At 46.3% G+C, this 69,524-nt stretch overlaps 1 protein-coding gene across 1 annotated transcript; it reads left to right on the forward strand.

The window, feature by feature from the left end:
• The first annotated feature begins 38,325 nt into the window (after positions 1 to 38,325).
• Positions 38,326 to 60,352, forward strand: PRLR (prolactin receptor). Its single transcript, XM_060236082.1, has 8 exons — positions 38,326 to 38,449; positions 45,767 to 45,896; positions 47,687 to 47,856; positions 49,696 to 49,862; positions 52,384 to 52,525; positions 55,172 to 55,271; positions 56,559 to 56,628; positions 57,617 to 60,352. Exons 1-8 carry the CDS (start codon positions 38,383 to 38,385, stop codon positions 58,631 to 58,633), a joined length of 1,863 nt encoding a protein of 620 aa, XP_060092065.1. The 5' UTR covers positions 38,326 to 38,382; the 3' UTR covers positions 58,634 to 60,352.
• The last annotated feature ends 9,172 nt before the right edge of the window (positions 60,353 to 69,524 follow it).

Here is a 69,524-nt window from a genome sequence, read left to right on the forward strand (position 1 = left end):
ATAAATCATACAGCAACTTTTGTTTTGGTGAACACAGAGAGAGAAACAGCAGCCCAAACCAATGCATTGGAGGCAGAGTCATTAGGCTTTTGCAATCAGAGTGTTAGAGGGGCAGGTGGAATGGGTCAGACTCTCTGTGGACAAAATAGCAGCCTTTGCAGAAACAGTAAGAAACTAAGCGAATGAAAAAAAGAGATTCAATGTTCAGACTTGATCATTTACAGTGGTATTCCACTGGCACTGTAGACCAGGGGTTGTTTTGTATGAGATGGAGCTCATTAGCATAACTTATTAGCATATGCCACCCCCCCCAGCCAAAAGCATCCCGATTAAGCTTCCCAACCCCCCCGCCCTGCCAGGGGACCCCTGAATTAGCAGCCTTTTCCCCCGATCTCCAAAAACATGGAAGCGGGGGGGGAGGAAACGGCGTGGCCTCCCTTTGCGAGGTGCATGCTGGGACTCGTAGTCCTTGCATCCTCTCCGGCTGCTACAGGTATCTCCTCGGGGAGTCTGGCCGGCGGAGGGGGGGGAGCTCTGCCCCCAGAGGACCATGTGTGTTTCTACCTATGGAGGCTTCAGTCGCTGATTGAAAGGCTTCCACTTGGGATGGGGTGTCTGTGTTACTTTGAAGAAGTTGGCAGCAACTCGTGAGTAGAGAGGCCGATCCCCCTTCAGTGTTGCCAGAAATGGGGGGGGGGAGTCTGCTGAGCACTTCATTATTCTCTATGTGGAGATCAATTCTCATAGGGTATAATGGGGAATTGATCTGGAGGTTTTGGGGCTCTGGGGGCGCTGTTTTTTGAGGTAGAGGCACCAAATTTTCAGTATAGTATCTAGTGACTCTCTCCAAAGTATCTGCCAAGTTTCAAAACGATTGGACCATGGGGTCCAATTCTATGAGCCCCCAAAGAAGGTGCCCCTATCCTTCATTATTTCCTATGGAAGGAAGACATTTAAAAAGGTGTGCGGTCCCTTTAAATGTGATGGCCAGAACTCCCTTGGAGTTCAATTAGGCTTGTCACACCCTTGTTCCTGGCTCCACCCCCAAGTCTCCTGGCTCCACCCCCAAAGTCCCCAGATATTTCTTGAATTGGACTTGGCAACCCTAATCCCGATGCAAGAAAGGATAACCCCATGCAAGCGAGGTCTGCTTGGGCTGGCTAGAAATCCAGCCAGCCCAAGCAGGCCTTGCTCGCATGGAGCTCTCCTTGGCCACCCCCCGCCCCCACACACACAGTCAAAAGGCCAAGCAAACCACCCGCTGCCCAAAATAACATAAGAAGTGGACAAAGGGTGGCGTGGACTTCTCCAGGGGTTAATGAGGGCTGCCGGGGGTGTGACAAAGCCCCTGGTGGTGGGCTGGCTGCTCTCCTAATCCAGGGATTGTTATTCAGCTGCACTTACTATTCAATGGACAAGGTAAGTGGAGAGGAAGAAGGGGAACCCTCAGGAAAGTTCAGGAGCTCTGCTCCTGTGAGCTCCTGCTGAATCTGAGGCCTGCTGGAAACTAAAGTGTACCATTCAGTAGAGGTCTGTCTTGATGTTCCTGCATATAGCCTCTTGGTGCCTAGTACAGGGCTCTACAACTTGTGGGTCAGGGCCATAGCCAGCAGGGGGGCCACAGGGGTGGTGCTCCCTAGGGTTGCCAAGTCCAATTCAAGAAATATCTGGGGACTTTGGGGGTGGAGCCAGGAGAAAGGTTGTGGCAAGCATAATTGAACTCCAAAGGGAGTTCTGGCCAGCATATTTAAAGGGACCGCACACCTTTTAAATACCTTCCCTCCGTTGGAAATAACGAAGGATAGAGGCACCTTCTTTGAGGGCTTGTAGAATTGGACCCCTTGGCCATTCCTTTGGGAACTTGGTGGGTCTTTTGAGGGGAGACACTGGATGCTATGCTGAAAATTAGGTACCTCTACCTCAAAAAACAGCTTCCCCATAGTCCCAGATACCCATGTATCAATTCTCCATTATTCCCTATGGGAATCTGTCTCCATAGGGAATAATGAATACCCAGCAGACATTTCCCTAACCCCCCCTCCCTTTCTGATGACCCTGAAGTGGGGCGAGGGCTTCCAAACCGGGGGATCCCCTGCCCCCACCTGGTAATTGGCAACCCTATCCCTATAGAATCTGCAGCACCTTTACTGAAAGGGAAGATTAGAGAAGATAGGATGGAGGTGCTGCAGATTCTATAGGGGGCACCTGCTGGCTATGGCCCTGCTGCGAGTTGGTTCTGAACTAAATTTTCCACTCACACAATGCGTAATGGTCGGTGGAACAGAATGTCCCTGCCTTCCTCCTACAGCCCACTGATCTCCCCAAAATGCTGCTCTTGGAGGACAGAGGACAACCCTCAGGAATTGCATGACAGTCAAAATACTAGGGATCTGAAATCTTTAAGGTACATGGGAGGTAGTAAAGGAATAGCAGGCAAAGATTTTGTGTATGGGTCTGAAAGGGCTTCTTAGATAGGGTTGCCAGCTCTGGGTTGGGAAATACCTGGAGACTTTGGGAGGTGGAGCCTAGGGAAGGGAGGGACTGCAGCGCCATAGAATCCGCCTTCCAAGGCAGCCATTTTCTCCAAGTGAACTGGTCTCTGTCATCTGGAGAGCAATTGCTCTGTGTAACTTTGTCACTCTTCAGCACCCTGAGAACAAAGGGCTTCTACTGAGGTAGCTTTGTGCTCTCTGCTATCTTTGAGACAGGATACTGGACTAACTAGCCGGTTACTCCCAACAACGAATAGGCTGTCATATACTGTTGATCTCTTGCTTCGGGTTTTTATGTCACTGGGCTTTCATTAAAAGTCAAACAAAATAATTATTTTTAAAAGGCTGCTGACCCCTGAGCTAATATGAAGTATTCTAGGATTCCATATCAAGTCTATATTTATTGTCTTTACTTATTCTGCACCCCAGCAGGAGCACACAGGAGCGGATCTCCATCTGGGCTGGCCAGGGCTCCAGCTGGCATGCTGGGGAAGGTGCAGGGAGGCATCCTTAAATGCCTCCCCGATGACTTCCGTCTCCCCCAGGGTGCCCACTGCAGTAGGTGCACTGGGGAAGACACAGGGGAGCTCCTGGAGTGCTTTTACTACAAAAAAGCCCAGTATTCCAGTACCCCAGTATTCAGTACTGACAATGATTACTTCCTCTGAGTCGCCCCCTTTTTAATTTCATCACTTCCTTCCAACTTTTCAGCACATCGTTCTGCTTCACACCAAGCATGGCTTTGTAAACAGGCTATGTCTTTGCAGAGTTTGAGGCCAATGATGTGAATGTATCCCACCCTCTTTTAGTTCTACACAGGGCTTTTTTTTTAGCAGGAACACACAGGAATGCAGTTCCGGCTGACTTGGTGTCAAGGGGTGTGGCCTGATATGCAAATAAGTTCATGCTGGGCTTTTTCTACAAAAAAAGCCCTGTGTGAAATATTGGTGACATCAGAGGGTGTGGCCTAATATGGAAATGAGTTCCTGCTGGGCTTTTTCTACAAAAAAAGCCTTGATTCTACATCATTAAAATCCATACTGTGTTTAATTCACCAAATAGCTCAGCTTAGCCTGGGCTTGTGAGTGGTTGGGAACTAAGCAGAGAGCTGGCCACAGTCAGTACTTTGAAGACTGTACTGAAGTCAGTACTAAAGGAAGACTTGGGTTGCTCTGTGGAGGAAGCAGAAAAAGTGACGGCCACATGAGTAAGTGGAGAAGGCGAAAGAGCGCAAGGTGCAGAGTAGAAAATATATTTGGCTCTTGTGGATCCCCATGCATTTTGCTGTAAGCTTCATCAAGGCACCTTCTACAGAAGTCCTCCAGTTTCCACCTTGCTCTCTTTCATTTTCTCTGCGGAGGAAGGCAATGACAAACCGTCTCTGCTCATATCTTGTCTGGAGGGCTCAGGAGGTTGCCATGAGTTGGTTGCGACTCAACAGCATGTTCTTCTTCTTGATGCAGAGAAAGGATCTCTCCCTATCCAAAACAAAAAGTTTAGGTTGTCGATAAAATTATTTCAAGGGTATGTGCCGCGCAAGAGGGAGCAATCTGAGGACAAAATAAAGGCTTTCTAACCATGGCTTGTAGAAATGTTTGACCTTTTCACTTGATATAAAAGTCATGTTCGTTGTAAAAACTGAATCCACACCTCCAGTCTGCGTGCCTGGCTACATCCTGCCTAGTTTTAGTTTAATGACTTTGTACTGCTGCCTTTTATGGCAACTGTGTTCTTGCACCTGCCTGGAACTGTGCCTAGACTGGACCCATATTGTGCAGGGGCGGGGGAAGACTGGGCAGGGGGGGGGGGGGGGAGAAGAGACATTTGTTTTAAAAGAGTGTATTGTTTTAAAAACCCTCTGCCCTTTATGCTCCTGGAGAAAACCAGGCAGCTTGCTAAGTTGATATGCCCTGGTGAACAGGAGCCAGCCCAAAACAATGTGGCATGATCTAAAACAGGGATGGCCAAATCATGGCTCAGGAGTAACATGTGGAATTCCCTGCCACAGGAGGTGGTGGCGGCCACAAGCATGGCCACCTTCAAGAGGGGTTAGATAAAAATATGGAGCAGAGGTCCATCAGTGGCTATTAGCCACAGTGTGTGTGTGTGTGTGTGTGTGTATAGTGTGAGAACCATGGTGTGGTTCTCACACTAATCTGATTGCTTGACCCTTAATCTGTGAGCTGCCTGAGCCTGCCTTCGGCGGGGAGGGTGGGATATAAATTAAATAAATAAATAATAAAGCCCCCACTGCCCTGTTGGCTGCCTTGGAGGAGGCATTTATCTCTTTAAATCACTTCTCCATGCCAGCCAGTAGAGAGTGGCTTGGAGAAGGCATTTAAAGTTGCTTTCTTTCCACCTCTCACCCCTCTCCCTTCCCCCATCTTTTTGCCTTCCTTCTCCCCACCCTCCCTCCCCTCCATCTCCCTCTCTCCCTTCTTTCCTTCTTTCTCCCCTTCCTCCCTCCCCTCCATCTCCCTCCCTCCCTTCCTTCCCCCCTCCCCTCCATCTTCCTCCCTCCACCCCTCCACCCTCCCTCTCTTCCTTTTTCCCTCCCTCCCTCCCCTCCATCTCCCTCCCTTCCTTCCTTCTCCCCTCCCTCCCCTCTATCTCCCTCCCTTCCTTCCTTCCTTCTCCCCTCCCTTCCCCCATCTCCCTCCCCTCCCTTCTCCTCTCCCTCCCCCTTCTCTCCCCCTCCCTTCCTTCCTTCTCCCCTCCCTCCACTCCATCTTTCTCCCTCCCCCTCTCTTCCTCCCTTCCTTCCTTCTCCCCTCCATCTCCCTCCCTTCTTGCTCCCCTCCCTCCCCTCCATCTCCCTCCCTTCTCCCCTCCCCTCCCCTCCCTCCTCTCCATCTCCCTCCCTCCATCCCTTCCTTTCTTCTCCCCTCCCTCTCCTCCATCTCCCTTCCTTCCTTTCTTCTCCCCTCCCTCCCCTCCATCTCCTTTCCTCCCTCCCTTCGTCCAGCAGCTCTCAAATATCTGAAGTTTATTTTATGTGGCTCTTACATTAAGCAAGTTTGGCCACTTCTGATCTAAAATAAGCACTCCAAAATCCCAAGAGATCATGGGGTGGAGGAAGGGGGGCAGAACTGCATTTGCTACTCTCCCTACTCTCAGAAACCTGAATGCCTGATTTGACAGACCTTGCAGCCCTCAGTGATTCTTCAACAATAAAATGCACCAGTAGAGACTCTGATTCATTCCATCTCAGTACTGTAGGACCTGCTGGACTTGGACAATAGAAAAAAGGGGGCATGGCTTGGACAATAGGCTGTGCCTGTGAGGCTGAATTTGTCATTTTTAACTTCCAATGTTTAGTCAGTAATTTTAGATTTTATATATTTTAATTTGATTTTAACTGTTGCTTGTCTTTTTCTATGATGTAACCTCGCCGTGAGCCTGTTTTACAGGAAGGGCAGGCTATAAATCAAATCAAATAAATAAATAAATGGGAAAGAGCACCATAGAGAGAAAGGAGGAAATAGCACTTTTTAACCCTTTCCTAGGACCAACAGTTCTGCTAAAGGACACCCATCCGCCTCCCTTCCCCATACAGGGGAAAGATGCAAGCACCAGCAGCTTGGAGAGGTGACTGTTTTCTTCTAATGTGCCAGTCATTTGAGAAAGAAAAAGGAAAGGGTTAGGGATGAACCACACGTGATTGAACAGCCTCCTTGTCTCCCCAATGAAACAATGCAAATATTTAATGTCAAGATGCCGAGTTAAAACTTCCCCTGTGTTTATTTTGACCTTTGGTTTCATTTGTGAGTTCTCTCTAGACAAGAGAGCCTTCTCACGAGGCTCCTTCAGCTCTTGGCTCACTTGTCATTTTGGCAAAGTTTACAAAACTTTGCTGAACAACGGCTTGGCCAAAGTTCATCTAATATAGGCTCCGGGTTCTGTGATGAGTTCTGTTATGTATGTGGACCCAAAGGAAGACTTTGGATGTTCCCGCCGGGCTCATTGGAGCCAGGCAGACTGAGCTTGGGGACTTGGGAACAAAGGGCTGCAGGAGTCAAACCCCTGCAGCCCTAGACCAATCACAAGCCCCCACTGGTTTGAATGACCCAATGATGTGCTAGCGCGGGAATCCAGAGATGTATATCAGTTGGGCCAGCAGGCCCCATCCCCAGTCTTGTACTGAAACCTTTTACTATGTGATTCCTATTAAAGAGCTTGTTAACACTTACTCCGAGACTCTGCCATGCATAGAACCCACTATAGTATAAGTTCAGTGCTCCAGTAATGAGTCCTGGTGGTAAACGGAACACTTAGTGCCTCAAGACCCACACAACAGGATAGAAGGCAACCCTCTGAGCCTGAACTAACAAGCCCACTTTTTGATGCATATCTCTGTTTACATTTCTCTGTTGGAACTCTCTGTCTGGGGCAGTGATGCTTTGTATTCCTGGTGCTTGGGGGGGACACAGTCAGAAGGCTTCTAGTGTCCTGGCCCCACAGATGGACCTCCTGATGGCACCTGTTTTTTTTGGCCACTGTGTGACACAGAATGTTGGACTGGATGTGCCATTGGCCTGATCCAACATGGCTTCTCTTATGTTCTTAAATTTGCTGGAAGTGATGACGCTGTCCCCTTCCTCAAGCTCCAGACTGCGTGACAAGAGAGAACAGATAGCTAGACAGGTGCACTGACTTTTTACCTTCCTGTGTTTATTCTTCTGCCGCTGTCTCCTTTGAAATGTAGACTGTGCTCTCAGGAACAACTTTCTTCCTTAACCACAGGGTACAAACAGAGATGTGCATCAAAAAGTTAGCTTGTTAGTTCATTCTCTCAGACAAAGCTCCCCCTTCTCCCTGCACACACCAATAGAGATCCAGGTGGGCAGCCATGTTGGTCTGAAGCAGGGGTGGCCAAACTTGCTTAATGTAAGAGCCACATAGAATAAGTGTCAGATGTTTGAGAGCTGCAAGATATGAATGTCAGATGTTTGAGAAAAGAGAGGGAGGGAGGAAGGAAGGAAGGAAGGAAGGAAGGAAGGAAGGAAGGAAGGAAGGAAGGAAGGAAGGAAGGAAGGAAGGAAGGAAGGAAGGAAGGAAGGAAGGAAGGAAATATATGGAGGAGGGAGAGAGGGGTAGAAAGAAAACAACTTTGACTTTAAATGCATTCTGCCAGCCATTGACTGGCTTGGCTTGGAGAAGTGATTTAAAAAGACAAATGCCTTCTCCAAGCTGGCCAACAGGGTTGTGGGGGCTTCAAAAGCCTGGTTAGGAAACTCCTGGAGATCTGGGGATGGACCTGGGGGGGACAGGGGCCTCAGTGGTGTACAATGCCAGAGTCTATCCTCCAAAATGTCCATTTTTTTCTCCAGGGGAACAGATCTCTGTAGTCTGGAGATGAGGTGTAATTCCATGGGGATCCCCAGGTCCCACCTGGAGGCTGGCATCGCCCTAAAATTGCCAGTTTCAATTGATTCCCCATTACTGTTGCAACCTCATAGTATTTCCAGTAAATCCTAGAGAGGAGTCGGAAGACTGAAATCACTTTTGGGTGACATCATACTATTGGCTTGACAACCATTTTTTTTTCACCTGTTGCTACTCTGAGTAGGGTGGCCAGCTCTGGGTGGGGAATTATCTAGAGATTTGAGGAGTGGAGCCAGGGAAGAGTGGGGTTTGAGGAGGGGAGGGACTGAGATCTCCAGCTACCACCTGGAGACTGGCAGCCCCAATGCCAAATGAGCATTGTGGGGGACACAGTCAGAAGGCTTCTAGTGTCCTGGCCCCACAGATGGACCTCCACCAAGCCACCAGGGTACACAGGGGATTGGCTCAGTGGCAAGTGCCAGAATGCTGCCATGCAAGCCTTTTTTTGAGCAGGAATGCACAGGAACAGTTCCAGCTGGCTTGGCATCAGGGGGTGTGGCCTAATATGCAAATTTGATGTAGTGGTTAAGTGTAATGGTTAAGTATGAGGACTTTTATCTGGGAGAACCAGGTTTGATTCCCCACTCCTCCACTTTCAGCTGCTGGAATGGCCTTAGGCATAGCTATCACAGGAGTTGTCCTAGAAAGGGCAGCTTTTGTGAGAGATTTATCAGCCCCACCCACCACACAGGGTGTCTGTTGCGGGGGGGGGGGGGAGAAGATATAGGAGATTGTAAGCCGCTCTGAGTTTCTGATTCTGAGAGAAGGGCGGTGTATAAATCTGCAGTCTTCTTCTTCTTCAAATGAGTTCCTGTGTGAACCGATGGTGACATCAGGGGGTATGGCCTAATATGCAAATGAGTTCCTGCTGGGCTTTTTCTACAAAGCAAGCCCTGCCGCTATGAGAAGCAAACTGTTAGGCTCCCCCCACCCCCCGCACCTCCAAAAACACTGAAATATATAGAAGCCCTTTCGAGATCTGAGTTTGTCATCCCTGGGGGGAAGCCGTGCTTTGTTTTTTTTTAATTAAAATAAGAAATAAAAAAATGGATCTGATATCTTGAATGTGGTTTTGGGTTAGTTTAGTGCTTTTAATGACCAATTCCTCCCTCTTTCCAAAATTGCAAGTCTGTTGCTTGCTGTTTACTTGGAATCAGAGAAGGCGTTGCACTATAAAGAGAGTCTTTCATATAGAGATCCTCCTAAGGGAGAGAAGTCCTGAATGAAAAGCAATATTCTTGGCCTGTAATTAGTTTTGCCTTGTGGCTGTTGCTAATTACTGAGTATGTTTGTGCTTATATAAGACCACAGCCCTGGCTGTGTTCTTTTTCCTTCCAACATTTTCAGAGCCCTAATTTGGTGTTTAAGAGACCAGATTTTTCATATCTGAAAATAATAGCTGGCCATCTATGGAACTGTTCACTGCAAGTCAAACTTATAAAAACAACATTATGCAGATTTTGGTTCCCAAGCAAGACAGAGTTCAAATGCTACACATTTGAAAATATTGTTTGATTGAAAATGTTATGCAACTGAAATTGTGACCTTGCTGTTAAATTGGGGATACTGTTTTTGCAAAATAATGCAATTGCACTGGAAGGAGAGATGGGAATCAGGGGATATTTCATGAGACAAACTGGAACATATAAGGAGGAATTGGATTTATACTCTGCCCTTCACTCAGAATCTCAGGGCAGCTTGCAATCTCCTGCCCTTCCTCTCCCCACAACAGACATCCTGTGAGGTAGGCAGGGCTGAGAAAGCCCTGAGACAACTGCTCTTGAGAGAACAGGTTTGAGAACTTGTGACTGACTCAAGGTCACACCAGCAGCTACATGTGAAGGAGTGGGAATTCAAACCCAGTCCTCCCAGGTTAGAGTCTGCTCTCCTAACCACTACATCAAACTGGCTGAAGAAGGCAACAGCAAACCATGTCTGCTTCTCGCTTGTCTTGAAATCCATTGCTGCAGTCACTGTAAGTAGATGGACATTTTACACATGCACAGATAATGCTTTTCTACAAATCCCCGGGGTCAGGGGTTTTTTTTTTTAACAGGAACTCCTTTGCATATTAGGCCACACACCCTAATGTAGCCAATCCTCCTGGAGCGTAAATTAGGCCCTGTACAAAGAGCTCTGTACGTTCTTGGAGAATTGGCTTCATTAGGGATGTGTGGGCAAATATGCAAAGGAGTTCCTGATACAAAAAAAACCCTGCCCAGGGTAGACTCGTTTTAGTATCATGCATAGTTCTGATTGCCATATATAAAATTTTTACTTCAGTTACTCCCTGTTTTTTCCAGCAGCACTGTGTGGTACATTAGTCTGAGGGGATACCAACAGTGAGAGGCAGTGCATCTCTGAGGCCTATTCTGCCTAGGTGTGGTGTCATATGTGATGTCACATGTCAAGCAATGCTCTAGAAATCCCAGATTTCTATGGTGAATACTATAGAGATTGGGGGGAAATTTAGATAGTCGCTCAACATTTGCCCTCTATTTTCCAGTATGATCCAGTGTTGTTTTTTGGAAGCTGGCAGCGCAATTTCTTTTCTTCCTCAGATCCACTTTTGAAAAGAAAGGAAAATTAATGTAAAACTTTTCTTTCTTGTTCCTAGGCAACCATATGACTGGCAAGTATCTGTGAAGAAGAACATGATCTTGCACACGAATCCTGTAGGTAGGTCGTGTTTATGTGTAAAGTAATGGACATTCCTTTGAGAGCTGCATGATGATATTGCTTTAGTCATATATTCAAGTTTTATTGCATTGTTTTATTTGACTGGCTTGATTTATAGTTTAATGCTGGTTATGGTTATGCTTTTAATGGTTACACACACACACACACACACACACCGTTCTGATCGTCTTCATTTATTGTCACTGATCTGGGTTGTTTTTGTGATTTTTTTTGGCAGTATGGTTGTATTAACTGTCAGTCGGTATACTTATTTTGCCTTTAAGAAAATAAGAACATAAGAGAAGCCATGTTGAATCAGGCCAATGGGCCATCCAGCCCAGCACTCTGTGTCACACAGTGACCAAACCAGGCACCATCAGGAGGACCATCAGTGGGGCTAGAAGCCCTCCCACTGTGCCCTCCCCCCCCCCCCCCCGCAGCCTGAAGAGCTGCAGGGTGGGAAGCACCTCTCTGTCCAGCAGCTGTTTTTTGCATTGGCTTTTGCAATCCCTTTAAACTTCAAAAGGACTGCAGAAAAAAAGCCTGAAAGAAATGGAGGGCAGGGAACCTTCCCACCATGCAGCTGTTTCTATGGCTGCCTTCTGCAGACCTTTTAAAGTTTAAAAGAACTGCACAAGATAGCCAAAACAGCTGAGCAGTGGAGAGTGGCTCTCTGCCCCTCAGCTGTTTTGTGGCTTTTGCAGGGATCAGGAAGCAGGGGTTTAAAAGGACTCAGTGTCCCTTTAAACCCCTGCTTCCTGCTCCATCCACAAACTGCCCTAAAAGTTCATGGAGGTTCATGACTGGGAGACCATGAACTCCTGTTTCCGAACCACAAACAAGGCAAAAAATGTGATGAATTTTGCTTCCTGGTTTGATTAATGCCCAGTGCCAAGTATGCCAAACCCTACTACAGATGACAAGAAAGGAAGGGACTTACAAAATTATCAAGAAAAATTTACAACAGTATGGTTTCCAGAAGTATCATATTTGACTCTGCAAAATGTGGTTCCTAATAAGGCTTATTATCAGGACTTGCTATTTTTCTAATACATGCCATTCCTTATCTGTATCTTCTCCGTAGCAAATATGTATCTGTCTTTATTTTAATGTATTGCCATATTGGTTTGGTGTATGTTAAAAATAAAGATTATTTCAAAAATCAAAAAGAAAAAGGAAGGAAGACATCCCTGTGCATTCCCTCCTCATGTTTTCCCTAGCTAACGTTTTCCCTGTTTTCATGTTTTCCCTGGTAACGTGCTGCCCAAATTAGTGATGTACTGTGCAATAATAAATTCTTATATACTGGAGTATAAATATTTCAGATTTGGTATTGAGGCCTTTGATTCTTATATGAAATTAAGAATTCTCACACACCTGGCAATTCTGAGCTACCCAGTGAGCAGGTTCACATTTATAGGGTTGCCAGCTTTGGGTGGGGAAATACCTGGAGATTTGGGGGATGGAGCCTTGGGAGGATAGGATTTAGGGAGGGAAAGGACCTCTGCAGAATACAGTTCCATAAGATTCACCCTGCAAAGCTGCCGTTTTCTCCAGAGGAACTGATCTCTGTCACCTCGAGATCAGTTGTAATAGAAGGACATCTCCAGGTCTCGCCTGGAAGTTGGCACTCCTATTCACACAATGTATCTGTTGCTAGACTGAACCACTGCATATGCGTGGGAGCAAATGTTCGAATTCTAGTTCAACTTACTCCCTTCACATTGCTATTGCTACTTTTGTCATTGCAAGAAAAGGCATTTTAATGTTCAATTCCCAGCCATCATGCATTTCAGTTTTAAAAGTATTTTTTTGTATCTGTGTCTTCAAATGCTTTTAAAGCCTGACGTGTGCTATTTATGCAAACTTTTTATGGTGGTTCCATTTGGAATAGAAAGTAGGAATGTTTTAATTTGAATGAGCGTTCTGGCCAATGCAAACAGGTTGAAACAAGAAATGCTTAAAACCTCATCAGTAAAATACACAAGTCGGTTTTGTTATGATCTGAACGGGTTCTGCTCAGAGGGTTAGCTGTTCTCTGCCTTCTTCAAACTGGCCATTTATCTACAGTGATCCATATTAATTTTGTGACCCTTAAGCTTTTCTCCAGTGCCGAGTACATCAAACACATAATCATCTCCGTTCTTCTCTCCTGTATTCTCGTTGCTGTTTTTTATGATTATATATGAGGGAGTCAAGGCCTGATCTCCAGTTTTAAAAACAACCGCAACAAAATAGATTGGTTTTATAACATTGTCGAGTAGGATTGACAGCTCTGAGTTGGGACAGTCCTGGAGAATTGGTAGGGTTGCCAAGTCCAATTCATGACCTATCTGGGGACTTTGGGGGTAGAGCCTGGAGACTTTGGGGATGGAGACAGGAGATATTGGGGTGCAGCAAGGGTGTGACAAGCATAATTGAACTTCAAAGGGAGTTCTGTCCACCATATTTAAAGTGACCACACATCTTTTAAACGCCTTTCTTCCATAGGAAATAAATGAAGGATAGGGGCACCTTCTTTGGGGGCTCATAGAATTGGACCCCACCATGCAACTTGGATGAGGGGTATTTTGGGAAGAGGCTCTGGATGCTATACTGAAGATATGGTGCCTCTACCTCAAACAACAGCGCCCCAGAGTCCCAGATACCAACAGATCAATCCTCCATTATTTCCTATGGGAATAAGTCTCCATAGGGAATAGAGTTCCCAGCAGACATTTCCCTCCCCCCACCCCACTTTCTGATGACCCTGGAGCGGGGGGAGGGTCTCCAAACCAGGGGATTCCCTGCCCCCATCTGGGGATTGGCAGCCCTAAGATTTGGAGTGGAGCCTAGTGAGTGCATAGGGATGCCAGGTTTTACTGTTGCTCTGGCGAGGGGATTTGGGCTGGTGGTCTGGAAATGGGCAATGACATCACACTATATGATGATGTCACCCAGAAGTGACATCATTGTGCTGGCAATGTTGGAGATGATGCTCTAGTTTTAGGTCAAAACTGTGGTAAATTTGGCATTAAACTGTAGAGTTTTGCCCCAAAACTAGAGTGTCGCTGTGCAACATCACTGGCAAGATGACATCACTTCCAGGTCCAGCATCCCTGTTTGGGGGCGGGGTTTCCCCCACTGGCTAGCTGGCTGGAGGCAGGCTGAAGCTCTGAAAACTGAGATTACACAACGGGACTGGAGGGAGTGTGAGGTTTGGGGAGAGGGCTGTAATGTCGTGGACTTCACTATCCAAAGCAGTCATTTTCTCCAGGGGAACTTACTTCTGTAGCCTGGAGATCAGTTGGGATTCCAGGAGATGCCCCAGGGCCCATCTGGACGTTGGCAAGCCTACCGTGGCTTTCCTCAAAAGAATCTTGGGAATTGTCTTTTGATGAGATACTGAAAACTTACTGTTAGATGCCTCAGGGCTGGAATTCTAGCAGGAGCTCCTTTGCATATTGGGCCACACACCCCTGATGTAGCCAGTCCTTAAAGAGCTTACAGTAGGCCCTGTAAGAAGAGCCCTCTAGGCTCTTGGAGGATTGGCTACATCAGAGGTGTGTGGCCTAATATGCAAAGGAGCTCCTGCTAGAATTCGACCCCTGTGATGCCTACCATTGGTGCCAGCATGCGCACACGCATGCGTGCACACACACACATACTTATAACTAGCTTCCAAGGTTGTCTGGGAAGAAGGACTGATGGTTAAGCCATTTAAGTCTACGATGCTGCTATGCAAGCGTGCCTTCTGCCATGAGTCTGTCGAAATGAATGGCTCTTGCAAAAGGGCACGGCCAGCTGGCTCCTTGCACAACTTCCAGTCCTTTCTTTGTGTTAGTTAAGCAGGAAACATCCCTGACAGATCTTTGCCCGCAGATTCTTATCTTTCCAGCACAGCATCCAGAAAGGTTGATGTCCAGCAGTTTCTTCAGCGCCACGCTCTGCAAAGCTACGGTTGGTGGATAGGAAGCTTAAATAAAACAGCGCCGATTTCAGGATGCCAATGGCAAGGGAGACATCAAATAGCAAAAGACAATTAGTAAATAATTTTAAAAGAGAAATTTAGAAAATCCACCAGCAAGATCTCCTTTCGTGGTCGCAAGGAATGATTTTCGGCTGTGTGTGCAAGAGAAAAGTCATTTCTGGCTTTCTGAAAGGTAACAGCATCTCTTCTTGCAGTCTTTCCCACAAGCACTTCCTTTCCATTTTTTAAAAGCTCCTGCAAGGTGGCAGAGAGGAAATCTCTGGATAGAATATTAGCAGAGGAATAAATCTTGGGGAGGGACATTGGCTCAGTGGTAGAGCATCTGCTTGGTAAGCAGAAGGCCCCAGGTTCAATCCCTGGCATCTCCAACTAAAAAGAGTCCAGGCAAATAGGTGTGAAAAACCACAGCTTGAGACCCTGCAGAGCTGCTGCCAGTCTGAGTAGACAAATGGACTTTGATGGACTGAGGGTCTGATTCAGGATAAGGCAGCTTCATGTGTTCAAATCAGGCCACATGAATGAGAGGACATATAGAGGCAAGCGGAACCTGCGTGGGAACATTTTTCTCTTGCTGGTTTGGTTGACAAGGGGCCATTTTAAAAAGAAAATGTTCATTTTCCTAGGCTAAGAAACCCAGAAGATGTGAAAGTTTAGCCATTTGGAGACTACTTCTTCCAGCTGTTTCAGGAAAATTTGGATTTACAGTCAGATCGTAAGCATGATTAGTTAGAAGTGAATCCCATTTATTTTATTTCCTACAAAAGCATCCAGCATTTAGAGATTGCTGCTTTAAAACCTTTTGCTATGAACAATTTGTCCAGCGATTTCTATACAGTCTGCTGTTTTGTTTGTTTGTTTGTTTTCACAATCTGCAGCTAAGAGTCATATTAGAAGAGTGTAAAGCGTGAACTGCATCCCATAGGTTTGGTTGCTGATTGCTTTCTATTTTCTGGTTTCTCATGCAGTAGCATGTATCTCATAAAACAAGTATAAAGCTTTACTAAAATTGGTCTGGAACACAGACTGTATCCACATGAGGATTTTCTAGGGGAGGGGCTGTGGCTCAGTGGCAGAGCACTTGCTTGGCATGCAGAAGGTCCCAGTTTCAATCCCTGGCACCTCCACTTTAAATGATGAGGTAGTAGGTGATGTGAAAGACCTCTGTCTGAATCCCTGGAGAGCCACTTCCAGTCTGAGTAGACATGGCTGATCTTATGGACCAAGGGTCTGAGTCAGTATAAGGCAGTTTCACGTATTCATGTTTGGTGCAGTGTGTTAAAAGCGGCGGATTCTAATCTGGTTTGATTCCCCATACATCCAGCTGGATGACCTTGGGCCTGTCACAGCTCTCAGAGCTGTTTTCTCAAGAGCAATTCTCAGTCAGAGTTCTCTCAGCCCCAACTATCTCACAGGTTGTCTGTTGTGGGAAGAGGAAGGGAAGGAGATTGTAAGCTGCTCTGAGACTCTGAGCGAAGAGTGGAGTATAAATCCAGTCTCCTCCTCCTCCTCTTCTTTTTCTTTTTCTTCTTCTTCCTCTTCCATGTGATTTTCATTTCAAGCATGATTTTGAGGCTTCCCAGGGTTTCCCACTTTAAACTTGTATTAAACAAAACCCTACTTTCAAGGGGGGGACGGTGTGGAGGCTGGGGGTGGGGGATGAGGCATCTGTCTAGGGGATCCATCTGTTTAGAGCAGAGGTGGCCAACGGTAGCTCTCCTGATGTTTTTTGCCTACAACTCCCATCAGCCCCAGCCAGCATGGCCAATGGCTGGGGCTGATGGGAGCTGTAGGCAAAAAACATCTGGAGATCTACCATTGGCCACACCTGGTTTAGAGGGTTCAGAGCTAAACTCCACTTTCAAAATGACACAGGATGACTTCCAATATTCCCACCTACTGCCGGAGCTGGGGGCAGTGGAAGAGAGTGCTGCAGGGATGGCGGGGGCGGGGCGTGGTGGTTTGAGCCATTCCCCTCAACCTCACACTGCTTGCTGTTGCTACTGCCACAGTACGAATTTATTTTTGCATCCCTGAGTAGGTATAGCCATAATGTCATGTTTCTTCTTGAACATTTTATTAATTGCTTTGTTTTTAACCTTCCCATTCCTATAAAGAGTTCCCCTTCCCTTGCAAATATATTCTCCTAATAACCCTTTTGGGTATCTTATGCTGCCCTACCCTGTAGGGCCTCCTTCCCGCCCTTCAAGTTTCCTTTTGTACCCAACACAAATAGGGTTGCCAGCACCTGATTGGGAAATACCTGGAGATTTGTGGGGTGGAACCTGAGGAGAGCAGAGTGTGGGAAGGGGAGGTAGTTCAGTGGGGTACAGTGCCAGAGAGTCCACCTTCCAAGGTGTCCATTTTCTCCAGGGGTGTTTTCGCACTCACCTTCAAGTGGCGCGACCACCCTCTTCACGCCGGCGGATCTGCAGGGATTTCGCATAAGAAGCGCCGGAGCAGCGAAAAGAGCCGGCGACTTCCGTCGCAAAAGCCGCTCAAACGTTTTCCTGCTTCTTGGCGGTTTCCGTTTGAGCGGGTTTCGCGACGGAACTTTCCGGCTCTTTTGGCTGCTCCAGCGCTTCTTATGCGAAATCCCTGCAGATCCGCCGGCGTGAAGAGGGTGGTCGCGCCACTTGAAGGTGAGTGCGAAAACGCCCCAGGTGAACTGATCACTGTCACATGGAGATCAGTTGTAATAGCAGAAGATCTCGAGCCACCACCTGGGGTTTGGAACCCTAGAGGCCAGCCTCTAGTGTCAGTAGGAACTAAGAACTTGATTTATGTTTCAAACTCTAAGCACAATAAATCCTTGATCCCAAAAACCAGCTTTTTCATGATTCTGTGAGAAGCTCTTTTTCCTTTGGGACATTGTGTTACCTATGGCCGTTTTCGCACTAGCATTTACTCCGGCGTAGCACCCCATTTACCTCCGGATCTTTTCCTGGTTTTCGCACCTGTTGCTCCGGCGCTGTGGTTTGCTCCGGTGCTGCAGGGGTTTCACGCCGGAGTATCTTGATCCACCTGCTTCCGGAGTTTTTGAAAACCTCCGGATCCACTCCGCGGAGTTTGCTGTGGGAAATCCATCCACGCTGGATCGACTGCTTTGTGGGCGTCACCCTCTCCCTTTCCGTCCTCCCACCCCATCCACCCCCTTAGCCAATCATCAGCCGTTCGCGGCGCTTCCCAAAAGTGCCCGCACGGCCATTTTTTTTTAAACTTCATATTTCTTGCGTAATAGTGATATTATTGCTTTTCCGCTGTTGCGTTATTTCGTTAGTTCGTTAGGTCCCCGTTGCAGCTGCAAGCGCCAGCCGGGGAGGGGAAAGAGCGCGGAGGAAATCCCAGCTTCGCCACCCGGGAGGGAGCGAGGCTGGGAAGGGAAGAACCTGCCACACATACACACACTAGTGCTGGGAGGCTTAAATGTAAAAGCTTTCTCCAGTTTGAACAACATGTAGTGTATCGCCATAACCATTTCGTTATAACGCAACCATTTCATTATGGCGCAACCATTCCGTTAGTTCGTTAGGTCCCCGTTGCAGCTGCAAGCGCCAGCCGGGGAGGGGGAAGAGCGTGGAGGAAATCCCAGCTTCGCCACCCGGGAGGGAGCGAGGCTGGGAAGGGAAGAACCTGCCACACACACACACACACTAGTGCTGGGAGGCTTAAATGTAAAAGCTTTCTCCAGTTTGAACAACGTGTAGTGTGTCGCCATAACCATTTCATTATGGCGCAACCATTTCATTATGGAGCAACCATTTCGTTAGTTCGTTAGGTCCCCGTTGCAGCTGCAAGCGCCAGCCGGGGAGGGGGAAGAGCGCGGAGGAAATCCCAGCTTCGCCACCCGGGAGGGAGCGAGGCTGGGAAGGGAAGAACCTGCCACACACACACACACTTGTGCTGGGAGGCTTAAATGTAAAAGCTTTCTCCAGTTTGAACAACGTGTAGTGTGTCGCCATAACCATTTCATTATGGCACAACCATTTCATTGTGGCGCAACCATTTCGTTAGTTCGTTAGGTCCCCGTTGCAGCTGCAAGCGCCAGCCGGGGAGGGGGAAGAGCGCGGAGGAAATCCCAGCTTCGCCACCCGGGAGGGAGCGAGGCTGGGAAGGGAAGAACCTGCCACACACACACACACTAGTGCTGGGAGGCTTAAATGTAAAAGCTTTCTCCAGTTTGAACAACGTGTAGTGTGTCGCCATAACCATTTCATTATGGCGCAACCATTTCGTTATAACGAAATAGCGTTAGTCCACGCAGCCAGCGGAGGCGACTGGGGACACCCAGACGACTCCGCGGAGCGCGCTGAGCACCCGCCAATCACCATCAGTGGCGGGAAGTTGACATCCAGATTCTCCACTGTGAATGCTTCTGTTAACACATAAAGGGCTGTGGAGGATGCTACAGCTGCAGCCAATCCATAAGCAGAAGCGGCACACGTGACGCTGTTGTTACGTTGTTACGTAGTTACGCAACCAGACTTGCGCTTAAAAAAAAATGATTGACAGGGCATCGAACTCAAGTCAATGCTAGTGCGAAAACGATTTGAGCTGGGGCTTCATGGAAAGCGACTCCACTAAAGAGGCAATGTGCGAAAATGAGAAAAATGATCCAGACATAATTGCGCCGCGGAATAAGGGAAGCAAACGCTAAGTGCGAAAACGACCTATGTTTTAGGTGAGTTTTGATGCAGGTGTACAATTGCTCTAATTCAGAATTGTTTAAAAAAAAAAAAAAGGAAAGCCAGCTCTCTTGGAAGAAAGACATTCTTCATTTTTGATGAATGTACCACTTTGACCGCTTGTGGCATCAGTGAGAAGACAACACTGTTGATCATAGTCTGGTCCATATTGTCTCTAGAACTTAATGGACAGCGTTAAGGATTGAGCCTGTTTGTCTCGGCGTCATTCTGCCCTTTTATTTAGATTCCATTCCTTGGTCATGCTTCTCCTGACAAAAATATATAATCTGCCTCCGTTCCTGAGGACTGGAAGGTAGCTAATGTCACCCCCATCTTTAAAAAGGGTTCCAGAGGAGATCTGGGAAATTACAGGCCAGTCAGTCTGACTTCATTACCGAGCAAGTTGGTGGAAACCGTTATCAAAGAGAGAATTAGTAGGCACATTGATAAACAAAAGTTATTGAGGAAGACTCAGCATGGGTTCTGTAACAGAAGATCTTGTCTCACTAACCTGTTAGAGTTCTTTGAGGAGGTGAACAAACATGTGGACAAAGGGGACCCAATAGATATTGTTTACCTTGACTTCCAGAAATCTTTTGATAAAGTTCCTCATCAAAGGCTCTTTAGTAAGCTCGAGAGTCATGGGGTAAAAGGACAAGTCCTCTTGTAGATCAAAACTGGCTAATTGATAGGAAACTGAGAGTAAGTCTAAACGGGCAATTTTCTCAGTGGAGGGTGGTAAGCTGTGGGGTACTGCAGGGCTTGTCATGAGCCCTGATGAGGAGGAGCTGGAAGGGTTAACAGACCTGGAAGAGTTAACAGACCTGGAAGAGTTGCCAGCTGAACAAACAGCAGCTGGCCCATCAATTACTCTCCAGGCACCAGTGTCAGCTGTTGATGATCAATCTCCTTCACGCTCTCCTCCTCCCATCTCAAGAGTTCGAAGCAGGCTCCAGAAAGAACTTTCAGAGCAAAGACATGAGGTACACCGATGCTTCAGATTTCTCAGCCCTGAGTTCTAGCAGAGTCATTGCCACCCAGGGAGCAGGCTGATTGAGACTCCCATATAGCTCTTACTCAGGACCTGGTAACCTTGTGGAAGCAACAAATATTCTCTGGCTTGCATCCATGCTCCTTCCTGATCCTGACCTGCTTGATTTCCTTGGCACCCTGCTCTTTTGGCTTTTGGACATTGCCTTCTGATTCCGGTTTGTGATTCTGCATTGGTGACTTGGCTCCTGCTTGACTTCCTGGACTTTGGACTCCTGCCTGCCTGCACCCTGAGAACGTGACAGGGCTCAGTACTGGGTCCGATACTTTTTAACTTATTAATTAATGATTTGGAGTTGAGAGTAAGCAGTGAAGTGGCTAAGTTTGTGGATGACACAAATTATTCAGGGTAGTGAGAACCAGAGAGGATTGTGAGGCACTCCAAAGGGATCTGTCAAGGGGCGAGTGGGTGTCAACGTGACAAATGAGGTTCAACGTAGCCAAGTGCAAAGTAATGCCCATTGGGGCCCCAAATTCTAACTATAAACACAAGTTGATGGGGTGTGAACTGGTGGAGACTGACCAACAGAGAGATCTTGGGGTCGTGGTAGATAACTCACTGAAAAAGTCTAGACCAGTGTTTCCCATTTGCAGGGTCATGACCCGGTACCGGGCCACGGAATCCTCACTACCGGGTCACAAGAAAAGCAAAAGCTAGCCCCGCCACCAGCAAAGAATGGCCTCTGCTCTGCTTCCTTCCTTCCCCTGTCTCTCTGTTGTGCAGAGAAAAGCTAGCCTTGAAGACTGACACAGGCTGCAAAGCCTGAGCTCTGTTTGGCTTCCTTCCTTCCCCTGTCTTCTCTGTGTTGTGCAGAGAGGAGCTGGGCTGCCTCTCCTTCCTTCTCCCCCCTCCCAGGTTATGAAAGAAAAGCTGGCGTCCACTGGCACTTTAGACCCATGAAGTGTTCTTCAAGGTATGAACTTCCATGTGCCTTGCAGTATGTTCTTTTGGGGAGATTTCCCCAGGAGACCTGGGCGGCAAAGAAGAGTATGTGTGTTTTTTCAGCTGGAAAGGGTGGGGAGTGGGCATTCCAGTAGCTATTTTTTTTTTACCAAATGACCCCTGGGCAGAATTGTTGCTGATTGGGGTTATCGGTGAGTAAGGCTATTTTTCCCCCTTTGTCTCCCCCCTTCTTTCTTTCTTTCCCTGCAAGTGATGCTTTGTCTGTATTCTTGGTGCTGGGGAGGGGGGGGGAGGCAACAGTGGGAGGACTTCTAGTGCCCTGGCCCCACTGGTGGACATTCTGGTGCTTTTTGGGCATTGTATGAGAGAATTTTGGACTGGATGGTCCACTGGCCTGATCCATCATGGCTTCTCTTATGTTTTTATATTCTTTCTTTCCATTCTTTCTTTGCCTTTCTTTCCATTTCATTCTTTCCCTTTCTTTTTTCCCCTTTCTCTTTCTTTCTTTCCTCCCATTTTTACTGGATGAAACTTTTCTGTTCATCATACTGTTTTTGCAGACATAGGAGCTCTGCCAATGAAAAGTTGGCACCCCCAGTTGTAGCCAGCTGGCCTTTCTATGAGATTTCTGTGTGAGTGAGTGAGAGTGAGAGGTGTGGGGCAGAAAAAGATTATTGGAGATTACTGCTGTATATCTCAACAGCACTGGAACTGATGGTACTATAAACTTGGCACCATTTTACGGGTCCTGCTTTTAACAGCTGACTGACACCAAAATTAAACACCTCCTGTAGATATTAAAAAGGATTTTAAAAGTTCATTGGCTAAATATCTGCTCAACAGATTGCTTTTAAAGGCATGGGAAACACAGCCAGTAAAAAGCTACAAGCCCCTCATAAATATCCTTTTTGGGATAACTGCAGGAAAGCTTGTATGAACTTCATATAACTTGAAATTAATTCATTAATTGCAGTACAATTCTCTGCTACCTTTCACAGCAATTTCCCAGTGTTTCAGTCAAGGAAAAGTATGAAATATAGCTGTCAAAAGATTTTCTTGAAACAAAGTGTTGAAACAGAGTGTTGGACTGGATGGGCCGTTGGCCTGATCCAACATGGCTTCTCTTATGTTCTTAAAGCAAGCTTGGTTGTAGCTTGAGGCAGGGATCCAGTAGTAGTAGCTGAAGGAAGGGCCTACTAAATGTGTCAGTATATTTTGAAGTAAAGCAGCTGCCAGGGTCCAGTGTGGGTGGTACACAGTGCTGGCATTTCTGATGGCAATGGCAACAGCACTCCCAACTGCCTACACTGGCCAGTGCCATTGAGGAAGGGGTGTATAGATGGTACAGGCAATTGAACATGCGCATTAGGAGTGCTTGAAAGCTGGAGAACACACACAAACAGATAGGTGCATGCAGATGTGGGGGTGGAAAGAGAGGACCCTGGGAATGTATAAAAAAGTTGCAGACTGCTCACTTTCCATCCCCATTTTGGCTCAGCATGAATTTCAGAGAGATTTTTCTGAAAACGATGTTACTTCAGAAGAAGAGGCAGGTTGGGGAAGTGCCCTGGAAAAGGTGGAGTTTTAGTTCAGTGTGCCCCAGAAGTGACATTGCTTGGCCCTTGACCTGGAAGTGACACCACAGGAAATGACATAATTCCTATTTCCCGGCTCCACCCCCGAATTTTAGTGGGCCACGAAGGAGAAGTGTTAAAAATAACCGGGCCATGGGAAAGAAAAGTTTGGGAAACCCTGGTCTATACAGTGTGCAACTGCAATAAAAAAGGTCAACGCCGTGCTGGGAATTATTAGGAAGGGATCTGAAAACAAATTAGCCAGTATCATAATGCCCCTGCATAAATCGATGGTGCAACCTCATTTGGAGTACTGTGTACAATTCTGGTCACCACACCTCAAAAAAGATATTATAGCACTGGAGAAAGTGCAGAAAAGGGCAACTAGAATGATTAAAGGGTTGGAACACTTTCCCTATGAAGAAAGGTTAAAATGCTTGGGGCTCTTTAGCTTGGAGAAACGTTGACTGAGGGGTGACATGATAGAGGTTTACAAGATTATGCGTGGGATAGAGAAGGCAGAGAAATAAGTACCTTTCTCCCTTTCTCACAATACAAGAACTCATGGGCACTCAATGAAATTGCTAAGCAGTGTGGATAAAAGGTAGTCCTTCTTCATCCAAAGGGTGATTGACACATGGAATTCACTGCCGCAGAAGGTGGTGGTGGCTGCAAGCATAGACAGCTTCAAGAGGGAATTGGATAAACATATGGAGCAGAGGTCCATCAATGGCTATTAGTCACAGCATATTGTTGGAACTCTCTGTTTGGGGCAAGTGATGTACTGTATTATTGGTGCTTAGGAGGGGGCACAATGTGTGAGGGCTTCTAGTGTCCTGGCCCCACTGATGGACCTCCTGATGGTGCCTGGTTTGTTGGCCACTGTGTGACATAGAGTGTTGGACTGGATGAGCCAAAAGACAAAAGAAATGCAGCTCAGATGATCCATAGGGAAGAAAATGTCTTGGTTTGACAATGGATTGCGGAGATTCAGCTCACAGTGCTTTGGAAAGTGATTTGCAAGATGGTTTGTGGAAGGCTCTTTTTGTTAAAAGATGTGAATTTTGAGGGGGGAGAAAGAGAGAGCAAAGCCTGCTTGAAGGAGGAAGGATGGAAGCAAATACAAAGCAGATCTTCGCAGATAGTTACAGGATCGGGCTTGTTTTTCCACATCCTATTTCCAGTAAAAATGATATAAAATAGATACCTAAAAGAGATTAGGAGCGTGACTATTAAAATGTTCAGGGACTTGCGAGTGAATCGGAAAGCAAAGAGATAATTAGCAAACGCAAGTAGAAGGCACTAAGTGCTCAAATAAAAGAAACATAATGCAGTAAGTGCTCTCCGAAAGGATCGTAATTGCACGGCAGGGCTGTCGGTATGGTTGAAGCCTAATATGTTTGTGATTCAGAGCACCATCCCACAGAACCATTTATCTCATGACTGCATTACGTTTCGGGTCTCAGGATGGCCTGGTTGACATCAAAAGGGGTGAAATCAGAAAGCGAGAGCTCACTGCTCTCCAGTGCATCCAGCTACATATGCCTCAGGGGAGCCCATCTCTCTGGCCTGTGTCTTATTGCTACATACGAAGTAAGCTGCCTACACATGAGAACCTGCAGTGCCCCCACCGCAGCTTGCAGACGTTCCTCGCAAGCACTTGAACCAGCAACAATCAGGGATCCTGCCTTCTGTGCCAACTGAAATATTTACGTTGGCACGCTTCGCTGAAGGGAGAGTATGACAGTAGAAGGAAAAGGAACAGAAGCAGGGGAGGAGCATACCGCTTGCCAAATCTCTAGACTTTCTTTTCCAAAATGTCATCCCCCCCACTTCCATGCAGTGAATGTATGTACAACTGTTACTCTTTATCTATTTTGCATAGATGGCAGAGGACTTTTGCCAATGAGCTGTTTCTGTTGCAAAGATATTGCTATTTCTCTCTGCATTCAGATCACAATAAATTTCGTCTCTCGGGAAATGCTGCTCCAGTTAGAAAGTCTAATGCTGTTGCAAATACTGCATGGAATGTGGTTGCATGCATATCAGATTGTGGAGACAACAGGAGCTGGGGAGTCCCCAGTTTGGGATGATGTGGTAAATGTTCAAAATAGCAGGCTAGAACTTGACAATGAAAGTAGGGTGGTAATTGATTGCCATTTGAGGAGATCAACAGGCCTGAAGGAGGGGGAAGGATTATCGGAGCAGGAAACAAAGCACAGTAGTATATATGCCAAGATGTGGGGGCTGAGATGTTTGGTGCTAAGCAGGGGTGGAATTCTAGCAGGAGCTCCTTTGACTATTAGGCCACACACCCCTGATGTAGCCAGTCCTCCAAGAGCTTACAAGGCTCTCTTTTGTAAGTTCTTGGAGGATTGGCTACACCAAAGCTGTGTGGCCTAATATGCAAAGGAGCTCCTGCTAGAATTCCACCCTTGGTGTTAAGTGGCACTGTAGAACTATTGGGCAATTCAGAAATGGGGAAAACTAGTGGGATATTATATGTTGTCAAAGGCTTTCACGGCCAGAGTCCATTGGTTGTTGTAGATTTTCCGGGCTGTGTGGCCGTGGTCTTGGCGTTATGAGACCTTACATTTTGCCAGCAACTGTGACTGGCATCCTCAGAGGTGTAACTCAGAAAACTGGAGAGAACACCAGTTTTCTGGGTTACACCTCTGAGGATGCTGGTCACAGTTGCTGGCGAAATGTCAGGTCTCACAATGCCAAGACCAAGGCTACACAGCCTGAAAAATCTACAACAACTAGTGGGATATTATTAATTCTGGGTATAAACTGTGCCCACAGGACAGGAAGGGACAGTTTGCCTTCTATATCAAAGAGAGCATAGAGGCCAATAATCTAGGAAAAGTCAGGGGAATAATCCTCCCCAAATCGCTATGGATGGCGATACTGGGCCCTAAGGGTTACTTTTTAAATGGTGGTGCCCTGTTGCTCCCCTGATCAAAACCACGTCTCAAAATGCAAATAAAGGAGGTGAATAAAACAGCAACTGTTGTAATATTGGGGGATTGCAACTACCTTCACGTTGACAGTGCAAACATGCTCAAGTTATGCCATAGGAATGAGGCTTCTAGATGCCACCAATGACTGTGCATTGGACCAGCTGGTCATGGACAGGGGTCATTTTGTAGCAGGAGCTCCTTTGCATATTAGGCCACACACCCCTGATGTAGCTAATCCTCCAAGAGTTTACAGGGCTGTCTTTTGTAAGCTCTTGGAGGATTGGCTACATCAAGGGTGTATGGCCTAATATACAAAGGAGCTCCTGCTACGAAATGACCTCTGGTTATGGAGCTGACCAGGGGTGGAATTCTAGCAGGAGCTCCTTTGCATATCAGGCCACACCCTCTGATGTAGCCAATCTTCCAAGAGTTTACAAAAAAAAGAGCCTTGTAAGCTCTTGGAGGATTGGCTACATCAGGGGGTGTGGCCTAATATGCAAAGGAGCTCCTGCTAGAATTCCACCCCTGGAGCTGACTAGTGGGGAAGTGGCCCTGGAGTTTGAGACTGGGTATGAGATATAGACGTCATTGCATCTATTGTCAACAGCAACCACAGTGCTATTCAATTCAGCACTTGTGTCAGTTGCTTGAAAGTTCAAAACAATCACATTTGATTTCAATAGAAGGAGCTTTACAAAAATGAAGGGATATGTCAGATGGAAGCTGAAAGGGAAAATCGAGAGAGTCAAAATCTTCTCGGTTGCTTGAAGCCTAGATAGAATGTATATCCCAGGTTAGGAAAGGTACTGCCAAGTCTAAACGAATGCCAGTCACACTACCCCTCCTCCTTTGGCACCATCAAGGTGCCATTTCATAAACATTAGCTTGTTATTGTTTAATTTTTTGAAAGCTGCGCAATTCCTTTCTCCTGCATCTGACCACAAAACAGAAGTTATTCCCTACCTCTCTCTTACAGCAAGTCTTGCATTCCCTTTGTTGCGTAGGTGGACGATGTTGCTGCACTTCTGTTGAATTGGAGCCAGAATGAGTGCTGCAGCAAGAATAACAGTTTTATGAGCAGCTGAAAAAAGCCATTCTCCCCCAGGTTAATACAGTGGAAGGTGCTGTGCCATGAGGCAAGGGAGAAAGTATTTGAAAGGACTTGTTAGGTCTTTCTGCTTATGTCTGCATCTGGTTGCAAGTGAACCTATGCCAGCAAGTTGTGGGGGGTGGGTGAGATGCTGTTACCAAAGAATATGACCCGATTCTCACGTGTGTCTGAGATATGTGTGCACGTATGTATATAATGTGTTGTCAATCCACTTCTGATTTATGGCGGCCCTTTTAATCAATGACCTCCAAAATGTCCTATCATGAATAGCCTTGCTGAGGTTTTCCAAACAATGGCTGTGGCTTCCTTTATTGAGTCTCGATTGTTAATTTGGGAAATTTGCATGTTGCCTCTCAAGAGTTTTGCTGGAGAAAGCACTAATGAAAAAAACCCCAAATAACTCCCCAAACAATTAGTTAACAAATGCTATTGTCAGAGTGCACATGGGGACACTTGTGCTGGTGGTTCTCCTGGCGGGTTGAGAACCAGGTTGGTGTAGTGGTTAAGAGTGGAGGACTCTAATCTGGGAGAACAGGGTTTGACCCCCCCACTCCTCCACATGAAGGCAGCTGGGTGATCTTTGTCAAAGTTGTTCTCTCAAGAGCAGTTCTCGAAAGAGCTGCTCTCAGTTCCACCTACCTCACAGGGTGTCTGTGCGGGGAGAGGAAGAGAAGGAGATTGTAAGCGGCTCTGAGTGAAGGGCAGGGCATAAATTCAATTTCTCCTCCTCCTCCTTATCAAAATATTATCCCCCGGACTGTTTCAGTTTGGGAGAACAATGCAGGGGTAGAGTGAGGGTGGAAGGCTCAAGCCTTATTTCCACTTTCACTGCAGTTCTGATTCAATCAGTCACCATATGAGTGGAAATTTAGAATTACCCACAACCCATCTCTGATTGCAACGCAGGGCAGGAATCCCAAACCTAACCTGTGTGTCCCGTAATGTGTGTCTTTCGTCTCAGCCCACAGTGGTCTTTTACAAGGAAGGAAAGGGGTCAATCTCAAAGTAGTGTAGTGAGGGTAATCTACAGAAAAGCAAAAACATGCTGATGTAGAGTCCCCGGAGGTCCGGGAGGCAGCCCGAGGGTTCTTCGCGGGGGACCCCGTGTTCGCACGAAACTACGCCCAGGGACCCATGTGGGTGGCGGGTCGGGTGAGGCAGGTAATTGGGACCCGTCATTACGAGGTATCCACAGAGGGGGGCCAGACTCTTCGGCGGCACATCGACCAGCTACGCCGCCGCACTCTACCGGAAGGGCCGATCGACGTGGAGGAGGAAGTACCCGCGGGAGAGCCGGCTAGGGGTCTGCCAGAGGCCACAGCGCCAGCGCCGACCCTGCCCGCCAGCGAACTCCCCGGACCAGCAGAGGCCGAGCGACCCACAGAGATCGACCAGCGACCCACAGCAGCCTCGGCCCCCGGAGAGACTCCCGCGGCCGAAGCAGCGCCGACACCACAGGCAGCTCCTAGACGATCCACCCGGGAGCGCTGACCTCCCGCCTACCTAAGAGACTATGTACAGCAACTAGGGGGGGAGGGGTGTAGTGTATCGAGATAACGATACACGCAATAACGCAATAACATAAAACCAGCCAGTGCGACCCTGCGCGGAGCAACCGGGCTGTCCCTGGGCTGCTCAGCGCAGGGCACGAACTCCCAGCCAATCACCAGCTGTGGCAGGAAGTTCAACAGGCCAGGATTGGACTGGCCTGTCTGGAGGGAGGTTCCCGGAGTTGTACATAAGCGGGACCTGGCTTCCCTCTCTTGTAACGTGCCTCCATTAAAGCATGTTGCCCTACCAACGTCTCCTGTCTCAGTACGTTACAGGTTTTTCACACCTATTTGCCTGGACCCTTTTTTGGAGATGCCAGGGATTGAACCTGGGACCTTCTGCTTCCCTAGCAGATGCTCTACCACTGAGCCACCGTCCCCTCCAAACAGTTTCTCATACACTGTGCTGTAATAGATAGTGTCAGGCTGGAGAAAATTGGATTAAGATCTCCATTCATCCATGAAGCTTTTGGCAGATTCAAATGGGTAGCTATATTGGTCTGAAGCAATAGAACAATTTGAGTCCAGTGGCACCTTTAAGTCCAACAAAGTTTAATTCTGGATATAAGCTTTTCTGGGCCAGTCATTCTATCTCAGCCTAACCTACCTCGTAGAAACATCATTTTTTGTGTGGGTTTAACTGTCTGTGAGTTGGATGGGAGGAGACTATCAAACTTTAGGTAGGCCTTGGCATAGTCTTCTCCTCATCCTCCTTCCCCTCCTGTCTGTAACCAGTAATCTGAGGACAACTCCCCTCAGAGGACGAGTAATCCCTCAACGTTAGAAGCGATCTGCCCCAGAATGCTGCAGGAAGGAGACCCAGTTCCTGGGTGGGAAGTACTGTTTATATTATTGAGTTTTGGGCAGGAAGCCAGTCGGTTGGTGCTTGCCACAGAGGAAGAAGGAATAGCCCTGCTCCTGGGCCTGAGTCAGTGGCCATTTTGGGAAATATGTCTGACCAGTTTAACCCAAGAGTTACTAAGTAAGGTGCCTGTCCTGCATACCATCTAGATAGGTCATGGGTTTACAGTAGGGAGAGTGTAGGGTTGCCAAGCTCCCGCTGAGGGCTCCAACCTGTTGACAGGGAGTAGGCTGCTGAGGGGATCCCTGCTCCTGAAGAACCCGTCTATGCATGCTGTCCCGACGCAATGTCACCCAGAAGTGATATCATCACACTGGGGACGCCACTCAGGGATGCTGTAGGACTCGCGCTAAAAACTCTATGGTACCATAGAGTTTTACCATGGATCCTAGAGCATCCCCGTGGAACATCCCAGCATGATGATGTCACTTCCGGGTGATGTCATCGCGCCACACGCACAAAGCCCATACGAAGAACAAGTCCCCCACTGGAGCGGCGAAGGGACTTGACAACCCTAGGACAGAAATGGAGCATTTTTGCCTGTGTTATTTTATTTCTTCCGTTCCCTTCTGATATGCCTGTATTATAGTTGTGAGTTTTAAATAAACCTTTTAACTGTTGAAGGAGGGAAGTCCCTCTGTACCACTTTATTTATTTATTCAATTTATATCCCACCCTCCCCACCATAGCAGGCTCAGGTTCCCATGGCCTCTTGGAAATGCTAGGTGTGGATCAAGGAATCCCTAGGAATGAGAAAAGTGGTAGAACTGTCAGTTGCCAACTCTCCAGGGGAACTCCAAAGATCCATGGGTAGCCGAGGCAGATTCCTAATAACACAGGAGGGAGGTTAAAAGGCTGTCCCGCCCACCTAACCAGAGCCCAAGACAGGGACAGTGGTGGCAGCAATATCCTGAGGCAGTGGAGTGGAACGGTGGGGAGGGACAGTGGCTCAGTGGTAGAGCATCTGCTTGGGAAGCAGAAGGTCCCAGGTTCAGTCCCTGGCATCTCCAAAAAAGGGTCCAGGCGAATAGGTGTGAAAAACCTCAGCTTGAGACCCTGGAGAGCCGCTGCCAGTCTGAGAAGACAATACTGACTTTGATGGACCAAGGGTCTGATTCAGTATAAGGCAGCTTCATATGTTCATATATAACTATTCAGGTCAGAATACCAGGAAAGGGTAGATGGAGCCAGGGCCCGCGAGCTGACACAGGCCCAGCCGGCCACACATAGGTCTGCTGTTCTGAGGATGAAATGGGATCACACCTTCATATACTGCCCAGAGATGTTTTGAAAGAGGACAGGATGCCAATGGTATGATCTCTGTGTGTGTACATGTCCTATTTTGCAATGTTCTGTCACCATCTAGCGTGACAGAGAAACAGAATTCAAGGAAAAGCTATACAGAGAAGGACTAGAAGGGTAGTCTTTTGGAGAAGGGAAGATCTTTTGGATAGGGTTGCCAAACTCTAGGTGGCACCTGGAGACCTCTCACTGTTACAGTTGATCTCTAGGCAACCAATATCAGCTCCCATGGAGAAAATGGCTGCTTTGGAGGGTGGTTCCTATGGCACAGTACCTTGCTGAGGCCCTTCCCCTCCCTAAACCCTACTCTCTCCAGGCTCCACCCCTAAAATCTCCAGGTATTTTCCAACCCAGACCTGGGAACCCTATTTATGGGGAGGGGCCATGGTTTAGTGGTAGAGCATCTGCTTGGCATGCAGAAGGTTCTAGGTTCAATCCTAGCATCTCCAGTTAAAAAGATCAAGTAGCAGGCAATATGTAGGACCTCAGCCTGAAATCCTGGAGAGCCATTGCCTGTCTGAGTAGTTTTTAGCTACCACCAGTAAAGTCCCTGAATACTTTCCCCTCCATATGAGTGGTTGCCACACAGAGAGAATGTACAGAGACATGTTCCTTTATGTTTTCCCCAGCAGAAGTAAAAACAGCATTGGGCAGCTTTTTCCAGAGAAAAGCGTACTGGTCGAATAAGAGTTAGTTTCTTGCTCTGTGTCTCTGTCTCTCTCTTTCTTTCTCTTCCTCTCCCCCCTCCCGCCGCCCCAGCCATTTTCCTCCTGGATCAAACAACCCCCAAGGTAGGGTTGCCGGGTCCAACTCAAGAAGTATCTGGGGACAAAATGGGCAGTGAGGTTTCATGTAGCCTTCTCCATGCAGTCACTCGACCATGAAGTTCCTCTCCTTTCTTTTCTTTCCTTTTTGACGCCATGCACTTATATTGTTTTTTTTTCATTCTCCCCCCCATCTCTTCCTCCATAGCTACCCATGTTTCCTTTTTTACAATGTCATGATGTTATAACATTGCGATATATGCGGACTGAGTGGTAAAGCTGCAGTACTGCAGTCCTAAGCTCTCTTTGTGACCTGAGTTCGATCCCGGCAGAAGCTGGGTTCAGGTAGCTGGCTTGAGGTTGACTCAGCCTTCCATCCTTCCGAGGTTGGTAAAATGAGTACCCAGCTTGCTGGGGGGAAAGTGTAGATGACTGGGGAAGGCAATGGCAAACCACCCCGTAAAAAGTCTGCCGTGAAAACGTTGTGAAAGCAACGTTGCCCTAGAGTCGGAAACGACTGGTGCTTGCACAGGGGACTACCTTTACCTTTATATGCGGAAAAGGAGGCTCTATGCTTGATGAAACGCTTAGCATGTGTCATGATTTTTCAATAACACTGTTATGAATTCATGTATAAAGTTTGACAATCGTCATTTTCTTAGTTGATGACTAAGAAGGAGCAGGGGACCTTTGAAATGGTGGCAACCATACCATTCCCCACAACACATCCAGCCATTTCAAATAGAGCTGCCAATCCCCAGTTGGGGGAAGGGGATCCCCCAGTTTGGAGACCGTCCCCCCACTTCAGAGTCATCAGAAAGCCGGCGGGGGGGAGAGAATGTCTGCAGGGCACTCCGTTATACTCTATGGAGATCAGCTCCCAAAGGGTATAATGGAGAATTGATCCATGGGGCTCTGGAGATTGAGGCACCAAATTTTCAACATAGCGCCTGGTGCCTCTCCTCAAAACAGCCCCAATGTTTCAAAAAGATTGAACCAGGGGGTCTAATTCTATGAGCCCCAAAATAAGGTGTCCCTATCCTTCATTATTTCCAAATGGAGGGAAGGCATTTAAAAGGCACGCAGTCCCTTTAAATTTTATGGCCAGAACTCCCGTTGGAGTTCAATCATACTTTAAACACCCTTGCTCCTGACTCCATCCCCAAAGTCTCCTGGCTCCACCCCCAAAGTCGCCAGATGTTTCTTGAGTCAGACATGGCAATCCTACGTTCAAAAACAAAGTTATACTGCTGCACATGCACAAAAAAGGAAGTTCTGTCACTGACAAAATACACGATGACACATTTGGCGTGCTTCATAATTACTGAATAACACGGAGGTGCAGAAAAGTGTATATGTCCTACGTTTTATAGCGTAAAGAGTCTCTGCTTAAATTAAGCACAATGCAAGTAAACAAACAAACAGGAAATTGTGGTTTGGAAACCACAGGCATTTTTGAGGGAGCAAAGAGAAGATATCAGTCTTGAAAATACTTGGAACCTATTTTCTTAAGAGGTCTGAATAGTTGGGGGCAGGGAAGTCTGCTTTAACCTCTCAGTTGTATGCAGAGTATATGGAAAAGTATAGTACGGCTGTAGTACCTAACCCATTGTGTAATTTACAAAACTGACATAATGGGATGGTTGTCTTGTTGGTTTATCCTAAATCAGCCATATAGAGACATATGTACTTTCTTTTTCTGGCCAAATCTTAAATTATTTCGGAAACACTTTATCCCATGCAACTGAAACCCTTGACTTAGGAAGAAAATGGGGTCGTGGGACAGAACACGTTAAGGTGTAAGGTGAAAGAGACAGACTGAAGTTGCAATCCCACAAACACTTGCCAGGGACTAAGCCCCAATGAACAAGGTGTGACTGATTTCTGAGTAGACCTGTTTAGGATAGCTCCCTGAGTGTCAAGAAATTCACAACAATAAAGAAGGAAGTTTTATCTGGTCACAGAGGAGGAAGGAACAACATTGCCTCGAAGTCGCAGTAGAAGTTTTCAAGGAGGGACACGCAACTTTCAGATGGACAGCTCAGAGCACAGTTAATTTGCCGCTAGCTGGGACTTGCGAGACCTGAAACATGTAAGAGATCTCTTGCTTCCTTATCTAGGTAGCTGCAGAAGGCTGTGGTTTGTTGGCAGTGTTACTTCTCTTGCATTTCTGAGATATTGACAGAGGCGCATGCTCTTTGCTCCATGCAGTTCAAGCAGAGAGTGTTGGAAATGCAAAAAAGAAAAAGCTTTGAATGTAAATATATTAATATTTTGGAAAAGGCTGTGCTCTCTATATTCTTGAGTGAAAGTAGCATTGCTTTTGTAGCGTTAGAGCTGGTGCAGATGGCATTCGTTGCCATCTTAAAAACACATTCTCTACATTTTCTGTTTGGCTCTCTAGTGTTGTCTCAAAAATTTAAGGTTTGGGGCACAGGACACAAAACGTGAGCGGGAGAAACTCAAGTGAGTTCAATTGTTATGGGGGAGGGAGCAAGCAAACCTGCCAATCTCTTTGGCCTAAACCACTTTGGAGGTTTTCTAGAAACTAAATACCTGGTTTACAGGTATCAATCTGATTGTGGGGTTGGGGAATGCAAAATATAGGTTTTAAAACTGCACATATGCAAAGATACTACTCCACCGGAACTCTTTTTATTGCTAGCAATAAATAGTGCTTTCCTTGGTCAACCACTAGCAGCATAAAATCCTCATCCCAACTTTACTATGGCAGTTTCCACACAGGTTGTTTGCCTAGATTTTTTTGCTGTTGGGAAGTAGGTTTCATTTCCTGCTTCCCCACCGTATCAAGATATATTCATCTCCCTCATGGGAGTTTCTTAGCTTTTCTCTGATCTTTCCAAAACTTGATTTGCTGTGAAGTTTCAAGAAAGATCACAGCGAAGCCTGGATGGCTGCTGTGTGGATAGGATAGTTAGGATTTCCTGAGTTCCACCCACACGGTGGCAATTATCCCTGCTCTGGTCTCAGCAGAAGCCTTTTCTGGGAGGCTGTGTGATGCAATGGTTAAGAGTGGCAGACTAATCTGGAGAACTGGGTTCAATTCCTTACTCCTCCGCATGAAGCCTGCTGGGTGACCTTGGGCCAGTCACACTTCCCTCAGAACTCTCTCAGCCCCACCTACTTTCATAAGGTGACTGCTGTGGGGAGACAGGTGAAATACTATTGTAAGCCACTTTGAGACTCCTTAGGGTAGAGACAAGCAGAGTACAAAAGCCTACTCTTCTTCTTCCTACCTAGAGGCTTTTAAAATTTTAATGAATCGACAATTGAATATCATTAGGATGATATAACCACCTGTATATCTTTGAATTCCCAGCTTTCATTTTTAAAAAAAGTAAATCTCTTTACCCTTCCTTTGCAGAGTTATAAGGGGGAAATCATACATCTTCAACAAAAAGGGCTAGAGACTCACTTCTTTAATGCAAGCCAGGGTTCCATTAAAATTGCTATATTGCATTAAATTGTTATATTTATATATTGATACTTAAATTGATATATCGCTATATAACAATATTCAATTTCTTTTAAAAAAAAACCCTGAAAAGCCCTGGTAATTGGGGTCCAGACCTGACTCACACCCTCTAGCAGGGTATTTTTTTGTAGCAGGAACTCCTTTGCATATTAGGCTACACCCCCTTGATGTAGCCAATCCTCCAGAAGCTTACAGGGCTCTTTTGCAGGGCCTACTGTAAGCTCTTGGAAGATTGGTTACATCAGGGGGTGTAGCCTAATATGCAAAGGAGTTCCTGCTAAAAAAAAAAAAAGCCCTGCCCTCTGTAGTCACAAGGCAACTGTGAGGCACATAGAATTAAACATCTGCAGTGGCCCAATTTGGATCAGGACCACAACTGGGCAAACTTCCCCTCCGCAGGGCTGTTTCAGCCAGGTCTTGAATTCAGCAGGAGCACAGTTGCTGAACCTTTCTGAGGGTTCCCCCTTCTCCTCCCCACCTTCCTATCTTGTCCTTTGAATAGTAGGTGCAACTGCATAACAATCCCTGGATGAGCTGCACCACCTATTTTTCTACAAAACAACCCCTGGTTTCAGCATAGGAAAGTGGCCTGGGTAGGAAGGCAGGAGTCCTTCCTTTCACACCCCAGTCCTGAGCTGAATTGGGCCCCTGTAGATTTTTCTAAAAAGATATTCCCTGCAGCTACTGCACAGCTACAGGGAAAAGTTCTGGGGAATTTGTTTAAAAAGATATCATGTCGTTTTGCCCTAAGATGACCGAAAATTGTACAAAGGGAAAAAGACTTTCCTAATATTAATTTATTTGCCACATCAGAGCAGCATTCTTGGTTTTCTCCCTCCCTTTAGCTCTCTAGCAACACTGCGGGGCTGAGAGAATGTGACTGGCCCAAGGTCACCAAACAGACTTCTTGACAGAATGGAGGTTTGAACCTGCTTCTCCCAGACCCAAGGCCAACACCTGAACCACCACCCTAGGAGACACCCTCTCCCCAACATAGCCCTGATCCAAACTGGGGGACCCTGCAGAGCTGCAGTTAAACTTTTAAAAAGCAGGGGATCCATTCACAGTTGTCACATATCTAGTTTCCCGCTGTGTCGTTGTGTTGCAGAGCTTGAGCGATCCAGCATTTTGCAAGGACGTTTCACAACTTCCTGACCACCAAGGTTAGAAACTGCTGACATGTTAGCGGTGAGTTTAGATGACTGTTCTTCAATGACTTGAAGGCAAACAAGTTACCGAGGAGCACACCACACACATTCATTTTTTTCTGCCTGTCCTGCCATGTCCTTTGGCCGAATCAAATTTTGCAGTCCACAGACAATGACAGTACATCCTCAAACTCTTTGGAAAGCTGCTATCAGTGCACAGAGCTTGATAGGATCTTTTAAGTACTTTGAGAACCCTGTATAATGGTATTGTCTGGTATTGTCTGTTTAGTCTCCCTTGTCTTGTTAAAGCTACTTATTGTGTTGGGGGAGAAGCTATTTGGTTAATTAACATTTTGGAGGTGCAGGATCTGTCTTTCTCTGACTGCATTGGGGGAAACTGTGAGTCAGCCCTTGGACAGCGGATGAATGTGGGATCCTTGTTGATGAGGCAAAATAAACCTGCCATTTAATCAGTAACTAGAGTTGGCAAATCCCCCTAGCCACCAGTGGTGATCACCTAGGGTGCCAATTTTCTGGGGCACCAAACTGGGCACCCCCCGTGTGACTCGGTGACAGTTATCTGTTGCTGGGGGCAACAGAAGTTAGCCTTGCCAAGGGTGCCAGACAGTCTAGGGCTGAGCCTGCAGGGGATGGGAGGTAGGGTTGCCAGCTCCAGGTTGGGCTCACCTGGAGATTTGAGGGTGGAGCCTGGAGAGGACAGGGACAGGTGGGGTACAATGCCATTGAGTCCAGCTTCCTTAACAACCATTTTTTCCAAGGGAATGGATCTGTAGTCTGGACTAGAGTTGAGCTGTAATTCCACGGGGTCCCCATGTTACACCAGGAGGCTAACATCCCTATCAATAACACTTTGTAACTCTGCATACAAGAGGATCTGGGAGGGAAAGGGTTAAGAGAATTCTCTTACTCAGGGCCACTTGGCACTTGCTTCCTCCTACGGTTAGATATTGAGCCTCTTTGGCCTCTCGTTTTATCTAATATGGGACCTCTCTTCTCTCTCTCAACTGGGGTTGGAGCTGAAGCAAGTTAACCCTTTTGAAGTTAATCTGTTCACAATAAGTTAAATGTACCTACATGGATATATCATGTAACTGGATATGCTTCTGTTTTTGTACGTACAATTTCTTTTGTTTGTTTTTTCCCATTGGAGCAAGATCATCTTTGTAATTTGCTTGAACAAACATTTCCCCCTTAACCAGGACACAGGGAGAAATGGAGATACTGTTTCTATTCTCCCAAGGCAAATTATTTTTTTAAAAAACATTTAGCCCAATACAGTCTATCTTCCTTAGCAGCTGTTTTCTCCAGGGGAACTGATCTCTGTAGTCTGGAGTTGAGATGTAATTCTGGAAGATCCCCATGTTCTACCTGGGGACTGACATCCCTATCAATAACACTGGGGTTTTGCTCGAGGTTGACTCAGCCTTCCATCCTTCCGAGGTTGGTAAAATGAGTACCCAGCTTGCCGGGGGGGGGGGGGAGTGTAGATGACTGGGGAAGGCAATGGCAAACCACCCCATAAAAAGTCTGCCGTGAAAACGTTGTGAAAGCAACATCAACCCTGAGTCGGAAACGACTGGTGCTTGTACAGGGGACCTTTCCTTTCCTTTATTTGGGAAGCACAGAATGAAGAGTCAGTTCAGGTAAAATTCAGTGATATCTCAGCCAGCGTTCCCTCTAAGCTGAGTTAGCGTGAGCTAGCTCACAGATTTTTAGCCTCCAGCTCACACGTTTTTGTTTTAGCTCGGAAAATGGCCCCAAAGCATAATAATTGATGCAGTAGCTCACAACTTTAATGCCAGTAGCTCACAACTTTAAGGCTAGTAGTTCACAAAGTAGAATTTTTGCTCACAAGACCCTGCAGCTTAGAGGAACATTCTCATATAACTTCCATACCAGAAAGGAGATTCCATATTCATTTCCACTAAAGTTTAAATAGCCATGATTCTGTATTTCTGGTTTTGCAAATCTTGCATCAGTTCAATATTACCAGCTCCCACAGAATTGCCCCTCATTTCCATTCATGCAAATGAAACCTAGTTAAACATTAAGCCATTCTATATTTTGCTGCCTTGCTTTTCCTTCTGCCTTCCTAAAACAAAACCGGTTGTACATTAATAGAAAAGTTTCATTGTGTGCTGAAACACTATATGCGTAGCAGTTATATTTAACTTTGAGCGGGTTCTCTAACCTTAGACTTAAGTGCCCTCATCAGCTTCTCTGTTTGAAACACCGAGGATTAAAGATTCTATGGCACCATCTGGTGTGTGCGAAAAGGATTCATAAACCAAAGGCTTTGAAAACATGACACATGGCGTGTATGCATCACAGAAGTTTATTAAATGCTACTTGTTTCCTTGCTTCCCCAGTGACCCTGTGAGCTTTTGTACCTTGCTGGAGGTGGAAACAAGGAGGTGGAGGAGAGCAACATGAAGTCTGATGAGTTGTCATTGGTATTTATACTGCTGTTTTCTCTGAACGCCTGGTTGGTTAATGGTGAGTACCCAGATTTATTGCTCATTTGGAAAATAAGATCCTGATGAACATAAGAAGAGCCCTGCTGGATCAAACTAGTCCAGCATTCTGTCTCACACAGTGGCCAAAGAGTTCCTCTGAATGGCCAATAACACGGTATAGAGGCTGAGGCCTTCCTTTGATGTTGCCTCCTGGCTCTGAGATTCAGAGGATTAGTGCCTCATAGAGGTTTCCCTCAGTCAGCATGGCTAGTAACCACCAATAGCCTTATCCTCCATGAATCTATCTAATCATATGAACATATGAAGCTGCCTTATCCAGAATCAGACCCTCAAAGTCAGTATTGTCTACTCAGACTGGCAGCAGCTCTCCAGGGTCTCAAGCTGAGGTTTTTCATGCCTATTTGCCTGGACCCTTTTTAGTTGGAGATGCCGGGGATTGAGTCTGGGACCTTCTGCTTACCAAGCAGATGCTTTACCACTGAGCCACCATCCCTTCCTCAACCCCCTTGTAAACCTATTTATTCTGTAGCTATCACTACATCCTCTGGTAGTGAATCCCACATTTGAATCACTATCTATGCAAAGTAGTATGTAGAACTCTAGAACGGTCCTGAAACAACCAGCAATAAGACCCACATAACGATTTTGGGTGTGGTTTGAATGTCTTCATGTTCTTCTTGACTTTAGTGGTGATTTTAGGTAAGAATGAGCATTTGGATGATATGAGAGGCCTTGGGGATGAATGGCTCAAGTGCATCAAGGTTGGTTTTATTCTGCATCAGCCAGTTCCTTAGTAGGCAAGCCACAGAATACATCAAACCCTGCTAATTCTTTGCGTCTGATCCACTGAACTTTAGACACTTCCTTGGTGGTACAGATTGGAGTGTCGGTAACCAGCAGGTGTATGGGAGAAGCCTCCCGGTGAGGGGGGGGGGGAATGCTTGTCCTCCACCTTCCAACACCCACTGTTCAACAGCAATAGCACACCTTTATTGGCATAACCCCAACACCCCTTATTGTTATCATTCTGCAAAACCCCATTGCATTGATTGTCTTATATCTGCCAACTGACTGCCATCTTGTAACATATTTGCTGTGTCACATTCTGCACCCCTCCACTAGCCCATCTTCCTGCCACTTTGTCCTTTTAAAGAGGAGGATGTTTGAAACTCACCCTATCCTTTTCATCTCCCTAGGGTTGCCAAGTCCAATTCAAGAAATATCTGGGGACTTTGGGGGTGGAGACAGGAAACATTGGGGCGGAGCTAGGAACAAGGGTGTGACAAGCATAATTGAACTCCAAGGGAGTTCTGGTCATCACATTTAAAGGGACAGCACACCTTTTTAAATGTCTTTCTTCCATAGGAAATAATGAAGGATAGGAGCACCTTCTTTTGGGGCTCATAGAACTGGACCCCCTGGTCCAATCGTTTTGAAACTTGGAGGGTATTTTGGGGAGAGGCACTAGATACTATACTGAAAATGTGGTGCCTCTACCTCAAAAAAATAGCTCCCCCAGAGCCCCCAAAACCTCCAGATCAATTCCCCATTATACCCTATGAGAAATATTCCACATAGGGAATAATGAAGACGTTTCCCTCTCCTCCACCACCACCCCTTCTCGCAAATCTGATGTAGGGGATTGGCCTCTCTACTCACCAGCCAGCTTCTTCACAGCAACGAAGACACAGACACAGAAAGTTGAAGCCTCCAGAGGTGCAAAGGCACATGGTCCTTTGAGGTGGGGCAGGAAGCAGCCTGGGAAAGCTCCGGCTGCTGCGATGGAGCTGGGTGGGAAGGGGAGGGGCAAGGAGAAGCTGCTGAGATCCGAGGTGAGAAGGGAAGGGAAGGGAGGAGGAGAAGCATCAGGGATCGGTGGGAAGGGGAGAGGAGAAGCTGCTGGGATCTAGGCTGCATGGGAAGGGCCGCCATTCCCCCCGCTTTCTGGATTTTTTGCTGAGCGGAGGGAGGAGGCTCCAAATCGGGGGTCCTCCTCCCAGGCGGGGGATTTGGGAAGCCTACATCTCCCTCTGCTTGCTTTTTTCACTTGCCTGAGCAATGAGTGGCCTTTTCTTTTTTACCTCTCTCTTGCTTTTAAAGGCAAACCTAAAGAAGGGGTAGGCCCTGCAGCTTCTTGGCTCTTGTGAGAGGGTGGGACTTACCCCAAGAGCTGGGGAGCCAATCGGCTGATAGATCAAGACTTTTCCTTCCCTGTTTTAACCCGATAATGGCCCTCCCATCTGTCAGACAAGGACTCTCTAGCCTTGTCAATCAGATAGGTGGCATTTCTGTTAGGGTTCGGAGGTCCCCTCGCCCTTGCTGTAGGGGGATCTGGAGGTCATTCCAGGTGTGGGTGGAATGTTGTGTGCAACATCCCTGATATGATGACATCACATGGTAGCGTTGACATGTTGGTGATGATATGATGACAGTCATGTTGGCGAGGTCACACACAATGCTCTAGTTTTTGAGGGGAACTCTTTGGGGTTTTGCCTTCCAAAACATAGGGTTTGCAGAGAAAACAGAGCATCGCTGTACAACGTCCCCAGCATGATAACATCAACCAGAAGTGATATGCATGATATCCCTGAACAGTAGTGGATTGAAGCCCTCCAAAGCAGGGGAAACCACGCTGAGACCTTGAGGCTGGCAACTCTTATCTCTGTTGCTTCCACCCAGCAAAGTGGTGGGCAATATTCTCATTGGGGTCAGAATGCAGTGACCTAGCTGCCTTCTCTGTGGCTCAGCCCCACTGCCAGTGGGATTTAGAGGTGTGCCTAACCCCTCAACATACTGCATTCACTGAAACATTGGCGATATTGATCAGCGGACAGGATCATACTAATGCTATGGATTTTTGCAAAATGATTGCCTTCAATCTAGGGTTGCCAGTGTTGCTTGGGAAATACATGGAGATGTTGGGGGTAGAGCCTGAGAAGGGTGGGGTTCGGGGAGAGGAAGGACTTCAATGGGGTCTAATGCCACAGAGTCCGCCTTCCAAAGTATCCATTTTCCCCAGGTGAACTGATCTCTGTCACTTGGAGATCAGTTGTAATAGTGGGAGATTTCCAGTCGCTACCTAAGGTTGGCAGCTCTATCTTCATTAGGGCTCCCAAGCCCCCAGTCCGGGCGGGGGTTTCCCCACCTGGGAAGTTCCCAACCCACCGACCCACATTGGGCCAGTGGGGGGAACTTCCCTCAATGTAGTTGGTGTGATGACATCAGCCGGAAGTGATGTCATCACGCCAGTGACGTCGCTCATGGCCGCTCTAGGTGTTTCCAGGGAAATTCTATGGTTTTCTCAGACACTCTAGCCTTTGGGAGGGGAAAACTCTGTGGTACCTATTGTAGAACACAGGGGGCTTGGCAACCCTAATTTTCACCCCTTCGCTGCTGTGTGAAATATTACTGTGATAGTTGTCTGCCATACAAAGTTGGTGGCAACCTTATCGTGCCAGGGTGCAGTTTTGATCATTGCTAGGACTTTTCCCAGAGAACACTTCCTCTTTTTTTCATAGAATTGTGGTCAGATGGCAGGGATATAATAAGCTGCTCCACATGCCCACTGCTGTTTGCTTACTCTACACAATTGTCCTAATTTGGGTAAGATTTTCACTTGTCAAAGGATGTCTTCTTTCCTATTATAGTTTCTTGACTCTTGTTAACTGTGCTGCCATCCTCTTGGACTGTTGCATATTTTCCCTAGTTGTGGTATGTTTCTACTATAGCTTCCATGCATCCTGAAAGGTTTTGACTCTAATGGTTCTCTCTTTCAGCTTCCTTTGTTTGCCCCCCCCCCCCATTTGCATGACTTTTATTGGGATGTCTGTTGCACACACCAGAAGTACAATAATGCACTATGGAAGACAACCAAACACTTCTTGTGTGATTGGGTGGCGGGTGGCTTGTGTGATTCCTGTAAACCGAACACTTCTTGTGTGATTCCTTCCAATCCTACAGGCCCTGGACTCAATATACTTGAAACACAGGCCTTGAATTCAGCAGGCGCTCACAGGAGCACAGCTCCTGAACCTTTTTAACGGCCTCTCTCCTCCTCCCCACCTGCCTACCTCGTCCATTGAATAGGAGGTGCAGCTGCATAACAATCCCTGGATTAGGAGAGCAGGCAGCCAGCCAGCCACCAGGAATTTTGGCACTAGGCTTCCCAACCTTCCCGCCCTGGCGGGGGACCCGCGATTTTTCAGCCTCCTCCCCCGCTCTCAAAAAATCTGGGGGGGGGAGAGAGAGAACATACCTGTAGGCATCATGTTATTGTAGAGCTTCTGATCCATTTTTAAAATGTGTCCCTTTAAGGCTGCACAGGAAACAGGAAGGGCTTCATGGGAAAGGGTCAGTAACAGTTTCCATGGAGAACGGCCCCTCCCTTTCTTTTCCTGTGCAGCCTTGCTTTCGTTTTCACAGCCAACAAAGTTCTGCTGGAAGAAGACCAAGTATTGGTGTGTGTGAGAGAAGGAGGGGGCAGGGAGGGGGGATTCCCTCATATGGAGGCCCTCCCCCCCTTTAGAAAGCGTGGAGGGGAGGGAAATGTCTACTAGGCACTCTATTATTCCCTATGGAGAACGATTCCCATAGGGAATAATAGGGAATTGATCCGTGGGTATTGGGGGCTCTGGGAGGGGCTATTTTTTGAGGTAGAGGCACCAGATTTTTAGTATAGCATCTAGTGCCTCTCCCCAAAATACTCCCCAAGTTTCAAAACGATTGGACCAGAGGGTTCAATTCTGTGAGCCCCAAAAGATGGTGCCCCTATCCTTAATTATTTCCTATGGAAGAAAGGCATTTTAAAAGGTGTGCTGTCCCTTTAAATGTGATGGCCAGAACTCCCTTGGAGTTCAATTATGCTTGTCACATCCTTGTTCCTGGCTCCACCCCCAAAGTCTCCTGGCTCCGCCCCCAAAGTCCCCAGATTTTTCTTTAATTGGACTTGGCAACTCTATTTGCCACACCCCCAGCAGCCCTCATTAACTCCTGGAGAAGCCCATGCCACCCTTTCTCCACTTCTTATGTGATTGGGTGGCAGGGGGCTTGCTGGCCTTTTGACTGGGAGGGGCTTGGCCAAGGAGAGCCCCAAGTGAGTGAGGCCTGCTTGGGCTGGCTGGATCCCTAGTTAGCTCAAGCAGGCCTCATTCGCCCGGAGCTCTCCTTTCTTACGTCCGGTTGCTTTTGACTGGTGGGGGAGTGGCATGTGCTAATGAGTTATGTTAATAAGCTCCACCATCTGTTTTTCTACAAAACGGCCCCTGTTGAAACATATGCCAGATAGAGCTAAACATTTGCAAATTCCGGCTACCAGGAATACCATCACTGTTACTGTCAGGTTGATATTACGTGTCATAGTGGACGATGCATTTGCTTATTCCAAAACACTTAAACTGAAATGCCAAGCACAGGAAGGAGTCCAATGATAAATGGAATTGGGGGTGGGGAGGGGGGTTGAGTAATGTGAAAAGTGTCAATGGAGAATGGTTCTTAACTTCCTGGATATATTAAATGCCTGGTCCCTTTAACAGAGGCTTAATGGGATGCTATTTTCTATGCCATGAAGAGCTTCAGATGCCTGTTTGCACACATTCAGCCTCTGTTAAAGGCAGGGCTTTTTTTCAGGGGGAACACAGTGGAACAGAGTTCTAGAACCTGTTCATGGGAACAAAATTCTCCAAAAAATGTTTAAAAGATCATGAAGGGCACTCATGTACTTCTCCTTCATTTCCCTCTTAAGAGTTCTGGCACTTTTTCCAGAAAAAAAAGCGCCCGAATTAAAGAAACAGTATTTTTTCTCCAGGCCTGTTGGCAACCCTAGTAACTAATGGGGGTAGGCTTAGCCTAGCTCTGTCTAGGAGGAGAAGCCATTAGGCTGGTGAGTTCCCCCTTCATGATGGTCCATGGGTAATGTTCACTGGCCACGCCCTCCCTCATTTCCCCAGTCTCGATGTCCACCAGGACCACAAACACTTCCCTTTAAAAGAGGTAACATATTGATACTTTTAAATAGAAGGGGGAAATTACCTCTGTCTGAGGTAGAACCCCTTAAAGCTTGGCATTCTTTACCCCATCCTCCGCATTCCATCTTACTAATGGTGCTTCTTCTCACCTAATTCCCAAACACCTGTTCTGTTGGGCATAACATGCAATAGTTCCTGGAAACTTTTGTGGATTTGTTCTGCCATCTTGTGGTTAAATTCTGGGGTTTTAGTTGGATTATTGTCTTCAATGTTTTGCTTTGGTGTGAGCCACCCTGAGTCTGCTTGCAGTGGAGGGCGGGATAGAGGTGTAATAAAATAAATAATAGTACATACCGGTACTAAATATCTGAAAAAGTGAGCAGCGTCTCACAAAAGTCTCTACCACTCTACTTAAATCCTTGGATCAAAGATAACTGCAAAGTGAAGTCCTTCTCCAGATACATCTCTTCTCATGTGTGTCTGGAGCTGCATTCATGGAAGAGATTTCTGTCTGTACTAGTAACATGCTTGAAAGAAAGCTGGATTCTTAGAAACATAAATTCTGCAGGCAGTATATAATTTTATACCTTTCCAGCACTTCCACACATTCTTAGCATTGACACAGACCTGGCCAGAGATTTATATGGTTTATATAATGCCAAAGTTTTATATAAATATATGTTTCCCTATACTGAGTCTGACCAGTCATCTAGCTCAGCACTGTATATTCTGCTCTCCAAGGTCTCATACAGAGAAAGATCTTCCCCAGCACTTGGTATCTGAGGTGCCAACCACTGAACCCAGGGCTTTTTTGGTAGCAGGAACTCCTTTGCATATTAGGCCACACACCCCTGATGTAGCCAATCCTCCAGGAACTTACAGGGCTCTTAGTACAGGACCTACTGTTAACTCCAGGAGGATTGACTACATCAGGGGGGCATGGCCTGATATGCAAAGGAGTTCCTGCTACAAAAAAAGCCTTGACTGAACCTACAAGGGATGGTTTCATCACTAGGTTATCAATTCATTAGTCAGATGACTGATCTCTCTAGTTTTGTCCATTTGGCCCTGCAAGGGAGTGGGCAGAGGGCTTTCCCAGCTGGGGAAACTGGGCAGTGAACATGGGGCATTCTGTGTGCAAAGACATTCTCTTTAGCTATGGCTCTACTCACGACATGCTGGCTTTAAAATCCAAACTCAACATGTTCTGTATTCAGAAAGAAAACCACCTGGCATATTTAGGACTTGGCTCCCTGCAACCATTCTGGTTACGTCAGAGGAAACCTACCAGAATGCCAAACAAGAATTCCGAGTGGGTAAACAAGCAGTGTGTGGATGCATTCTAATGGTTTTGTCCATCTTTTTGTGTCTAGGCCAACCTCCGGGAAAGCCAGAAATAACAAGATGTCGGTCTCCTGAAAAAGAAACATTTACTTGCTGGTGGAAGCCCAGTTCCGATGGAGGTCTCCCCACGAATTACACTCTGTTCTATAACAAAGAAAGGTAAAGAGTTATAAATAATATAAACTAGTGTACAGTTTGTACAATCTCTTAGAACAGGCTGATCTTAGGGATGCTGACCGCCTTCTCAGATAATGGACCTGTCACACAACACTAGTGTTCAGTGCTTGTAATCAGGGCTTTTATTGTAGCAGGAACTCCTTTGCATATTAGGCCACACACCCCTGATGTAGCCAATCCTCATGGAGCTTACAGTAGGCCTTGTACTAAGAGCCCTGTAAGCTGCTGAAGGATTGGCTGCATCAGAGGGGTGTGGCCTAATATGCAAAGGAGCGCCTGCTACAAAAAAAGCCCTGCTCGTAATACTTGCCTTTTTTCCCTTTAGGGTTGGGGGTTCTTATGCTAAAATGCTTCACAGTTCATAATAAATAATGTGACATATTTAAGCTACTGATGCATACTTGATTAGCATTCATAAGACCAGGCAACCCCGGCTGGTAGACAATGGATTTTAGCTCAGGAAAAAATGGCCCCAGAGCACAATAATTCATGCAGCAGCTCACAACTTTAATGCTAGTATAATTTTTGTTCACAAGACTCTGCAGCTTAGAGGGAACATTGAGTGGGAGTGATCTCCTCATGTCACTAACAATGAAAGCCCAGCAGGAACTCATTTGCATATTAGACCAAACCCCCTGATGCCAAGCCAGCCAGAATTGTGTTCCTGCTAAAACAAAAACAAAAAAAACCCTGATGCTCTAAAACTCAGTTGAAACTATCTGGTTAAACCATGGAATTTTTTGCTGAATGCTGGAGCATCACTGGTTGACATAATGAGGAGAGATCATTCTCCCACCGGTTGTCAAACTCATACTGGAAGTCCTATATACATGAGTCCTCTAACTCTTTATTTACTCAGGGCCAAACTAGACAGTATGTTTGACAAGGTCAAGGTTCCCATGGAGTCCTCCTACAGTGGGGCAAACAGAGCCCCTGAGGCTGTTTCAGCTCGGGGGGGAAAAGGCATGGCTGGGAAGGCTGAGTCCCCTTCTCCTCCCATGCCACACTCTTGAGCTGAATCAGGCCCTGGCAAGCTTGGGCACATTCGTTCCCTGATGTCATGTATGACTGCAAGTCAGTGTCAAAATCCATACAATGTTGGAGGAACCTTGTCGTATCGAACCCTGATGTGTCAGATCTGTCCTCTAGTTTGATCCTCAGTGTCAATGAAAAACCTTTTTTACCCCTGGATACTGAAATTGTCTTTGAGGTATTTATTTTAAAAGGTGCTGTAATTTAGAGAACAATGTCCTGAATTCCATCTGTGATCAATGTTCCTTCTAAGCTGAGTTAGTGTGAGCTAGTACACAGTTTTTTTAGCCTCCGGCTCAAACATTTTTGTCTTAGCTCAGGAAAAATGGTTCCAGGGGCAAACTAATTTATGCAGTAGGTCACAACTTTAATGCCAGTTGCACACAAAGTAGGATTTCTGCTCACAAGACTCCACAACTTAGAGGGAGTATTGTCTATGATCCAGCAATCTAATCATCAATATGGAAGTGGTACAGAGGTCTTCAGGCAAAACGCTGCCACTTGCAAATGTCACCCCTGCCGTTTCCCAAGCAGCATGGCAAGAATGTACATGCACCAAAATATTACAAGCTAACTCAAAACTTTACAAGAAGTTCTTTGTATCATTCTGAAGAATCTCTGTAATTAGCAGACCAGATATGATTCAAGCTAAAGAGTGGCTTCCTCATTTCTAAGTAAGTGTAGCAACCCTACATGGTTTCTTTTATATTTCCTTCATTATCTTTTTTTTTATTTTCCAGGGAGGAATCCTACCATGAATGCCCAGACTACATAACAGGAGGGCCCAATTCCTGTTATTTCAATCAAAAGCATACTTCAATCTGGACAATATACAACGTGACTGTAAAAGCAACAAATGCATTGGGCAGTAACATCTCCACACCTCACTATGTGGATGTGGCTTATATAGGTAAGTGGTGCAAATAATAAAACCCAGGCAGAATAATAAAATATGTTCTTAAGGGTATTCTGTGAGGCTTCTGTACCACTGCCCATTGTCATCTAGGGTGGCCCAGGTGATACTCATGTGTATGATTTTTGCTTGTCCAGAACTTCCAAAAGGGATGGGAAGTGTAAGGCATTCAACTTCAAAGGTTACATGGTGCAGGCTTGGCACATCAGCTACGTTTATGCACTATCATGTGCATGACTGCCTTAATGCATGCCAACTGTAGAGCCAATTTAAACTGCTGTTTTCATACCCAGAGAACAAGTGAGAACAAGTCTTGATTTCATATATAATCAGGCAACAGTGACTGCAGACTTAAATCTACATTTAATCCAACTGGTTTTATTTAGCAGCCCAGTTTTCTGGTGCCCATTCCTGATAAACTCAGGGAACGTTGCTGGTTGCACACAGCTCACAGTGGAGCTCAATATGCTTCAACTTCTAGATTGGAGTCACATTTTCTAGTGGGAGGCAGATGTATCTTTAACTGCACACCCACGTTTATGCATGCACATGAATATAAAATGCCAGCCCGCAACGTTTTCCTCTGTCCTTCCACCCAGCTGCCATTTCCCCCACCACTGGAGAACTTCTTTTTAAAAAAATGGGAATTGCTATAGAAGTATAACAGTCTGTTGCAATAACGCCCTAGTCCCCGGCTTTCATTTTACAAAAAGGCAAAGCCCTTTTCGCTAGGAATTTAGGGGGAAAGATACTGGCTTCACATTTCTCCTTTGAAGTATGCAAGGAAAAGGGATAGAGACTAAAAATAAAGTAACCTTCAAGCTAGTAACAATAGATTTTATAAGGCTATAGCAATCTAGTGGCTATGGTTCAAATGTAGGAGTCAAGTTTTCTAGTGAGAGGCAGATGCAGAGAGCCAGTTTGGTGTAGTGGTTAAGTGTGCGGACTCTTATCTGGGAGAACCAGGTTTGATTCCCCACTCCTCCATTTACAGCTGCTGCTTGGGTCTGCCATAGCTCTCGCAAGAGTTGTCCTTGAAAGAACAGCTTCTGGGAGAGCTCTCTCAGTCCCACCCACCTCACAGGGTGTCTGTTGTGGGGGAAGAAGACAAAGGAGATTATAAGGTGCTCTGAGACTCTGATTCAGAGAGAAGGGCAGGATATAAATCTGCGGTTGTCTTCTTCATGTGTGAAATTGTTATGTATGTGGACTCAAGGGAAGACTTTGGGTGTTTCCGCCTGGCTCATTGGAGCCATATGGACTGAGCTTGGGGACTTGGGAACAGTGGGCTGTAGGATTGAAATCCCCGCAGCCCAGGACCAATCACAAGCCCCCACCGGTTTGAATGACCCAATAATGTGCTTGCGCGGGAATCCAGGGATGTATATAGGTTTGGCCCGTGGGCCCCAACGCCAGACTTGTAATGTGACCTTATACTATGCCACTCCTATTAAAGAGCTTGTTATCACTTACCTCTGAGACTCTGCCATGCATAGAACCCACTATGTTAAAGAAGTATTGAAAAGCGTGAAGCTTTGCTCACCAGTTTGGTGTAGTGGTTAAGTGTGCGGACTCTTATCTGGGAGAACCGGGTTCGATTCCCCACTCCTCCTCTTGTACCTGCTGGCATGGCCTTGGGTCAGCCATAGCTCTGGCAGAGGTTGTCCTTGAAAGGGCAGCTGCTGTGAGAGCCCTCTCCAGCCCCACCCACCTCACAGGGTGTCTGTTGTGGGGGAGGAAGGTAAAGGAGATTGTGAGTCGCTCTGAGACTCTTCGGAGTGGAGGGCGGGATATAAATCCAATATCATCTTCTTCTTCTTCTTCCTTTATTTTCAGTTGAACCAAACCCTCCAGTAAACCTGACTCTGGAATGGGTGGATCAAGCCTATTCAAACTATCTGCTGCTGAAGTGGGCTGCGCCACCACAGGCGGATGTGAGATCTGGCTGGTTGACCCTTGAGTACGAGCTGCGTATAAAGCCAGAAGGAGGAGCAGAGTGGGAAGTAAGAAAAACTCGAGTTTTGGGAAGGCAGATGTTCTGTGTTTCCAACAGAGATTGCATCACAAAACATGGCCGTTGTGAAAATGACATTTGCCGAGCCTTTTTTTTACATTGTATAATTGATTTTTTGGGGAAAAAAAACATTTTATCTGTTACATCCTGCTTTTAAGTGGACTTTCTGCTGGACTCCTGTGCAGGGTTCTGATTGGATCCAATGGCAGGTTAGCCTCAGCAGTTCTGTAGCATTACGCCGATCCCCCCACTGGGCCTGAAGGAAGAATTTAATTTTGAACTATATAATATCCCTATATGATAATTGTTACATTTATGTCCTGCATTCATAACCTGAAAAGGGGACCTCACAGTGCATCAGAAAACGACATACCTTTTTTAGACTTAAGCAGCAAACGTTCATTGCTTATGTTGGCCAGTCTAGCTAAATATGGAGGATTGCTTCTGAATTCTTAAAACATGTTTGATGCTACATCAACAGGCCCGTAGTGCCCCATGGGGCCCAGCCTACTTGTGGATTTTACGGGCCCCCTTCCCAAGCCTTGGCTTCCCCCTCCTCCTCAGGACCACTCACCCTGATTGCCTCAGCACATGAAGCAGGTAGCAGCAGCATCAAACTCTTCCCTGAATCACTCTGAGCAGAGTTGGGTGGGTGGGTGGGCGGTTAGATTCTGAAAGTTGGGTGGGTAGGTAGGCAGCCAGCCCAGTCCCCTGCTCCCAGCAGCCCTTAGTCTGGCCATGAAGAGCTGGGGGCTCCATGTGCTGTCTTGTTTCCACCGCCATGAGCCTGAACGGTAAATTCTTGGGTGGGTGGAGGAGAGGCCCCTAGATTGCACAGGCTGCAAGTGCAGCTAAAGTCCTTTTGGGGTGGGGAGGGAGGGAGGAGGGCAGCCAGGACATGTCTCCCCCAGCCAGTGTGTACAAGCCTCATGCGTTCCCTGCTGCTCCCAGTTGGGGGAGGGCACAGGAAAGCAGGGAAATGGGGAGGGAGCGCAGATACAAATCAGTCTTCTTTTGAACTTTGGAACTGGAAGTTAATCACTGCAGGCTGAGCTGTAGGAAAGGTAGAAGGGGAATCGGAGCTTACATGCAATTTAAATCACACTGGAGAGGGGAAGGAGAGGGGTGATCCCCAGCCTCTCCAGCATCTTGCTCTCACCCCCATGGCCCCCCTCCTACAGCCCCCCTCTGGCCCCCTCCCTCTTTGACTCTTAGCTACGGGGCTGTACATCAAGGAGATGTTTCATAGCAGTGGAAAGTGCTGTCAAGTCACAGTGACTGCATAGGGTTTTCAAGGCAAGAGATGAACAGAGGTGGTTTTGCCGTTGCCTGCCTCTGCATAGCAACCCTGGACTTCCCTGGTGGTCTCCCATGTTAAAACCAACGAGGGCCAACCCCACCTTAGCTTCTGAGATCTGACAAGTTTGGGCTAGCCTAGGCCACCAAAGCCAATGCAGACATTTCATAGTCTGCTTTAACTGTTAAGGCTGAAATCTGTTGATTTTACATTGTTTTAAAACGACATGACGTGAATGTTGTATCAGTAATTCCTAAACAGTATGCCACAGGAGGACTGCCTGTTGCATCTCTGGATGACTCACTGTTCTGGTCTTAACTCTTCTTTGGGGTTGTGTGATTGTGCTCTCTTTCTGCAGCAGGTGGGATAGGTTCATCCAACATAAGCCAGTGCAAAGGCTTGACAGAATTGTTCACTTTCAAAGTACATGTGTCTGGAGAGAGAGACTCTCACAGGTACCCTAATTACAACACGGTACATTTCTGGGATGGGGGGGGGGTGTTGTTTTTTAAACCCTGTAAACCCGCTCTTCCTACATAAATACCAACACCTTAATTCTTCTTTATTTATCAGGATCACAATTTTTAAAAATCCTAGGAATGTCCTGGCTAGTATTTGGATGGGATATCACCAAGGAACATCAGGGTTGCAACGCATAGGCAGGCAATGGCAAAATAGCTCAGAACATCACATAAGAAGAGCCCTGCTGGATCAGACCAATGCTCCATCTAGTTCAACATCCTGTCTCACAGTAGCAACCAGTTATTATAGAGGGCCAACAACAGAGCATAGAAGCTGAGACCTTCCCCTGAAGGTCTCTGGGGTCCAGATGATTAGTGTATCTGAATGTGGAGGGTCTCTCAGTCATCATGGCTAGTAGCCATTGATAGATTTATCCTCCATGAATTTATCTAATCCCCATTGAAAGTTGTTTATTCCTCTGGCCATCATTACATCTTCTGGCAATGAATTGCACATTTTAACCACTCTCTGTACAAAGTAGCATTCCCTTTTGTCTGTCTTGAACCTCCTGCCCATCAACAAATCAATAAATGTCTTCCTCTGCAGGGGGATGAGGTGAGGGCAGGGAACAAAGAGATCTTAGGTTTTGTCTCCTTTATCATTCACATCATCAGTATTGACTATTGTTGCTATGCCATTTTTCAAAAGTACCCCCCATGTTTACAGTTTTCTACTCTTGATTCCTTTCCAGAATATATTTGTTGGGCTGGGAACCAAATATCAGTTGTTTAAATTAAATTCAGGCATAAAGTACGTTGCACAAGTTCGCTGCCGATCAGACCGTGGAGAATGGAGTCGATGGACTCCTGAAAGTTATGTTCAGGTCCCAAAAGGTAAGTGGTGATTGATCCGCTCTTTATGAATTAGCACCAGTTGTGCAGAACCTCTAACAGGTTCCTGAGGGTTTTTAACTCAGGTGCTATGGGTGAGCTCCACCTCTTGCTGTCTCTCCCCTTTCCAATCAGGATTTGGTCTAGGTTTCTAGGCTTGGTCACTAACTGTATTTGAAAAGAGGTAAAGAAAACATAGAGTGGGAATAGTAGAAAGACACAGAGGTGATAGAAAGGTCAGAATACTTTGCAGGAGAAAATAAAGATTCATGTGACTTTGGGGGGCGTAGCAAAGGGTCACTTTTATACAGGTTGTTTGTCCCAGACTGGATGCTATCAGGAAGCGAGGGAGGGGGTGTTCCCCATGCCCCTGTAGCATTGTGGTGCTTCTGTGCATTTCTCATGTTTTCTTTGCCTTTCCTGCAGTCTTTCCCAAACCTACTTTGCAGTGATGTTCTAGGAAAAGGTGGCAGCAAAGCTGGGGTGGCATCCAAATGGATGTAAGATTCTGGGTCTTCCCAGTCCCACTGACACCATTTTTCCTGCCACAGATCCCTGCAGTAGCCATTCCCCTTCCCTGCCACCAAAGTGAGGACAATCTGTTTCCCAGTTCTCTGAATGTCCATCTTTCCTCCTTGCAGGCCTCATTTTGGGCAGGAGCTCACAGGAGCAGAGCTCCAGAACCTCTAAATTTTATTGTGCTCTTTTTTTCCCCAACCCTCCCCCCAATACTTGCTTCTGGGCTCCATTTAGATTTGCCAAGTCCAATTCAAGAAATATCTGGGGACTTTGGGGGTGGAGCCAGGAGACTTTGGGGGTGGAGCCAGGAGACATGAGGGCTGGAGCCAAGATCAAGGCTGTGACAAGCATCATTGAACTCCAAAGGGAGTTCTGGCCATCACATTTAAAGGGACGGCACACCTTTTCAATTCCATCCTTCCATAGGAAATAATGAAGGATAGGGGCACCTTCTTTGGGGGCTCATAGAATTGGACCCCCTGGTCCAATCTTTTTGAAACTTGGAGGGTGTTTTGTAGAGAGGCACTAGATGCTATACTGAAAATTTGGTGCCTCTACCCCAAAAAAACAGCCCCCCCAGAACCCCAGATACCCGCAGATCAATTCTCCATGATTTTCTATGGGAATAAATCTCCATAGGGAATAACAGAGTTCCCTGCAGACATTTCCCTCCCCTGCCCCGCTTTCTGACGACCCTGAAGCGGGGGGTGGGCCTCCAAACAGGGGGATCCCCTGCCCCCATCTGGGGATTGGCAACCCTAGGTCCATTGTTCAAACCCCCTGTGAGAATTTTGCTGAATTCTAAGATTTGACAAACATTCTAATATTTCTGCCCACAAAAAATGGGAAAAGAACCAAAACATTTAAAGCAGACAGATGGAAATCTTCCTCATGCCACTGTGGCCATGTAGGAGAAAGTAATTTTAAAAGTATGATAGGAGTAAGATTTTATTATGACAATTCTAATTCCAGAAGCATTTCAAGGTAGATGCTGAGCTGATATAATCTAGTATACCTTCCGGTGATGTCATGGGTGCATGGCATATGCAAATGAGTTGTGATAATGAGCTCTGGCACCTCTTTTTCTACAAAATGACCCCTGCCTTTTACTATTCTACGTAACCCTTCTATTGTTGTGATCTGCTTTTTCTGTTATATCTCTGCAGTGAAAAGGGTTACAGAACTTTTAAAATGAATGTGGGGAATTTATAAGTACTATTCAATAGGTTGTCTCTCCCCATTCCAATCAGGGAGCATTCTAATGCTTTCATGATAGTTGCCGGTTTTAAAACCAAAACACTGAAAAGCCCTCTTGTCGCATGGAGGAGGGTGTTGTGGGAGTTTGGGGCTGGGGAAATGCAGGAAAACGTGGCATGTGGAAGCCCTGTTGCCACGGTGCTGTATCAGCAGCCACAATGGCAATGCAGAAGCCACACAAGCCACCTCCTGTGTGGAAATCGCCCAGGTTGCCAAACAGGTAATCTGTCTGCAAAACCTGCCACGGCAGACAAAGGGGCAATATGGACTGCAGGGGAAAGGGAGAGTTAACGCTGTGTACCCAACCCCTTTTCATTAATCAAAACTAGCCTCCATAGGCTCCTTTAAGCCCAAGTAAAGAGGAAAACAGAAATGTCAGACACGGTAGAGGTACTTGTCCTTTCCCCCTTCCTGGACTAAAGATAGCCTAGCAATGTTTTGGGGACAAGTGCTATTTTTGATCAAGTAACCTCCCTCACCCGCAGCCATCATCCATATTCTCCTACCCTTCCATATTACACATTGGAGGATCCATTCCATTAACTGTGGCTTGTTAGGGCACCTCAAGCCAGGTTCTGAGAATGTTTGGTTGATTGACTGTTGTTGAATACATCTGCAATTAATATGACTGTGAGCAGAATACAGGTTTCCCAAACCAACCACCATTAAAATAAACCACGGTTTTGCTTGATGTTTAACCAACCCAATGGAGACATCACATCAAATCCCCATTTAATCATATTATTGACTAGATGAGCAGCTGCCACACATCACAATAAAAGTGGAGAAGTGGGAGAAAATATTAAGCCTTATGCTTAAGAATGGTGCCCTGAGGTGATTCATATGAAATTACTTTCCTGGTTTCTTTTCTAGAGTTCAAGATGAAGGACATAATTGTTTGGATCTTTGTGGCCTTTTTATCATTTGTCATATGTTTGATCATGATCTGGACAATGGCCTTAAAAGGATTTAAGTAAGTGGCTGATTTTGAACTTGTGTACATTAAACGCCATCAAATTGCTTCTGACTTCTGGTGACCCTATGAATCAGTGTTGCAAACTGAGGGCCTTGTCTTCCTTGATTGAGCCAGACCATCTCAAAATGGGTCTTCCTCTTTTCTTGCTGCCTTTGACTTTTCCTGGCATTATTGTCTTTTCCAGTGGCTCTTATCTTCTCATAATGTGACCAAATTACAATAGTCTCAGTTTCGTCACTTTAGCTTCTAAGGAGAGTTCAGGGTTGATCTGGTCTAGAACCCACTGATATGTCTTTTTGGTGATCCATGGCAGGACTTTTTTTGTAGCAGGACCTCCTTTGCATATTAGGCCACACACCCCTGATGTAGCCAATCCTTCTGGAGCTTACAGTAGGCCCTGTACTAAGAGCCCTGTAAGCTCTTGGAGGATTGGCTAAATCAGGGGTGTGTGGCCTAATATGCAAAAGAGTTCCTGCTACAAAAAAGCCCAGATACATGGTATCCAAAAAACTCTCCTCCATCACCACATTTCAAATTAATTAACTTTCTTCCTTTCAGGTTTCTTCATTGTCCAACTTTCTAACCCATACATAGTACCACAAAATACTGTGGTATGAATTATCTTGGTCACCAGTGAAACATCCTTACATTTAAGAATCTTTTTTAGTTCCTTTATAGCTGGCGAATTTATAAATAAGCATCGTGACTATGTCTTTAAAAAATTAAGAGTCTGATTTTGTTTGTTAATCATATGAAGGAAGAGCAGGAGGAGAAATATTCTTGGGATGTACAGGCCTGTTCCCTTTTTCTATGGGGCCACAGCCTACCCAAAATTCTTACACCATTCTAATTCATCCTCCCACTCATTCAAAATTATGTAATCGGTTTAGATTACAGAAAATGCACAGCTGGCCAAAGCAGTGGCCATCTCATGTGGGCCAGTTCCTTAATCTGAGAAGTTTGCCAGCCAGTTTGATGTAGTGGTTAAGAGCACAGATTCTACTCTGGGAGAACCAAGTTTGATTCCCCACTCCTCCACATGCAGCTGCTGAGTGACCTTGAGCAGTTCTTGAAAGAGTTCTCTCAGCCCCACCTATCTCACAGGGTGTCTGTTGTGGGGAGAGGAAGGGAAGGTGATTGTAAACTGCTCCAAGCGAAGGGTGGGGTATAAATCCAGCCTCTTCTTCTCGTTCTTCCTTCTTCTTTCTTTTATTTTTGACATTCAGATCAACTAGCAAGCCCATTTTTCCTGCCTCAGTCAGTGTTTCCACTTCTTTTTTCTAGCATGGTTGCCTGTATTCTCCCACCAGTTCCAGGACCAAAGATACCTGGCTTTGATGTCCATCTGTTAAAGGTAAGAGGGAGGGAAATGTGAAAATTCACCAGCTTGCATTTTGTACATCAGATTTTAATTAACACCTGATGAGACACATTAAGCTCTGGGCTGGATAGCCCAGGCTAGCCCAGTCTCATCAGATTTTGAAATCAGGGTCAGGAGGATGGAGGGAGAGATGGGAAAAAAAGCATCTTTAACTTTCAATGCATTCTCCAAGCTGCCACTGGTTGTCTTGTCTTGGAGAAGTGATTTAAAGAGAGAAATGCCTTCTTCAAGCCAGCCAACAGGGTAGAGGGAGCTTCAAGAGCCACACAATATGTGTGAAAGAGCCACATGTAGATCCTGAGCCACAGTTTGTCCACCCATGGCTTTTAAAGTTTTGGAAGAGTAGTTAAGAACATTGTGTTGCAGAAGGGTTGTCTGAGAATTGCTAGCTGACATTTCTAAGCAGAATTAACAGCCCTCCAAACCCAAGAAAGCCAGTTTGGTGTAGTGGTTAAGTGCACAGACTCTTATCTGGGAGAACCGGGTTTGATTCCCTATTCCTCCACTTGCACCTGCTGGAATGATCTTGGGTCAGCCACAGCTCTCGCAGGAGTTGTCCTTGAAAGGACAGCTGCTGTAAGAGCTCTCTCAGCCCCACCTACCTCACAGGGTGTCTGTTGTGGGAGAGGAAGGTAAAGGAGATTGTGAGCCGCTCTGAGATTCAGAGTATAGGGCGGGATATAAATCCAATATCTTCTTCTCCATTGTTTTAGAAGGTGGTGCCTAGGGTTGCACTGCTAGGCTCCTAACTATAGCTTTTCTGTGTTCTGTTTCTTATATGGGCCGTCTGTTCTGCTGTGATGTTGCATTTACTTCTGTATTTTAAATGTTTATTATGAACTTACCTTTTGGTCTAAAAACCCACATGCACTTTCAAATGCCATCAGGATTGTAGTAAAAACATTATAAGCTCTCCTTTTGCATCTTTCCAACGTATGTGTTTGCTTTGTCACATCATCAGGCAGGGAAAGCGGACGACATCCTGAGCGCTCTGGGTTGCCCGGTTTTCCCTCTGACAACCGATTCTGGTGACGACTTGGAGAAATGGCTGGTGATAGACAATGAAGACCTGCAGCTGGTACCGAGTAAGGAGAAGGGTCATCCCAATAAAAACGCAAAGTTGGCACACAAGGAAATAGACAATGACTCGGGGAGAGGAAGCTGTGAGAGCCCTTCTCTGCTGCTGGAGAAGTTCAAGGAACATGGAAATCTGCTCTTGGATCTGAAATCACCGGATGCCAACGAGCTGAAAGAAATCGCCACTGGGAAATGCGTTGGGGAAGCTCCAGCTAGAGACCTTGAAGGCCAGTTTTCCCTTTCCAGCAGTGGTGGTCCAAAGGCATCCACATGGCCTGGATCTCAGCTAGCCAGTAGTCCGTTCCCTAAGTGTTCCTATCATGATATTGTGGATGCATGCAAAATAGCCCTCGGCGCTATGCACTTAAACAGGTCGTCCATTCTAATGGGGAACAAGGAACAATGTCATTCAGAATGTCCTAAAACCATCAGCGAAGGAACAACCACCATGTTGCAGGAGGCAGAAAAATTGCCTTTAAATGTTCAGGGTGACCCAGGGTCACCGTGGTCCCTTCCGACAGAGCAGTTGCCTTTTTTGCCCACCAAGTCGATGGATTATGTAGAAGTCCACAAAGTCAATCATAACGGAGCTTTGGCTGTCGTACCAAAACAGAAAGGATATGTGGACAAAACTGAAAGCTGTCCGTCCCCTGGAGATCCCAAGGAATACACCAAGGTCTCCACCGTTGTAGCCAACCACATTCTCGTGTTAATGCCGGATCCCAAAGCAGAGGCTCTGCCTTCCTTTCAGGAACCACCAGTGGAACCCTACTGGAGCTGTCAATCAAGCCTGGCAGAGAAAAACACAAGCTATTGTCTCCCAGCCCCAAGTGCTTGCAAAGTACAGACTGCTGAGTTAGACTACATGGACCCAAATAAGTTTATGTGTTCCTTTAATTAGTTGAAAGGCGAAGAGTCCTTTTTCAGGTAACAACACTACAAATAAAATCAACCTCTGTTGACACAAAGGGTGATAACAGATGGGCAGTTTAAGCCGCCCTGGGGACGGGAGGCAGGCAGACCAAAAAAGTTCATCCACATGCACACATCTGCCTCCCGTCCCTGTCCCACCTGCAGCCCGCCTGGGGCTGGGTTGAATTTAGGTGATGCCTAAATTCCAAGGTGGCTTCAAGGTGCTTCCCGGCCTTCCAGACGGCCAGGAAGCAGCTGGGAGGCGCACGAGTACTCTGGAAGGTCCTCCAGAACACATGCAGCCTGTCCCTCTTGCAGGGGCAGGCCGCGTGCCATCTGGAGGCTTCCGGTTTGCCCCTTTTCCTGCTGACTGTTTTTGGGGCGGCTACATGCCGCCCTGAGCCGGCGGTCTGTAATCACCCAAAGTAGCTCAAATATCTGAATTTGGCTCAGTTGCAGCTGTCACACCTTTGTATATTCAAGTCAGTTAAAGACCTGCTGATTGCAGATCAAATGATTATTGTTATTTTTCTAGCTGAGATTTTGTAGAGGGATTTCAGGGAAGAAGGGGGGAGGAGAATGGCTCTACAGCAAACAAAAAGCACATGGTACAGTTTTCTAAAGGAAAAACACCCATTTCTAATAGATCGTATTATTAAGAAGGATTTGTGCACTGTAAATCCTGTATAAAGTGTTGCTAAGTTAAGAGGTGGCGGTAGTTTTTAGAAAGCGCTATAGAAAGTGCAGTCATGTTTCTGGACCTGCCACAATGATACCCAACCTGGCAAGTGTGTCACAACGCAATTATTAAATTCACGACAGTGACCACTACAACAACCAGGGGTGGAATTCTAGCAGGAGCTCCTTTGCATATTAGGCCACACCCCCTGATGTAGCCAATCCGCCAAGAGCTTTTGAGCCTCTCTTTTGTAAGCTCTTGGAGGATTGGATACATCAGGTGGCTTAATATGCAAAGGAGCTCCTAATAGAATTCCACCTCTGATGACAGCCCACGAGCAACCAAATCAGCATATTGGGGGGGGGGGCTGCTGGGAGCCACGGAGCCGGTCATAGTAGGCAGAATCAGAGGTCCCGCTCCATGCCCTTACTCAGCTCAGCAACACCACAGTCCTGGTAACCCAGGTCTCTCGTGGCCGCTTTGCCACAGGCTGTCCACGCTTCTGTTGTTTCTTGAATAAAACTAGCCAAATATAATCAGAGTCAACATACAAGAAACCCTTGGTAGGAAAACACAACGGTAATGAATTGCACAATCTCCCTGTAGTTATTCACACTGTTTCTTTGACATGATGCTAGTGAGAAATGGCAAATTCCTTTCATGGTCTGCAATATATTTTTTAACGTATTTTAAAAGCTCGCAGTTTATTTCGATTATATTTTTTCTAGGTTTCCCCCCCCCCTCCCCAAAGAAAGCCTAGTTTTATGGATGTTGAAAGATTTGATATATATACAGAATATATAAATATATATATAAAGATTAATATATTGAAAGTATTCCTTACCAGGAAGTAAAATTTCTATACACGTTTTTCTGTTTTCATTATAGTGTGATAAATTATTGTACATTCTCTTTGCTATGTAGGCTCCTTGAACGAAAAATTTCAAATGAATCCCATAGACATCAGTGGAATTTCTTAGAAGTAGGTGGTTTTAGGATTCCAGCACATGGAGGAGAGGGAATCTAGCTCGTTTCCAGAGCCAGCCCTCCCACTAAGCAAATTAGGCATTTGCCTAGGGTGCTGGGCTGGGGAGGGCGCCAAATTGGGCCCTTCCAGCCTAGCGCCATAAGCAAATGCCCAAATTTTGCCCTGTGAGGGCTCCTGGCCAATCTGAGGATGCTCAGGGAGCGATACAGAAACTGAGCGCCAACCAGGAGCCCTCCCTGCCCCTCTCTGATTATCGGAATCATCAGAGAGGGGCAGGGAGGGCTCCTGGCCAATGCATAGCCTCTGTATCACTCCCTGAGCATCCTCCATGGGGGGCGGGGGCGAAGCACAAGAGGGGAGGGGGCAGCCCGGGATCCGGTGCCATGGAGGGGGCAGCAGGTGGCTGGTCTGCCTGGGGCACCACGCACCCTAGGGCCGGCCCTGCTCATTTCTATACTGATAGGAATAGCCCAATAGCAGGATTCAATTTCATATATGGCCTTATTGTACATAATATAAACGTCTACTTTAGTACAAGCCCAATGTATTTTTGAAGACTATTTTTCTATTAATAAAATAATAATCTATTTTCTAATTTCCCGGAGCTATTTACTTAACCAAAAGCATCACCGCAAGAAAAGCAGATAACAAAAGAGGAAGTGGTGATGTGTGTAATGTACCTGCATTGCTTTAAGCTTAAGAATTTGTGTGTGTTTGAGGTCCTTCACCTTTACAGCCAGATCGGAGGGCATATTCTTATCGATAATGCAGGAGATAGCCCTGCGACTGACACTCCAGCATTACACTGCAAGTTGTTGCGGCTTGGTTTGCCAAGATAAAAGGGGGCTTATGCCGGAGAGATGCAGGCAGAGAGCCACCCACTCCTATGCCCTGGTGCAGCCTGTGAACATTGCCACTGATGGTGGCTTTCTCTTTAGTGCCAGTAGTTCAGACTGCATGTCACTTGGGTCTTTTTCTTAACTGTAGCGGGGTAGCCATGTTAGTTGCTTGGTTTTCCAAGGGGTCTTGAGGCCAGAGCTGGCCCTAGACTGTCTGGCACCCTAGGCAAGGCTAATTTCTGACACCCCCCCCCCATCCTGCACTGATAACGTCACCAAGTCACATGGGAGGTGCCCAGTTTGGTGCACCCAGAAGACCAGAGCCCTAGGCAGTCACCTAGTTTATCTAGTGGCATGGACGGCCCTGCTTGTGGCATCTGACAGATTCATTCTGTTGCATATACTTTTGAGGGCTGGATGATAAAATGGGCTGTGGTCCACAAACGTTTATGCCACAAAAAAATCTTCAGGGTGCCACAAAACTTCTTTCTGTTCCCATTTTGTTTCTTTACTCTATGAACTATTTTAACCTGTAGCAGACAAGAAAATCCAAACTGATGGATGACTCCCAGGCATTTCAGCCAGGACATAAAAGGTAAGGGTAGTCCCCTGTGCAAGCACCAGTCGTTTCCGACTCTGGGGTGCTGTTGCTTTCACAACATTTCCACGGCAGACTTTTTACGGGGTGGTTTGCCATTGCCTTCCCCAGTCATCTACACTTTCCCCCCAGCAAGCCAGGACATACACAGGCTTTAATCCTGGCACACCACTGCTGGCCAACAAAAACCAGGCTGTTGCATGGAGCCTCATGAATAGGGGTGCCTACCCTGGGTTGGGAACTACCTGGAGATTTTCGGGGTGGAGTCTAGATAGGGCAGGGTTTGAGGAGGGGGATAGACCTCGCCAGTATATAATGCCATAGAGTCTGCCCTCCAAAGCAGCCATTTTCTCAGGGCACCTGATCTCTGTTGTCTGGAAATTAGTTGTAATAGTGGGAGATCTCCAGGCAACACCAGGAGGAAGGCAGCCCTCCTTAGAGCTCTCTCAGTCCCACCTACCTCACAGGGGAGGTTGTGGGGAGAGGAAGAGAAGGCGATTGTAAGTTGCTTCTTCTTCTCCTCTCACCTGGTTTGTCCAGATTTGCGCACCCAAGGCCATATTAGTGTAGGTGATCCGGGCTTTTTTTGTGACAGGAACTCCTTTGCATATTAGGCCACACACCCCTGATGTAGCCAATCCTCCAAGAGCTTACAGGGAGTACAGGGCCTACTGTAAGCTCCAGGAGGATTGGCTATATCAGGAGTGTGTGGCTTAATATGCAAAAGAGTTTCTGCTACAAAAAAAAAAGTGCCTTGTAGGTGATTATCCAATGAAATGAGAAACAGTGCAGATGGGAATTGGGCAAGGGGAGCCTCCTTGTTTCCCATTACAAGGGGAGGGGTTTGCATGAAGTTTCTTGCTAGCCTTATGAAGTGAGTCCATTAAAAAAAAAGGTAGTCCCCTGTGCAAGCACCAGTCATTTCCAACTCTGGGGTGACGTTGCATCATGAGGTTTTCACAGCAGACTTTTTTACGGGGTAGTTTGCCGTTGCCTTCCCCTGTCATCTACATTTCCCCCCCCAGCAAGCTGGATACTCATTTTACCGACCTCGGAAGGATGGAAGGCTGAGTCAACCCAGCTACCTGAGCCCAGCTTCTGCCGGGATCAAATTCAGGTTGTGAGCAGAGCTTGGACTGCAGTACTGCAGCTTTACCACTCTGCGCCACGGGGCTCTTTACTGAGTCCATTGTGGCTCCCTAAAAATGATATTTATAGTCCAGTCCTTTGTATTGGCTTGTACAAGTAGACATAGAGTTGCTAACTCTGGTTTGGGAAATTCCTGAAGATTTGGGGGGGGGGTGAGTGACTGGCCCAAGAGCATGCAGAGCGGAGGATCTGAACCTGAACATTTTCAAGATGTTAGCAGCACTCTAACTGGCAATCACTTGAGCAGCAGGGTTGCCAGCTCTGGGCTCAGAAATATCTGGTAATTTTGAGGGTGGAGTCTGAGGAGGGCAAGATTTGAGGAGTGGGGGACAGCACTAGTGTATAACGCCATAGACAGTGCCAGCCCTAGAGTGCTTGGTGCCCAAGGCAGGCTCTCTGCCCGCCGCCCCTCTGCCACCATCTCCCTCCCTCTGTGGCTCCATTGCACCCCCCCCCCAATTGATCAGAGGAGCGCGCCGTGACGAGGATTGGCCCTACCAGCTTTGAGGCAGCCAGCATCTGGGCATTCTTTGAAGAGCGCACCAGAGGAGGCTTCTCCCCCCCTCCTTTCTGGAACCGGAAGTCAGGGGGGAGCAAAGGAACACTCAGATGCTGGCCACCTCAAAGCCAGTAGGGCCGATCCTCGTAGCGGTGCGCTCCTCTGATCATGCGGGGGGGGGCGGCGGAGCACAGCGGGGGGGAGGAGCGATGTTAGCGGCGGGGGCAGCGGGGAGGAGAGGCAAATTTAGGTGTTTGTCATGGGCACTGGGAGGGTTAACCCTAACCCAATTCAGCGTCCCCCCCTCCCGTCGCCCTAGACAACAGCCTAGTTTGCCTAGTGGGCAAGCCAGCTCTGGCCATAGAGTCCACCTTCCGAAGCAGCCATTTTTTCTCGGTGAACTTATTTCTGTCACGTGGAGATCACTTATCATCCCAGGAGATCTCCAGCTGTCACCCAGAGGTTAGTAAAACAAGTGGATAAAGTTGGAAAAAATAGGAAAAGCTTCCATGGCAATAAACCTTAATACAAATTTCAAAAACATTATTATATATTGCAGAAAAAGTTAAAAAAAAACCCACTTTACAAAAAACATGAAGCATACAATAAAAATACCTCATATTATGTGTAAACGGGGAAATAAATCATGACTCATAAATGTCAGAACAGAGAACCCAATACAAATGTCTATCCAAATAGCTACTGCTCCGTTGATTGAAGTCAGACCTCTCTCAGATGGGTATTATCTGTTCACAACTATATGGTGTAAATCAGGGGTGTCAAACTCATTTGTTATGGCGGCCGGATCTGACATAAATGAGAATTTGTCAGGCCAGGCCATGTGTGTCATAAAATGTAATGCCAGGAGTGGAGATACAAACTTTATAAAGGGCACAAACACAATTAAAGATTTCTTTTTTAAAAAAACTTAAAATAAAATATGCCTAACAGATTAGCACTCTTGCAATATTTTGTTTATTTAACAGTCTCTGATAACTGACAACTCTTGCTCAGAGGAGCCTCAGCCAATAAAGAGAGACTTGGTTTAGTAGCTCTACTGTGCGATTGAGAGAGCCTGACAAAGCAAGCTCTCTCTCCCCAAGGGAGGAGACTCAGCCAACGGAGAAAGTAGAGGTTTTGCTCCGTATCTCCTGTGTGATTGAGCAAGCCCAGCAAAGCAAGCTGTGATGCAGAAGGAAGCAAGAGACAGAAAGGAGCAAATGACTGCCAATTGCTCAGGGGCCTGATAGGACCCTCCGGGGGCCTCATCCGGCCCTCAGGCTGCATGTTTGACACCACAAGTGTTCATCAGATCGTCTTAGTTAAGTACTTCATTTCACCAAAGTTTTTCCAGGTTGGAACTAAAGAACTATTTCAGATCAAGAAAAGCTCAAAAATTGCTCAATAAGGAATGCTCAAGTGCTGTATTCTTCCAAACTTCCAAGTCAACTGTTTTGGAAGAATACAGCATTTGAGCATTGGTCCATTGCTGGAACATCACAGAGTTGTGAATGGATGATCCCCATCTGAGAGAGGTCCAACTTGCATCAACAGAGCAGTAGCTATTTGGATGGACATTTGCATTGGATTCTCTCTTCTGACATTTATGAGTCGGGATTTATTCCCCTTATTTACACATTATATGTGGTGTTTGTCCTGTATTCTTCAAGTTTTTTTTTAAGTATTTCTTTTTAATGTTTCACAAAATATAATAATGTGTTTGTAATTTGTATTGAGGCTGATTGTCACAGAGGTCCTTCCTATTTTTACCACCTGGAGGTTGGCAACCCTACAAGAGAAGTGACTTGTTGGATTTCACAAGGCCAGTCAGGGAGGTAGGTGGCGACTAGAGCAGCTCTGACCTGCCAGCCACACCACCCATCAGCTGTGAATGCCAGCCCAGTACCAGGCGATCAGTGAACCACATATTTCTGTTGCTTGCCTGGTATTGAGGGGAGAAAGGTAGGGCGTGTCAAAGCTTTCAACCTACAATGATGCTAGTTAGTAGCAGGGGTTGTTTTGTAGAAAAATAGGCAGGGCCAGCCCTAGACTGTCTGGCACCCTAGGTAAGGCACCCCCTCCACACTGATAACCTCACTGAGGCACGGGGGGGGGGGTGCCCAATTCGGCGCCCTCGGAAGGCCGACGCCCTAAGCAATTGCCTAATTTGCCTAGTAGTAGGGCTGGCCCTGAAAATAGGTGGTGGAGCTCATCTAGGGATTGTTATGGAGCTGTACCTACTATTCAATGGACGAGGTGGAAAGGAGGAGGGAGAATCATCAGAAAGGTTCAGGAGCTGTGCTCCTGTGAGCTCCTGCTGAATTCAAGGCCTGGTTAGTAGGTTGTATTTGGTTTGGTGGGTCACATCTTGTGTGGGGCTTAATTAAACTTCAGGCTTATGGTGGTTCTTGGTGGACCCAAGAAGACCAAAACTCAGATAACTACTCATGATGCTCTCTGGGGATGTGGGGCCTGCTGTTTTGTCTCATTATGTTCCAGCTCACAGTATTGCTGTGAACAGAAAATGAGACAACATGTAAAATGCGCATAGGAAATGGGGTAGGATCGTAAGCCCCACCCCCACTCCAGATTATGTTATAACAAAAGAGAGCTGAAGGATCTGGCACTATTTGTTTCTTTGGCCTGTTCTCTTAGTGCCCTGCATTAGAGATAGCCCGTTGCATTGGTAAAAATCAGAAATAGTACTCAAATCTTTGCTGCACCTTGAGTATTTTTTATGAGATTGGAAAAGTTTTGAGGTATGCTTTTAAATAAAATGTTCAAAAGATCAATTACCTTTATACAATTTATAAAACTTTTGCAAATACATTTTTCCCTTTGGACCAAATATTTTATATAAATATCTACATACCCCTTACATTTTCTAATTAATCTGGCTATTAGTTTATATTTGGCAGATATCTATAACATGTCCTGCCTCAGAGGTCTTTTTAGGTTTGAGTAATTGGACTTCTTAAAATTACAATAACTAAGATTTTGAAACATGTTCTTTTTGAGCCTGCAGGTACCTTTAGAATTCTAACAGGTCAGTGGGCACAGTCACAAAATGCCTGCCATTGTGGGAGGTGGAACCAACCACAAAATGTCATGGAGTGCGATTGTATATAACTCTTGTAAGTACCTCTTCAATATTTCAGGCAGAAACTTTGATAGGAGGCCTTTTAATCTGCACAGCCAATCAGAAAAGCCCCACTAGCTCTGGCCACTTTCTAAAGGCACCTGGTAGGCACCAGGAAAGGGTATCACATTGAGGATCCCTGATACAGTATGACATTTGAAAGTTTTTTTGAAGTCTATTTTTCGTTCATTTTGTTCGTTTGAAATCAGGTCTGCAATCCCAGCAGTCCATGCAGGAGGAGCAAATTTAGTCTAAATATGTTGATGTGTTTTTGTGTAGCTGCGTTACATACTACGCGTGTGCAATAGCTTTACAGTGGCAATCATATTCCAGTCAATGAACAACAGCTGCTTGTTAAAATTTTGTCCGTAGCTTTGACACCGTGACTTATAAAGTATTCTCCACATGGAGCTCGTGTGAATAACCCTCAGATCCTTCAAGTGGCTTGCCTAAGCACGCTTCCTGCAAAGCAAGCCCCATGGAGTTCAGTGGGACTTAAACTTCTGAGTAAATGTAGCCTAGGACCGGGTTTGAAAGTCATTTTTCATTGACTTCAGAGAACCTGTGAATGTTGTTTGGGAAAACCAAAGTAAATCGAAGCCAGCTATAAATGTGTGTCTGTCACAAAGGTATATGCTTTTTTTCTCTCCAGATGCATCATACTACCTCATGTTTCCTTGACCCTCTAAAAGCGAAGAGAGAGAAAAAGAGGGAGATATCCAGCTGCCAATTATTTCAAAAGATGCCAAGTTAACACTTCTAATGCTACAGTGGCTTTGTAATAGAGCCGAATGACAGAGCTCTACTTCAGTTGCTAGAAATTTCCCCACCCCCTGTGGCATATTTTGTATACATGATGAGATGTATGTCTGTGTATTCATACACATGTAAAAATGAGCGTAATAGACTTGCAGAGTTGTTTGTCAACAGAGTGCATTCATGCGTTGGAACTGGACTCTGCCAAACAACATAATCTCCTCAGGGCCTACAAGGCAAGAGATGTTCTGCCAGGCCTTCAGCTGAGGACAGTGACAGTTTACATTCTGACCAGCCCCTTTCCCCACTTTCCGTCCCCTCAAACTGATTTAATTCCTCTCCTCCACATTCACAAGGTGTCCACAGACTGGAAATGGAAGGAAATTGTAAATTTCGCCACTTGGTTTCTTAACATTAATGTATTAATACGGTTTGTACACTGATTTTTAATGTTTTTAAAATGTCGTAAATCACTTAAAGCCCTACAAAAGTAGGAATTAGGCAATTCATAAATATAATGAAATAAATAAAATAAAGTTACAGAGAACATGTCCACATGGGTTATTTGGCCCCATATTCAATACTGCTAGGAAGTGTGTGTGTGGGGGGGGTGCTCCTACTTCCCACAGCATCTTGGGATTTCCCAAGCTTTTATCCAATATTCCCCACACCTGCTTGCTGCAAAGTTTTGGGGAAGATTACAGCAACACCTGGGTGTCTGTTGTGTGGATGGTAAAACACAGCAGCAATTTTTCCTGCTCCTGTCCCCTGCAGTACACATTTCCTCCCTCCACCATCAGGAGTTTTTAAATTAGCTACTGAATATTGCTATACTGTTAAAACGCTGTAACAGTCTGTGCACTGGGGTCTCTGAATTCCCAGCTTTCATTTTAAAAAGTCTCTTGGCCCTTTTGATGCAAAGATATGCCTTTTTTTGGTATATTTCTGCCACAAAAAGGGTGAGATACTTTTCTTTTTTTTTTTAATGAAAACTGGGAATTCAGAGAGCCCAATATCCTGGTTATTACAGCGTTACAACAATATAGTGATATTCAACTGATGGAGGTTTTTTAATTGAAAAAGGCCTGGTAATGCAGGGGGTATGGTCAGGGAAACTATGGGAAATCAGCTGTTTGGAAGCGCCATTGCTGCTGCATTAAATCAGCAGAAGTTTCAAAGCAAAAATTATCAACACAAAGGAGGGGCTGTGGCTCAGTACTTGGCTTGCAAAAGTCCCAGGATTAATTCCCACCATCCCTAGTTAAAAGGACCAGGTTGTTGGTGATGTGAAAGACCTGCCTAAGACCCTGGACAGCCACTGCCAGTCTGAGTAGACAATACTGACCTTGATGGACCAAGGGTCTGATTCAGTTTAAGACAGCTTCATCTGTTTGTATGACTATAAGATATTTAGAGCAAATATGAAAGCAAAATTTAAAAAAAAAAACCTCTTGTAGAAAATAATCGTATCACCTCCTTGTGTAATTCCTAAAAGAAGGAATGTTTCTGCTCTCTGTGGTCTGATGCTGCTAATTCCACAGTTCTAGAAGACGTTTTCACTGGTGAGGCTTCAATTTACGATGTAGATGTGATGAGGTTGGATCCAGCTAGCTTTTTTGCTCAGTCTCACCCCTCTCTTATTACAGCCCCCATCCCACATGGAGGTCCCACAATCCCAAGCATAGCCTTTTTGATGGCCAAAGGGAACCCTCCGCTCACATTTTCACCTCCACAAAAACTGGCTGGATCTAACCCCATTATCTGCATTTCTTAGAGCAGATCTGTAAAAAAATGTGTGATGATCTGCAGAGTCAAACACACTCCTTGTTAACAGGGGCTCAATGAATTTGATGCCAATTTGAGGCTGCAAAAATGAGAGGGAGGAAATAAAGTACCTGGCAGTTTATGACCGATGGGTGTCATTCAGCTTGGTAGGTCACAAGGTGTGGGCTAGAACATACATTTGATTTCTGTATTTTAACCCCCAATCATCTGTTGGCCCAAGGAGCTCTGGAAGCCCAAGGGCACAGCTAGCACACATGAAAATACTCAAAAGTTCTTGAAGCTCTTTCCAGATCACGGTCATTAATGCATATTAAAAACACCCTAGGCTTGGGCAGTGTGTGACCCATGAAGCCAGAGACTGCTCACAAACAAGCCTGTCCAGTGCTTGACAACTACCTTGGGGTATTTGGGGGGTGGGGGGGTGGGGGAGCTGCAATCTGTGGCAAGG

The sequence above is a fragment of the Heteronotia binoei genome, chromosome 4 (assembly GCF_032191835.1).
Source record: "Heteronotia binoei isolate CCM8104 ecotype False Entrance Well chromosome 4, APGP_CSIRO_Hbin_v1, whole genome shotgun sequence".
Classification (NCBI taxonomy): Eukaryota; Metazoa; Chordata; class Lepidosauria; order Squamata; family Gekkonidae; genus Heteronotia; species Heteronotia binoei.

Coding starts and splice junctions, on each gene's coding strand:
- PRLR (XM_060236082.1), top strand. CDS start 38,383: ATGAAGTCTGATGAGTTGTCATTGGTATTTATACTGCTGTTTTCTCTG. Junction 47,857..49,695: donor TGTGGATGTGGCTTATATAG/GTAAGTGGTGCA, acceptor CTTTATTTTCAG/TTGAACCAAACCCTCCAGTA. Junction 52,526..55,171: donor TTATGTTCAGGTCCCAAAAG/GTAAGTGGTGAT, acceptor TTTCTTTTCTAG/AGTTCAAGATGAAGGACATA.